The sequence below is a fragment of the Symphalangus syndactylus genome, chromosome 1 (genome assembly GCF_028878055.3).
Source record: "Symphalangus syndactylus isolate Jambi chromosome 1, NHGRI_mSymSyn1-v2.1_pri, whole genome shotgun sequence".
Lineage (NCBI taxonomy): Eukaryota > Metazoa > Chordata > Mammalia > Primates > Hylobatidae > Symphalangus > Symphalangus syndactylus.
Window position 1 is genome coordinate 60951467 of NC_072423.2, and position 72089 is coordinate 61023555.

Sequence of the window (72089 nt, forward strand, 5' to 3'; positions counted from 1 at the left end):
CAGTAATTTGTTTCCCTGAAATATCAGTGCATTGTGTTGATATTAGGTCAACTGGAGTCATTCAAATATCTGAAAGATGCTTTCATGTTGCAAGTTCACAGAACTATTTATCCCCTCACCAAATTGGAGCCTCTTCTCTGAATGGCCACCTGTTTTCCAAACCCATCTTAGAATGTCCTTCCTGGAATGGGACATAATTTCCCAAGTGTGGTCTGACCAGAAGACAGTATGGTTAAGGCCATTATCCCTCTTGTTCAGGGCATTTTTCTTCTTTTAATGGACTTTGAGATTCCGCAGGAATGCCTGGGATTTGTTCAGCTGGGCTGTGGTAGGTTTTCTGGGCTGGGGGCGGTGAATACCACAAGATGAGATAGAAATGAATGAAGTGAGAGATGAGGGCGATTAGATACAAGGGATGGGTGGAATTTAAAGCTCACGATGAGAAATTTAAATGTGATTGGAAAGCAACTGGGGCCCACCAAACTGTTCTGAGAAAGGGAGGGACACAATCAAAGTAAGCCTGGGGTTCCTGGGCAGGTGGTGCTCCCTTCCTTCACCTCAGCAGCGTTTTGACACTGGTTAAGATGGGGAAGGCTTGTGAGCATTTGTGGGACTGTAAAAGGTTTTTGGCTGATAGATTTGTTGGATCCCATCTGCAAGAGGATGTTAAATAAATGATAACGAGACTGGTCCGGAAAGGTGTGTTGGTATTTGAGTTCAGGTATTGGGTTGGAAGTCAGGCATTGCATAATCTGTTCCTGGATTTGCTGTGTGGTTTGGGGTAGGTCAATTTACCCTCTCCATCTCCCACATCCACTCACTTGTTTGTACAGTACTTTGTACTTTTTAAATGAAAGATGTTATAAATCATTTAAAGATTTATTTGCTGAATATTTTTAAACTAAAAGGAGGAGAAGGTAGAACTCAGAATTCATGAACTGAAGGTAAACTAAGCCACCATTTTCAAACATAATTACACCAAAAACGTTTTAAGCAGGTGATCATATGAGTGATAATATTAAGTGATGAAGAAGAGAAGAAAATAATAATGGTGATGTTGATGATAAAACCCTATCCTGATACCATGTATGACACTTTTGATGAAGCATTTTCTCATTTAATCCTCCCAACAGCTCTATGAAGAAGATATATTTGTTTTCCCTATTTTATAATAAGAAAATGGAATCTCACAGAGGTTAAGTACCTTGCCCAAAGTAACAGAATTAGAAATGGTGGAGCTGAGATGTAAATCCAAAGCTGTAAGATTCTAAGGATTAAGCATTTAAAAACTCTGTCAGGGTTTCCCAGACTTGATCCTAAGGATCACCTGTAGTGCCTTCAAATTCTTAGATCTGAGCTGGGGGTTAGAAATGCATTCTCTTAATAAACACTCCAGGTCATATTGAAGATAAGGCAAGTTGGGGTTGCCATACAGTACAGCAGGGGCTGGCAAAGATTTTCTTAAAGGGCCAGAGAGTAAATATTTGAGAGTTTGTGAGCCATGTGGCATCAGTCATAACTCTGCTCCTATAGTCCAAAAGCAGCCATAGGCAAGATGTAAATGGATGAGTGTGGCTATGTTCCAATAAGATTTATTTACAAAAACATTCAGCAGGTTGGGCTTGGCCTATGGGCTATAGTATAGTTTGCTACCCCCTGCTGTATATCTCAGTTTTCTTTTGAGGACGCATTTCATATGTGCCTTCAGACCATCTGAGTACCTTCCAGGGTTGTATCCAGAACTAATTTAGAGCTAATCCAAATTTAGGGGCACAATTTTCGCCCATTTTCTTTTATTCATACTTTAGAGCTTGCCCTTTCAAGGCTCGAACAGTGAACTCTGGTCTATGGGACTTCACTCTCTGGTTAACCAGGATCTCACACAATCATTCCCTCTGCAGCTCACAAAGATTTATCTTTTCAAATTTGTATCTGCCATGGGGCCTTTTACATAATTAATGCTTAGTAATTATAAGCTCTACTTATGTACAAGGCACCATGGCTATTCAGGTGGAGGTTCACCAACAAAGAGTTGAAAATGCATATTTGGTATTAAGAAAGGAGTTGAGAAATGCAGATTTGAGATCACCATGGGATAGCACAGGAGTTCGAAGAGAAGAGGGCAGTGGAGAGAACTTAGTGGGGAAGCAGGCCAAGAGCAAACAGGGCAAAGGTCTGAGCTGGAGAAGCCAGGAGGGAAACGGACTCACTGGATGATGGAAACTACGTGAGGAGAGAGTTTTAAGAACAGGTTGTTCCACAATGTCAGCTATAAAGAAATCTTGGAGGATGAGCACTGGCCATTAGGAAGAAGGACCTTAATTCATCTGTGAGAGGTTACTCTAGAAAAATATGAACATAAGCCAGGTTGCTATGAAGAGAGTCACTAAAGGGAGGAAAGAAGTGAAAGAATTGAAAGAAAGTTAGAGCTGCAGATCTTGAAGGTGATAGAATTCTTGGTCATGATGAAGTTCAGGGTATGGCAATATGTGTGGTGACTGAGTAGAGAGGAGATATGCTTGGTTGGAATTAAGGAGGGATGGACAAAGGAAGTGATAAGGAGAAAAATTGTGATCCAATGCCCACGGCCCTTTTAGAAAATAAAAAAGTATCCTGGTGACCGGAAGGAGAGAATGGGAAAAATATAATACCAGAAGACATTTTAGACTTTGGAAGAGAAGATTCTGTTAAATATTATGTTAGACAAGGGCCAAAAATGATAGGCTCATATAAAATTTTATTACTTGGACCCAGGCTCCCACTAAAAGTTTCTGGATTTGGAAAGCTCATGGTCCATTTCTTTTATTTGCCTTATTTTCTACTACCTGAGTATCTAACTAGATCACCTCTCCCCCTCCAATGCCTTTTTTTTGAAAGCTAAAACCAAACAAAAGAAGTTACTTCATCAGGAAGTTGTTTTCTCCAAAGACCTCTTTTTCCTGGGGATATATTATCTATTCTTTTAATAAATATCTTATGGCTGGAAAGTGAACTCAGGAAACTGGGAAGATGCTGACATGAGCAGCCTTGTGTAGCTGAATGTTGGGTCAAGTGCCTTGCTCAGGAAGGTCAAGGGTGGGAGTCATCTGTAGATGAACAAAAATACCTTGAAAGAACCCATGGGAGCTAATGGAATGCCAAATTGTAACAGCTGCTAGGGACAAGAGGTCTTCAGAGAAACTTTATACTGATGAGGAACTCAACTGTGTGTGTTCTGTTTATTCGTCTGTCTACCTACCTGCCTGCCTGCCTGCCTGCCTGCCTGCCTGCCTACCTACCTATCTATGTATCTATTATCTACCTATCTATGTGACCTATGTATGTATGTATCTACCTACCTACCTGTCTACCTATTTACCTATGATCAACCTATGTGTATCTATCTATCTATCTATCTATCTATCTATCTATCTATCTATCTATCTGACCTACCTATGTATGTATCTATCTACCTATGTATGTATGTATCTCTACGTATGTATGTATGTATGTGTCTATTTGTCTGCCTGCCTACATATGTATGTATCTCTCTGCCTGCCTGCCCGTCCGTCCATCCATCCATTCATCCATCCGTCCATCCATCTGTCCATCCGTCATTCTATCTACTGCTTCTGTGTTTGGAGGGGACTGTATCCAACAATCAGCCTGAGAAGGCATCCAGAGTGGTAGATGAAAAAGGATGATCAACCAGGAACAGGCGATCAGATAGGGAGAATGAGATTCGAAGAGGAAGACTCAGGCATGACAGTGGCTTCCATACCAGCTTGCAGGTGCACATATCAGTGCTACATGTATTCATTTCTGGCTAGAGGTCTGGATATACTGCTTCCATTTTAAGTAGTCATCATGGTGGGGGCTAAAATGGCCTGGTATGTATAAGCAACCTGCCAGAGGTGTTAAGGCTCTTTAGGGCCTGGATACCAGCAACCGCAGCCTAGCAAAGGATACCTTTACAACTCTAACACTTAGTTTTTGGAGATTACTATTTAAAATTTTAGCTCTTTGAGCAATAATTTTTGCTGAAATCAGAGTAGTAGAGGCTTAATTCTAAGGGTGCTGTTTTTGTTGTTGTTGTTGTTGTTTGTTTGTTTTCAGCCTGAGATCCTCATCTCCTTTCCTTCACTCCCAGTGTAGGTTAATAAAAAAATATGTTGTTTCCATTTATTTGCACATAATCAGGTTTCACATGCTGAAGTACAGTTACTCGTCCCCACCTCTATAATTAATTCTCTTAGTAGGCTTATTTTCTAGACTTAAATTAGTCTCTCCTTTAGCCAACTAATAACATTTAGTACTGTGGGAAAGATGTAAAAAAAAGTAGGGAACATGTTTCTACTCTTGAAGATCTAACAACCCAGTGCTTGATGTACAGGTACTTGATACACATAAAAAAGACATAAGCATACAAAAAGAAAATTAAACAAGTGAAAAATCAATGCAGCTGCATGAAAGTAACTAACTCAATCGATACGTGTTTATTTGCTTGTTTTCAGAGGGAATGAAGGAATGCAAGACATTGGGCCTGCATGAGCCTGTAGGTGGGAGTGCCTGTAAACAGAGGAGTCTGGTAGAGGATTGCGGGTCAGGCAGAGACATGAGCTCTGAGGCCAGGTGACTGGGCTGGCAGAGTCAGGGGTGGCTGACCAGGGCAGATTTAAAGATACATATCAGAGGTATTAGGTGTAATAGCTCTTACGGTTTTTCTAACAAAGGGTTGTAATTTATTTGAGTACACCACAATCAAATAAATACGTGCAGGTAACTCTTGATTAAACAACCTAATTTGCTCTCATGAGCTTTAAAACTCTGTCATTTTATTCCTTACAAATTGCAGTCGTTTTTTCCATCCCCTTTGTGTACTTGCCTTATACTTTTAGGTGGACATTCCATGTTTCTCCTTCCTACACAGTTGAGAAGAGTTTTTTGAGAAAGTTATTATGTAGTGTCCATGTTGCAGCTCTGGATTTTCTGCCCTGGTGAACTGGACCCATTATCTTCTCTCCTGAGCTCTCACAGGGTGTATGAAAGGAGTGCCTTTTCTCTAGAGGGTTACTTGAGGGTGAGAGTCTTGCCTTATCAGATCTATGTCCAGCATAACGCCTTGCATGTAGCAGGCACTCCCGGCGCACAGATGGCCAATTCTACTTGCCTTTTCTGATGTTACAGGGCAGGAAAAATGAGGACTGTATGCTTTTATCTTGCACAGACCTTAGATTCATCCTATTTATGGAAACAGAAGGGGATGGGTCTTCATTGAGAGTTTGAAGATGAATATGTACAGTGTACATGGAAGTCCAAAGTTTGACCGACTCTATCTCAACACTGGCAGCCTCATAAGTTGTTATTATCAGTCCTGCAATTTTTAAAGCATTGCATAGAGCTCTAGCTGTTTGATTCCCATTGACTTCCAGCCATTGTACATTCACATAATGGAAGCAGTTTGTCCACATGAATAAAACATCAATAAGGTGTATGTATAAGTACCATTTAAGAAAAAAATAGAGGAAGTAAAGCATACTTACATATATATAAAAAAACAGGGAGGCAAAGGGACCAATTTTCTGGTTAACAAAAGGTTCTCACCTAAGTGAAATGTCTCAAATCATTCCCCTGTATCAGATTCAGGTGGGGGCATTGTCTCCCACACGCCCAGCAAAAAGCAAAGCTGCCCATGCAAAAAGTGAGATCTAGATGGTATTTTTCCTACAATAAGGTTTTTACATTTTTGCTCTTTTTCATTGATTTTAAAGAAGGACATGGCTACAGGAACCTTGGACTACCTCTTTAAGCTCCCTGAGCAGGAGTTAAAAGCTGGCAGCCCCAGCTGGCTTGCCTCCGTCCCTAACAACTCTTGCTGAAATTAATGTGGCTCAAGCAGGGGTCAGGGCTGCCAGTTGTCCAAAGACAAATCATTGGTTTTAAGAAAAATCCCCCTTTTAATGATTCACAGTTGAATTTGGATTTAAACTCAGCTCAACAAGCAAACGAAACAAAGAGCAGTTGGAGAGGTTGAGTTTCAAGCTGCCAGTGTGCTGCAAGTTGTGGGAGGTTCTGATGTCCACAGGTCTGAGGGTTTTCAGCACCATAGCTCTGGGATGCAAAGAACTGAAGAGGAGACGGTGACCACAGGTGACATTGTGAATAGCATGCAAGTGTAGTAATGCTCAATTTCTTCTGCTTCTGCCCTGGAATATCCAGGTTCCATGCAAGGTACTTTTGTGGCATCTGTGCTAAACACATTGCATGCTGCCAGGTGCTGAGTGGGTTACAAACCATGTGAAAGACAAGTTCTGCCCCTAGCAGCTTAAGATCTACTTAAGAAAATAAGGCATATACATATAAGAAGAAACAGAATTGAAATCCAAGATTCTCAATCCTGGCTGTGTCAGCTCACTTGGTAAAGCTTAATCACACACATCCACACATGCATGCATGCACACACAGATGATGCACACACACACACACACACACACACACACCAGCAAATGCAAAAGAAATGACAAAACAATTCCCTGGCTCTACTTCTGACCTCTTATTGAATCAAAATCCCTGAAGATAAGATCTGAAAATTGTTTAAAAAGTTCTTCTGATTGATTCCTATTCGCAGCCTAATATGTATGAAAACCACTAACCCAGTTGGCAAATTGTTTCAGGTAAGAGATATGGGTAACTCATGCCCAGGGAGAAGTCACTGGGCTTTCACTGATGAGGGGATGCTTTTCAGAGGAGACAGGAGAAGACTCATGTGTGCACCTGCTCAGCCTGGTCAGTGTGAGAGTGTACTGATGAGCCATGGAACCAGACAAGGTGGGGCTCCTGGAGCCAGGTAGAATGCATACCCTCACATCCTCACATCTTACGGTATGCCTGAGCCTGAACCTACCTCAGTATATCAGACTTCAGTGAGACATGGGCCAGGAAATCGTGCAGTTAAGGCTGTAATGAAAAAACAGAGCTCTAAACCTCGCACAGAGTTGCATGTTGGGAATGCTGAAGTTTACCATGGGATGAAATGGTGTAGGCATAAGCTGCCATCCCCTCATCACTGCCGTCCTCAACCTGTCATCAGTAACCCATGGCTTGGCGGTAGACATCTTACCTTTTTGCATGGAAGAGCACAACAGCTTTCCCCAAAGGTAGGCACACACATGCGTGCACACGCATACACCAATATTTGTGCCCCTAATATTTGTGAAGCCTGGGCAAGAGAACAAATGGAGGCCCACAGGCCTTATATCCAAATATTAAACATACCGTTAAATAAAATATGCTCTATCCACTTACTCTGACAAGTATTCCTTCCTAATGACTCTGTAGACAAGTTTCAAGTTTAGGATTCTTGAACTTCAGGAAGTTCTTTGCTGGAAGGCAGTGGAGCAGGGAGAGTCACCCCAAGCCTGCTGCACACCCCTTCTTTCCAATCTCCTAGTCTGGTCCTGCACCAGGAGGGACTATAAACAAACACCTCAGATCATACATCCAGGCTCCATTTACAAGTCTGGCAAACAATGGCTCCTTGGCTATCCCATAGCCTTGGGGTGCCTATACTGGAAGCGCAGGGCTACTATCATTCAGGACTTTGAGAAGGACAAAGTTTCATATGAATTCATTGCATCATTATTATTGGAATGTGCCTTCTTAGAGCCTCTTATCTACCAAATGCAATAAGAATGTCTGCCTCCATTCTTTGTTACTCATCACCATCTTTACCCTCAGAGTTAGCAGCTTCTACTGAATTATCCTGTATGTCAGGTTCTTTGTCACTAATCTTCAATCTTCCTCACTCTGATAGGCATATCCTGTAATTTTCATTTGCAGAAGTGGAGAAACTGAGGCCCAGATTAAGGTACTTGCGTAAAGCATGCAGCTACTGAGTGATAATATTGAAATGGGTGTTTAGGACTATATAACTTCAAAGCCTATTTTGAAACTATTTCCACAGCACCGTGCTGGCTCCTATAGTTAAAAAATGTTCCATATAGTCTAAATATGATGTGACATGTTTTTCCCTCATAATGCCTTCTGTTCAAATCTTTACAAAATGTTTTCTGATGTCCTCCCTCAATTGTTTTATCTTGAAAAGAAATGCTACTTAAGGAAGCCATATAAACCTAAAATAAATTCTGTCAATACCAATTTGGGTTTCTCATAGAGGTCCCCTAATCTAATTTTGGCAGTATGGTGGACTGGGTACTCTGAGGGTTCTTTGCAGAACAATTCAATCCCAATGGGACACAGCTTTTGGCAAATGGTTGGGCTGATAAAAGATTGCAGAGATGCCTGAGGAAACCCCCATCTTCTCCAAATGACTTAACATGAGCTAAGGTGGGAGCTTGGAGTAAGGAGCAGTGGTGGGCTCGTTCTGGGTCCGTGTCCATAAGGTCAATGAGCCTGGGGCTTTGAGCCAATATTCCTAGGGATGGCAGCAGTGGTCCTTTGTCACTGGTGCCCTGTAGATGACAGAGAAGCAGAGCTAAATCCTTTTTGGAGGAAACCATCTCCAATTTAGGCTCATAGAATTCTCACACATTGAAATTGAGCACTGAGTTCACAAGAAAAAAAATCACTAAACACACCAGGGGACAACTATCATGAGTGACTGTCATCAGACACACATATAAGAGATTCAGACCCACAAGCACAGTAAATATTGAAGTTGTTAAAGACCATAGAAAAGCTATGATGGAATGTTTAATGAAAGGAAATAATAGGTAGGTTAAATAGCAGAGTAGACCAACTAAAAAGAGAACTGAAAGACGTATCTGGGCCAATGTTGTCCAATAGAACTTCCTAAATGATAAAGAAATTTCTGGAGCTGTGCTGTGCGATACATGTGGCTAATAAGCACTTCAAGTGTGCCTAGTAAGGTCAAAGAACTTAATTTCTAATTTTATTTAACTTATTTAAATGTAAATAATCACATGTTCATGGGTATAGTATTAGGCAGTGCAGATCCAGGCCATAAAGCAGCTATCAATAAGTTTCAAAGAATCAGTATCACGTAGAACATATTTTTTGATTAAAGTGCCACTTCAGCTTGACCGCAAATGGATATGAGGGATATCTTCTGGGGTGATGGAAATGTTCTAAAAGTGAATTGTAGTGCTGGTTGACAATTCTATACATTTACTAAAAATCATTGAATTCTACATTTATCTTGGGTAAATTTAATAGTATTGTAAATTACATTCCAATAAAGTTAAAAATGCAATTAGAAGTCAACACCATTAATAAAAATTCTCATATCTTAAAAATTAAAAATCACTCTACTAAATAATCTGTGGGTCCGAGAATAAATCATCATGGAAATAAAAGAAACACTTAGATTTGGAAAATAATGGAAACATAGTGTATCACAATTTGCAGGGTAAAATGAAAGTGATACTTTAAGGGAAACTTATAATCTTAAAAGCTTGTATTAGAAAGAAGGAAGACTGATAAAGAGCAACATTCTGCTTAAAAAATCAGAGATGAAAGAGAACAAACATAATGAAAGTAGAAGACAAAGATGAGAGCAAAAATCAATAAATGGAAAACAGAAATACAACATATAGGATTAACATGACAGTTCTTGAAAGAATTGGAAAATTTAAAAATCAAAGATTAAGAAAAATGACAGAGGGTACTGATAAAAATAATAGAGATAATAAAAATAGTTCTATAACTTTAGATAAAGCATAGATTACAAGGTATACTAAGAGTATGCCAGTAAAAATGGAAAATTTAGACAAAATGGACACATTCTGGGAAAATAGTTAAGAATAAACAGAAAACCAGAATACTTGTACAACTGGTAAATAAATGAATCTTTAGTTAAAATATTCACAAAAGATAAGTGCCAGTTCCAGATGGTTTTACAGGTAAAATTCTACCATATAGTAAATGGAAAGATTATTTAAGTTTTATATGAAGTCTTGTAGACCACAGAAAAAGAGTGAATATTCTCCAACCCAATCTATGAGATGAATACAACCTTGACAACAAAACGTATCAAGGATGATCCTAGAATGGAAAATTATAGGCCATTCTCACGCATGAGCATTAATAGGAAGATTCTAATAGCAGATTAAATCTAATAGCAAACTAAATGAAGTAAGGGACAGAAACATAATGAACCATGACTAAATTGCATTTATTCTTGGACTGAAAGGTGGTTAAGTATAAGAACACTTATAAATATAGTTTATTACCTGATTAAAAGGAAATCATATCATCTTAAAAGATGACAAAAGTTCAACAGACACTTAGGATTGAAACAAAGTGAAAAGATACTTAAAAAATTTAGGACAGTAAGGGAACTTCTTAACCTGATAAATGGTTTCTACCAAAACATCATTCTCAATAGAAGGAATGTTGGAGATATTTCCTTAAAATTGGGAATAAGCCAAGGAAATCAACTATCATTACTTCTCCTCAACTTTGAGGGTCCTAGCCAGTGCAGTAAAATAAGTAGATGCATAAGTATTAGACAAACTACCACCACAATAAAACAACAACAACAACAACAACTTAGGAATAATGTGAAACTTTAAGCAAATGAAAATTTAACAAGAAGGCAAGAATATTAAACGTGGCCGGGCACGGTGGCTCACGCCTGTAATCAGCACTTCGGGAGGCTGAGGCGAGTGGATCACGAGGTCAAGAATTCGAGACCAGCCTGGCCAAGATGGTGAAACCCCATTTCTACTAAAAATACAAAAATTAGCCTGGTGTGGTGGCGGGCACCTGTAATCCCAGCTACTTGGGAGGCTGAGGCAGAGAATTGCTTGAAGCCAGGAGGCGGAGGTTGCAGTGAGCTGAGATTGTGCCACTGCACTCCAGCCTGGGTGACAGAGTGACACTCCTGTCTCAAAAAAAAAAAAAAATACTTAATGTATTAGTTCTCTATTGCTGCTGTAACAAAGTGACATGAACTTGATAGCTTAAGACAAAAAACATTTAAATTATTACAGTACTGTAGGTTAGAAGTTCAACACAGGCCTCTCTGGGCTAACATCAAGGTGTTGCCAGAGTCATGTTGCTTTCCAGGGGCTCCAGTGGAGGATCTGTTGTCCAGCTTCTAGAGGTCCCTCACATTCCTTGACTGGTGCCCTGCTTCGTCCACCTTCCAAACCTTCTTCAAAGTGACACATCCCTCTGACGACAGTTGGAAATGCTCTTTGCTTTTAAGGAAGCATGTATTGAATTGGGCTCTTGCATCTAATCCAGAATAACCTCCCCATCTCAAGGACTTTAACCTTAATACCATATGCAAAGTCCCTTTTGCCATGCATGTAAGAAAACATATTCACAGGTCCTGGAGATTCCACCTGGATATTCACAGGTGGATATCTTTGGGTGGGCCATTATTTGCCTACCACACTGTTAAAAAAAAGAAAAATAATTATATTTCTACATAAAAGTCACAATTGAAAGACAAAATTTTAAAAATGTACAATAGCAAAAGTAGTTAAAAGGTACCTTTCCATTACTTGATAGAATAAATCTACCAAAAAATGTGCAGGACTCATATGGAGAAAACTCACAATGATGTCAGTTTTTTCCAAACTGAAAATACCAACATGTATTCTAATATTTATATGAATGCATACAAAAGGACCAAATAGGCAAGACACTTCTGGAAAACAGTAAGTTAGATGGATTTATCCTGCTAGATGCTGATTGTCTCTTATTACAAGCTATATTAAGATAGTATGGAAATGGTGTAGAGGTAAATGAATTGACCAATGAAACAAAAGAAAGAGCCCAGGGACAATTTTGTCCAATGGAATAAAATAGGGAGTCCAGAAACAGGCTCATGGAAACTTGATATAGGATAGAAGTGGCATTGCAGATTGTTGGTACTTGAGGCTTAGGATAAAATTCTATCCACACATTTAAAACAGTATTATATTTCTCAATTTATACCCGAAGGCAACATTGAAAGGTAGAAAATACAACAAATATGGGGAGATGGGACTCTTTGGCACTGCTCGTGGTCATGTAAACTAGTGCAACCATCTGGAAAGTAAACTGGTTATATTTCAGCTTCCTAAGAAACCTGTATGGGGATGTTTATTGCAGCATTGTTTGCTAGAGTCAGGAGACAGGGGCAGGCTGTGGTTCCATCACTGAGAGAATAAATAAGCAATGTGGAATAGGGCTGAGGGTTGCCAAATGTACCAGATACCATACAGGAGACCCAGTTAAGTTTCAATTTTAGAAAGATAATGTTTTAATGCAAGTGTGTCCCAAGTATTTACATTTTTTTTTAAATTTCACTTTTAGATTCAGAGGGTACATGTGCAGATTTGTTGCATGGGTATATTGCATTATACTGAGGTTTGGGGTACGAATGATCCCATCACCCAGGTAGTGAGTACAGTGCACAACAGGTAGTGATATGGTTTGGCTGTGTCCCCGCCCAAATCTCATCTTGAATTATAGTTCCCATAATCCCTACGTGTCCTGGGAGGGACTAGGTGGAGATAATTGAATCATGGGGGAAGTTTCCCCCATACTGTTCTAGTGATAATGAGTAAGTTTTCATGAGATCTGATGGTTTTATAAGGGGCTTCCCTCTTCACTTGGCTCTTAATTCTTCTCCTTGCTGCCACCATGTGAAGAAGGACGTGTTCGCTTCCCCTTCTGCCATGATTGTAAGTTTCCTGAGGCCTTCTCAGCCATGCCAAACTGAGTCACTTAAACCTTTTTCGTTTATAAATTACCCAGTCTTGACTATGTCTTCATTAGCAGTGAGAATGGACTAATACAGGTAGTTTTTCAGCTTTTCCTTGCTTTCCTCTCTTCCCCCTTCAGTAGTGTCTATTGTTCCTATCTTTATGTCTATGTGCACTCAATGTTTATCTCCCACTAATAAGTGAGAACATTTGGTATTTGGTTTTCTGTTCCTGTGTTAATTCACTTGTGTCCCAAATATTGTACATCTAAATCATTTGTTGTTTATCTGAAATTCAAATTCAATTAGGCATCCTATATTTTATCTGACAACCTTAGTAAGGGCATATTGAGGAATCTGAACAACTACATGTTTGAAGAGTTAGGAGGAAACCCTAGATGTTTTATAGTAACATAAATGGATCTGGAAGACCAAATATTGAGTGACAAAATGTCAGCCACAAAGAGAAATTTTGTAGCGTTAACACTATCTGATTGAAAACACAAACCCACAACAATACTACTTTCCCAAGAATAAATAAATATTGAAGGACACGTATTAAACACACTAGTGTGGATGCCAGTGGGAAGGAGAAGAATGTGCTGGGATTAAGAGTAAAGGGGTAAAATAAAGCCAAGAGAAGGGCCTTGTGCAGACTGATGATGATATGGTAAGAAACAAAGAAAATGATTAACCTATCTTTTTTAACCTGAGTTCAAAGAAAATAATTTAAAAGGACCACAGCACATGCAACTTAGATGGACATAAACATGATGTGCTCTAAAGAACTGTCAGTAACCTCAAAAAGTGGCTTCAATTACGATGCTGGCACTGACGTCAAAAATGCACATGAAAGGCTTGAACACGATGTGATATGTCAATGTGGGAAAAAACCAATATTTCTAAGCTAACAACTTTATATTCTATTGTAGACAACTGTAAATATGTATGGATAAGTTAATAAATACTAAGAGCAGACATTTGAATATTTTATATACCTTTCTAAAATAATATATATTCAAATTGGCCCAACAATTTTTTTTTTTTTTTTTTTGAGACAGAGTCTGGCTCTGTCCCCCAGGCTGGAGTGCAGTGGCACCATCTCGACTCACTGCAAGCTCCGCCTCCCGGGTTCACTCCATTCTCCTGGCTCAGCCTCCTGAGTAGCTGGGACTACAGGTGCCTGCCACCACGCCCGACTAATTTTTTTGTATTTTTAGTAGAGACAGGGTTTCACTATTTTGGCCAGGATGGTCTCAAATTCCTGACCTCGTGATCCGCCCACCTTGGCCTCCCAAAGTGCTAGGATTACAGGCTTGAGCCACCGTGCCCGGCCTGGCCCAACTATTTTTAAGAGAAAATTCTCATTGGGAAAATGGAAAATGGGAGACTACTCTTTATTCAATGTCATCTAGTGTTTGGACACAGAGAATATTTACAAGGGTGGCTAAATAGCAGACAAATAGTAGGCACCCAGTCCATTGTTGCCTATTCAGTACAATCAGGACGTGTTTATGTCTTAGCTGATGCCTTAACCAACATTGCTTTCATGACGTGAATGTGGCATTAATTTGAATGAGAAATCCTAAATAGCAAATTCATCACTATCAATTCAAAGAAGATAATATTCTGTGTTTATATAGATAACCATGTTTTAAAGCCTACGCAATGTTAACCATTTATAACAAATTTGACATGGTTTTCAAAATGTGCTGAGAATGATAAGTCCTGGTATTGGAGGATGGGAAGTTGGTGGTTATAAATAGTTTTCTTTTGAGTGAAGAGTGCCTAATTTTTGTCTGTTCTGCTTGAAAACCTGTTGAATTCTTTTGCAAGGGAGACAAAAGTCATGGTGGAGAGTATGACGGATTTGAAGCACTAGAATCAGGAGGACACACATGATATGGCTGGAAATGGTCTCATTTCTGATGACATCAAAGGAAAGTCTTGAGTGCTCCATTGGAAACTGCCCTGGAGCCTGGGGGTCTCTCCAAGCTCTATCACCCAGAGCATGGGTTCCCATGTAAGCAACTATGTAGTAACTTAAGGCATGTTCACTCTCAAAACAGCTTTGAATGTTTTATGATTTGCCAACAGCTAAGACATAGAGAGGAAGTGCTCTCTCTCTTTTTTGAGACAAGGTCTCACTCTATTGCTCAGACTGGAGTGCAGTGCAGTGGCACCATCATGGCTCACTACAACCTCAAACTCCTGGGCTCAAGCAATCCTCTTGCCTCAGCCTCTCAAATAGCTGGAACTATAGGTACATGCCACCACACCTGGCTAATTTTTTAAAATTTTTATAGAGGCAGAGTTATGCTATGTTTCCCAGGCTGGTCTTGAACTTCTGGCCTCAAGGGATCCTTCTGCCTTGGCCTCCCAAAGAGTTGGGTTTTATAGTCATGAGCCATCATGCCTGGCCCCCTTTTTCTAATGTAAACTAGTATGTTTGTTTATCCGGTCATTTGATTAAATCAGGAACTTGATTTTTTTTGTCCAAGGAAGATAGAGAAGAAAAAACGCAACCATAACATTGTTTATCTTCTGACACGACATTGCTTTGGAATTTGTGAAAACATCCCTTTTGTGTTATTCTTTCCTCCTTTTATTTTCAAAAATAGCGTACCTTGTATGAATTTTATTTGATAACATCAAAATTAATCAGCCTACTATTCTCTTCCATGGTGTAATTTGATATTACCAGTGTAACTTGAGCAGCTGTCTCAAAGATCTTTTCAGTAAATCTGCCAAAATAGGTTCTTCTCAGCGTTGTTATCACAGTGAAAAACTGTAAGCAATCTAATTGCCCGACCATTGAGGAATGGCACATCTGTACAATACAATATTATGAAGTATACCCCATAGAATAAAAATTGCTCCTTAAACACAATTTTTTAATGGCACAACAAATATTTATGACATACATTTCTGTGAAAAATATAGAATAAAAACCTGTACATAAAATACTATCTCAACTAGCAAGTATCTCTGGATGGTGGGATTAGAGGTCACTTTTACTTAACAGGTAGTTTTGTTTATTTTCTAAGTTTTCTGCAATGAGTTTGTATTACTCAAATTATTATTATTATTATCATTTGAGACAGAATCTCACTCACTCTGTTGCCCAGGCTAGAGTACAGTGGCATAATCTTGGCTCACTGCAAACTCTGCCTCCTGGATTCAAGAGATTCTCTTGCCTCAGCCTCCCAAGTAGCTGGGATTACAGGCGTTCGCCACCACACTCAGCTAATTTTTAAATTTTTAATAGAGATGGGATTTCGCCATGTTGGCAGGGCTGGTCTCGAACTCCTGACCTCAGGTGATCCACCTGCGTCGGCCTCCCAAATGCTGGGATTACAGGTGTGAACCACCATGCCTGGCCAAATTATTTTTTTAACATTAAAAAAAATACCCACTCAAACCCAGAACAATGAAGCAGTTTTGACAGGTCCCCTTTACCATACACATTCAAACTTGTTAAAGTGGGTTAATGTGTTCATTGAGATTAAGCATACAACTAACTATGACACTGTCAACACAGCAGTTAAATCTTGTAAAAGTGTAGATAATTGGCTTACATATACCAAATTACTCCAGAACTATTTCAGAAATGCTAGAAAATTTTGACTATATTTATTTTTGAGACAGAGTCTTACTCTATCGCCCAGGCTGGAGTGCAGTGGTGCGATCTTGGCTCACTGCAGCCTACGCCTTCCAGGTTCAAGCAATTCTCCTGCCTCGGCCTCCCAAGTAGCTGGGACTACAGGCACTCACTGCCACAGCCGGCTAATTTTTGTATTTTTAGTAGAGACAGGGTTTCACCATGTTGGCCAGGATGGTCTTAATCTCCTGACCTCGTGATCCGCCCACCTTGGCCTCCTGAGATTACAGGCATGAGCCACCGTGCCCGGCCCAATTTTGACTATATTTTACATGGAATGCATGTGCAAGGCTGTGTGAAGTCATTAAGAAAACGAAAACTTAAGTGTTCCTACTATAAATGTGCCCGTAGTTCAGTATCTCAACCATCATTTAAATATAGGCCCTTACCTTGCTCCTAGTTATTAAAAATTTTAGCATTGTGAATTCTAATATGCTTAATTGACTTTTGAGAGACCTTTATGATTTAATAAACTAAAGAGGGCTGATAAAAGCCAATATAAATTCAAGCTTTCAGAAATGAGCTATTTATTCAGAAATGGTATGTATTGAAATAAACTGTGTTAGAGAGACAGAAGGCAATGTTTGTTTTGCTCCTGCAAAGGGGAAGGTCATTATATATTGTTAAGTCACACATCATACAACCTAGGAGCTATAAAACACCTTGTAGATCCTCTAATCCTGTGGTTGCAACCTCGCTACCTGCAGGTTTGAAGACTATATGTATTTTGTTTACTCAGTTTGTTTTTGTTTTAAATTCAGGCAACATTTAAAAATCCAGAGATTTAACATACAAATCCAGGCCTCACTGCCCTGGACCCAGCCTTCTTGGTCCCTAAAGCAGAGTGGGCAGCCCCTGAGTTTGCAGCAGAGCTCACGTGCACTTACCCTGCACTCCTTACTCATAGCCTAAGACAGAGAGTATGGGACTCCTGCCTGCATCCAGCTCTTTGCCTCCTTAGGTGCCTCCAACTCACTCACCTTATCCTGCTGTGAAAGACACTCACAACCCGTGCTCCTTCCTGCCTCCCCACCTTCGCTCAGTAGTTTCCACTGTCTGTTGGTGGTGCACCTTGTTTCCACCCCACCTAGTTAATTCTTACTCGTGCTTTTGAGTTCAATTCACCAAAAACACCTTTCCTCAGCCCTTTGCTTGGGTCCAGTTACCTAGTTACTCTCATAGCATGGCCCTCTCTTTTCTTATAATGAAAAGTAAATAATAAATGGTTTTATATATATCTTTCCTGCTAGAATGGAAGTTCGAAAAAGGCAGGGACCGAATCTTGTGTGTTACCTGTACATAGTAAGTGATCAGTACATATTCACTGAATGAATGTATTCTTGCATTGAACTGGTGAGGAGCAGAAGGCAGAAGGGTAAAGGGCTGGGGGAGAGGCCCAGGAAGCCTGGGACAGAACCCACAGGCAGGCTCAAGGCAGGCAAAGGGACGTCTCCAGCTCTCAGGACCCTTCACAAACCATGTGCTCTTTCTCAAATTCCCCTCCGTCTGGATTTGGTATCTCTTCCTTACAATCCCACCCCACCTGCTTTGGTTTTTCCCTGACATCCAGCCATCTTTGGTTTCCATTTTTTGCTTTTCTCCTTGAGTGATAACAGCTGGGACTGCAAGCTCACCATGTCCTCCAAATGGGACCAGAGTCTGGACTTTCAGAATTTCAGTTCCCTTTCCTGAACCTCACTGCCTTTTGGCCACCTTTGGTGACTTTAAGAATCAATTAGCAAAGCAAGAAATTGTATAACAAAGCAAGTTCTGAATCCTAAACAGTAGCTTTGTCATTTCAAGTCTTACTTAATTCAGGGAAACCCAAAATATCCAGAATGCCTTGGAAAGGGTAGCAATGATTTGTATCAATTTCTGCAGTTAATATTAACCATGCTTATTGTATTGCTTATACAAAAGTACTTGCAACTCCACAAGTATTCTTTATGAAAAATTCATTTTAACATTGTCTTCATAATGACATGAGAGAAGGAAACGGGCATCATGCGTGTCCATGTTTGAGAAGAAATATGTTTTTTAAACATTTAGGGTGCAGTTATTTAAAAAGCATAAAAAGTTGGATTTCTAACTCATAGCTCAAAACAAATTCAAGATGGAATAAACATTTAAATAAAACAACAAGAACAATAAACAACTATTAACCCAGAAGTTGGAAAGACAAATCTGATTAAATAAAAAACTGAATAATGTCTATATAGAAACAAAATACCATAAGCAAGAATAAAAGTAAAACCTGAGGAAAATTTTTGTAAAACACATGATAGGGGGTGAATTTTCTTAATTCACAGTGTACTCTTAAAAATCAACCAGCATGTGGTGATAGAAAGGAAAGTAACAGATAATTCACAGAAAAGGAAACACAGATAGCAATACATATATAAAATATGCTTAAATAAATATAGAGACATTTCTTTGGAAAAATATGAAAAACAATGCCTGGTATTCAAGAGGGTGTGGAGAAACAAGCACATTCACGTTTTTGGTAGGTATGTAAATTAGCACATGTTTTGGGAGAACAATTTGCCTTAGATACATATATATAAAAGCTTAAAATTCACATGTGTCTTTATCAGTAAATTCTACTTTTAGGTATTTCTTTGACTGGTATAATCAGAACCAGGCAGAGAAGTCTTATAAAAATGTTCATTGCAGAATAATTTATAATAGCAAAAAATTGAAAAAAGCCAAATGTTCACCTTTGGAGGATTAGTTAAATAAATTAGGCAGCCTATAACCGTAAGCTAGTAAACAAATACTATCTAGCCATTAAAAATAATAAAATATGTATTGACTTGAAAAGCTATCCATAATATGTTGTTAAATGAAAAAACTAGATTTGTATTTTTATAGTGTGATTTAACCTACCTAAAGAAAAAAAGTAGACATGAATGTTTGAATATGCAAAGAAAATATCTGAAGGCCATAAACCAAACCAAAAGCTACCTCTGAAGTATGGTACTGATGGAAGAAACAGGGACTTTTGCTTTCAATGTATATAACTTTGTATTAAAAAAACAAATTATGATTTATCCCTTCTGCCAAAAAATCACCGTATTTAAACAAAAAATTAACAACAAAACACATTTAGGTTATAAGCTATTACAGTGCATGAATACTGTACAGTCCATTCAACAATTTAATGTATTTTTTGAATGATCACTAATTCTCAAGAACCATCCTGGGAAGTTTGCATAACAACAACAAAAAGTGAACTATTGCCCCACTGTCATTGAGCTAACAGCTCAGTAGCTGCATGTTAATCTCATCAATACTAATATTATTTAGTGTAATAATTGGAGAGCCCACCAAGCATTGTGCTGGCACAAAGGATGAAATGATGAACTCCACTTGAACAATTGGGGTTTCACATAGAAAGTGTTTGCCTTGCATCATAAGAGTATTCGTTCTAGGACTTGATTTTACCCTACTTACACTTTAACAAATTGGCCTAAAACTTTTTCATGGATGCTGGCAGAAGACATAAGACTCCTGGGTCAGAAACAAAGGACTTCATTACCCACTGCAGAGCAAGCAACATGAGTATCAGCATGTACATCAGTTTCCCTGCCTCCTAAGTTCAGTGGGGTAAAATCATGGGCCCGGATGGGTTTCCATTACAGCTGAGGAATGTTGAACTTGGGGAACCTATTGTTTTATTACAAGAAATAAGCAAGCTTGCTTGTTGCCCCTGAGGGAGACATTACCTTATCTCTCTGAAGGTTACTCACTGCAAACTCAACCCTGAGAAATGGACCAAGTAAAGGGTAGTTAGGACCTTGCATTCTGGGAATACTCAGCAAAAGGTGTAGGAGGATGAGAAATTGATCAGCAAGTATCTCCCAAGAAAGGGTGAGCAGGAGAAAGCCCTCTTGAAGGGGTAGGCACATGAGACTGGCCCTACAGGAGGAAGAGCAAAAATGAGAAGGCAGGCAACATAGCAAGAAACGGACACTAACAGGGAAGCAAGGACCACATTCTGGCATTCTCAGAAGACTCAGCTTTGCCCTGTATAGGTTGGGAAGCCACCAAAGGTTTTTTGTTTGTTTTATTTCATTTGATTGAACTATACAAGATTGCTGGGTTTGTAGGTCAGGAACAATTGAATAATGATAATTTCATATCTCTCAACCTAATTTCACTAATGCAGGTTGGAAGATGAATGAGGAAGCAGGGACAGGGAAAGACGATTCATTTCTTTATCTCTATTTTTAGCATAGTGATGCCTGATGAATATTATAGTGACTCAATGATGTCTACTGAATGAATGAATGAATGAATATGGAGGATTGTTTTCTAGAAAAACATGAATGTTGTGGTTAGTTTTCAATTCTCTTGAGGATCATTGAAACCATGAAGATGAAAACCTGGACATAACAGTTTATATTGTTTCAAATTCGTTGAATCAACCCATGAAATGTGTGCCACGCTTTTGGAAACTGAAACTCTGGAGAGTTTGTTAAATATAGTAGCTAATCCTGTGAACTCTGGCACCAAACGGTCTCAAATTTACATTTCAGCTATTTCTAGTAATATAATCTTTCAGTGCCACAGTTTCTTCATCTGTAAAATGAGGCTGATGATTTACCCTTCTCTTGGGGTTATGAGGATTACATGAAACATCCTATATAATGCAGTTAGAACAGTCTTTGGGATTATTAATGTACTGTTATTATCAATGAAGATTGGTTGAGACTGGTGAGAAATAAAAGTTGCCCGAAATACCCAGTGGAAGTCCTATGGAAATGAGGTCACAATGTTGAATCACTAGAGTGTGAGAGTAGGACAATTAAGGGTTAGATTTTGTGTACTTGTGTGTGGGTATTGAAGTAGCTTGCCTCTCTGAGAGGGGCCAGTGTGTCTCAGTCAGCTGAAATGGATGAGACCAGAAGGATTAACAAATAGGGAGAAAAGAAAAGGTTAGAGTTTCAGCAGGATTGCCAAACTCTGTGTGTACAGTTGACTCTGGAACCATGCTGGGGTTCGGAATGCTGCTCCCCCAGCACCCACACTTTCAAAAATCCACACATAACATTTGACTCCCCAGAAACTTAACTACTAATAGCCTATCATTGACTGGAAGACTTATAATATCATAAAGAGTAAATTAACACATATTTTGTATGTTATATGTATTATATACTGTATTCGTACAGTAAAGTAAGCTTGAGAGGAGAAAATGTTATATAGAAAATCATACGGAAAAGAAAATATATTTACTGTTTATTAAGTGGAAGTGGATCATCACAAAGGTCTTCATCCTCATGGTCTTCCTGTAGAGGAGGAAGAGGGAAAAGAGGAGGGATTGGTCTTGTTGTCTTAGGGGTGGCAGAGCTAGAAGAAAATCCACCTGTAAGTGGACCTTTGCAGTTCAACCTCTGATTAATCGTGCAGATTTCATCTGTTCCTGAGCTTTCTTTTGGATTTTTCCATCTCAAAGGGGCTGGGTAACCGCAGTTTAGCTCAGCTTCCGCTAGGCCTTCAGGGGTGAGTACTCCAAACTGAAGAGCACACAGTTTTCACATTTCAGAGTTATGATCTAATTATGTTATTTTTCATGTTCAGAGCAAAATGACATTGATCTTTGAAAGTCAACTCTACTCAGTCAAACCAAAGTGGAAGTTTAGGTGTGTGCTGGGCCAACAATTTAGATAATTCAGGCTGCAGCATTTTCTATGGCCTGAATTATGTAGCAGAGCTGTTTACATAGCATTAAATTCATCAGATGCCACCTAATCCTTCACTTGGCTTTGTCCGTGGGGTATTTATTCTTTGCTGACTGACTATATTCTCTTATTTTGTGGTTTATTTTATAAGATTATTGCTTAATATTTGCATTTGCCAGTCAGCTTCAGCACTTCAGACCATCCCTTGTCAACCCAACATATTTATTCAATTTGCCCCTTTCTGGGATGAATATTTGGTTATGCTTTCCTGCCCACACAGCTCACCCTTTTACTTATTCCTTGATCCTCCCTGGTGATGGTTATTGTGCTTCCCACTTCACTTCACATACTTCCTAGGGTTTGTATGAAGGTTCAGTTTACAAATATTTCTATGTGCACCACAGTTTGTAAATACTTACATTCTTAACTTGAGTTGGTATGAAGGGGGCTAAGGGATAAAGCCCAGCCCCGCCAAAGTAAATGCACCAACAAATTTGATGGCCACAGTATGCTTTTTGTGCACACTGCATTTTGGTGCATCCATAGGAAGTCAGCAAATTGTTGCCCCTTTACTGTAGAATCCTTTGCAACCAGATGAAAATGGAGGTCTTTGGGCTGAGTAAAAACAAAGAACATAACCTAAGGCAAGTCACAAAGAAGCAATTTCAGAGCCATAGAAATTCTAGCTGAGGCCAAAAGGGATGATTTCTAAGGCTTAGCATGGTTATTGGCTTCTTGCAATGTTAATAGCATGCTTAAAAGCCAGTAGCAAAAAAAGAGGGTAATGTCACTTTAACCGAAGGAGTAAGGCTGACAGGCTTAGCGCTGGCCAAGTGTAAAGTAGAAAGCCTAGCAAAAAATAATTGAAGCCCCTGCGAAATATTTCAATTTTTTTATTGATTGAAGGCAATTATCCCTTAATTGCATATTTAAATGAGGTATTAGGAGGTTTAACTAAGCAATGCCTCTTAATTGCTGCTGCACACTAGGTGTCACAGATTGTGTTTATTTCATATGTTAATTAAAGAGAAAGGGGTATTTTATTTTATTGACTACAAGGTTCTCTAAGGCTGTGTTGTTTAGGACAAAGTACATCTCAGGTGTTTATCACACGCTGGGTATTAATATCATCATTAGTGAGAGGTTAAAGTTTTTTAATGAAGAGGTGCATCTCCATTTTATGTGTTTTCAGCCACACAGGCATCTCTAAAATGGGGGAGGTGGAAAAGCCCCCAAATCCCACAGAAACAATTATCTTTATGAAAGAAATATTGAGCCCCTTCCTCAACAATAATAAAGCAGAGTGCAAGTTCTGGTATAAACAGGAAAAACAACTCCAAATTATTAAAGAATTAGGATTGTTACATGAAGCCCTGATGGCCTGTGGGTGCTATGTTTGTATTATGAGCAGCAGTGGTTCATGTATTAATTTGCAAGTTGCTGCATGATTCTGTGATAGCAAAGGGCATTACTGCATGTTAACAGAGTAGGTAGAGATCCTTTATAAAAACCCACATTTCCCCTTGAAACAATATAAGATTCTTAATGAGAAAGCTGTTTGTAGGCCCCTGTATTTGGAGGAGGTTTAATAGCCTATGATACTGAATGGGGCAGTAAGAAAGGATTAAGCATCACTTTCTAGACTGCTTTATTTTTACATGGTATAATGCAATGATCATAATTTTAAAAAATAAAGTTAGTATTCACAGCTGCCTCAGACTGACCCATCTGGCTCCTCAGACAGGAAGGAGACTGCAGAGCACATCAAATAGAAGTGGGCACATAGAAGGGTTGTTAGGAACCTCTTTAAACTCTACAATCTATTATGGTAAGAGTAAAAATGTATAGCAAATAATAGCAAAAATATCATTCAATTGATTTTCTTTCCCAGTCTCAGAAAAACAGATCCAAGAAAGGAATATTTAATATTTCTATGGCCTATTCATCTATTCATTCACCTAACAAATATTGACTTTCTTCCTAGACAGCAGTCAGAAGTGGGAGTATAGTGATGGGTAAAATACACAAGGCTCCTTCTTTTGTGGTAGTTATGGTTTATCAGACACAGGAATGTGAAACAACCACACAGATCACTCGATTGTTCCCAACAGTGAAGGGTCAGTGCAGGGAGCTAAAAAGCTTCTAATGGGAAGGTTGACCTCATCTGGAGTGGTGGGCGGGTAAGAAGAAGTGATACTCCTATGTTTAGACTGAGGTTTAAAGAACTTGGGGTTGTGGGTGACTTATTAAGATGTTCTAATGCCATTTTGAAACCAAGTTATTTCCTTCAAAAACCCTCAGTGACAATTATATTATTTATTAGGTTTTATATAGATTTTAATGATTTTCCTCAATCAGCAGGAATAACATTGTGTACTTTATTGAAATGCTTTCATAGCTATCTGAATCTGGAACTGATAAAAAAATTAACCAAAGTTATTTTCTACATTTTCTATAGACTATAGATGTTGTTTGTATCTGTCTCTCATAAATAGCCTGTGAACAAATAAAATTCAAGCAGTTGAAAATGTTCAAGCAGTTGGAGAAGGAAAATTCTGTAGGAGAAAACTCCTGTCTTGCCTTTAAGAAAAATTTTTGGACTGGTAAAGAGCTTTGTGTTATGAAGGATAGTTCCAATTTACAGGCTCATGAGCTTATGAGTGGTATTTGCTTCAGTCCTTATCTTTATGTTACAGCTATGGCACCCACATATGATAAGTCTTCACTGGCAGAATTTTGAAAAAGTAATTCCAATGCAGTGAATATAAAAAGTGCTATCAAGGAAAAATATTTTTTCTTCCCTGGAATAGAAACCATTATTTAAGCTGTTAGATGCCTCAGGGTTCTATTCATACAAAATCCATCCCTGCAGTCAAAACATATTCTTTTCTAAAGATTTCATACATATGTGTATGTTTGTGGATATGTACTTTATGCATGTGTGTGTGTGTGCGCGTGTGTGTGTATGTGTGTGTGTAGGTACATATATTTCTGTGATCAAGACCATGGCTTTCCCAAATATTCATAAAGAAGAGATAATTATTTTACTACGTACAGGTTTGGTAGGGTTGTATATGCTCAAATGAAAATAAATATAATTTTTCAGTTATTTTGAAGTAGACCGATTTGCACGCAAAGACTAATTTGGGGTTAGGCAGCGGGAAGAGACTCTGTGCAGATTTTTACCCCCAATAGAATGCTACACATTCACAAAGACTAAACTGAAGCTCAGAAGAAAACCATAGAGCATAATTGGTGATCTCTCTTTTTTCATAAAGAACAGGCTAGGATGGTTTATTTTTAAAAAGACAAAAAAAAAGGTCAAAGTGGCAAGAAAAATAATTCAGGCAGGTCTTCCCAACTGAAAGGAATCTCTATTAGGAGGTGAGAAACAGATCAATATCAGTTTTCTAACTTCAGCTTTGGTGGTAGATATAGGTTTTGTTATGCTTATTCAATTTGGGGGCCTTTTTATAAAAATAATACATAAGCATTTTACTTCTGCAAAATTTATAAAAATATATGTGATTTCATGAGCACACCGCTGGGGTCCCTGTCAGGGCCTTGGAGGAACCACTGAGGGCCTTGAGGCTGAGCCTCACTGCTTTCATGCAGAGTCACCTTCGTTCTGCTTATCTCTGTACACAAAAGAATGCTCAAGTGTTTAGTATAGGCTTAAATTTAGATTTACATTTTTAGCATCTGAATTTTAGGAAAAGTTCCTTAGGGGAATAAAATGAAGGTGCCGAAGTGCATGCTATAGGAGATTAAAATGATACAATATCAAGCAAGACCCAAGTCTTGGAGAATGACATTTTAGTGTTTACTAAAGAATTTACATTACAACTCAGAATGTCCATAACATTAATGATGTAACAGTTACTGATTCAAATCCAAATGATGAACAAATCTGACACCTTAAGGATGTTCTTTAATAATAAGTTGAAGGAAAAGTCATATTTTGAATATGTGGCACTTCATACACTCCATTCTAAAAGGATCTTGGATATTGCCAACTGTCTTTCTTGGCAATTTTGGAAACTGAATAAACCCAAACTGAGCTTAGGTATAATTGGCTGCACAAAATACAATCTCAAGGATCTTCTTTTAGAGAGAGCTGGAACCTGACTCCTGGCTTGGCGGGGCAATCAAAAGCCGGCAGCATATTCAGGGGACAGAGCGGATTACTAACCCACACATAGGCAACTTGGAAAGGAGATTCTATTGTGTGTGGTCCCTGAAGTGGGTAAGCCTACAAGAATCCCCAGTTGTCAGCTAATAGCCATGAAGTAATGGATAGGTAATCAACTTGTTTTATGATACCAGGACTTCCATTCTTAAGGGCAAGGACATGCCATAAACTAAAAGAGGTCAGTTTTCCATGTTAAGACTTGCATGGCCCAATGAATGAATGAAAGCATGCATTCATTCATCCCCTGGGAATACAGGGGTGAGCAAAACAGGTAAGGTTCCTTTCTTTATGAATCAAATATAAATACTAACAAGTATTGAATAATAAGCTGTGACAAATGCCACAAAAAAAAGTGCCAGGTGCTATGAGAGTATTTAACAGGGAGACCTAGTTGAATCTGTTGTTGTTGCTGTTTTTGTTTTTAAAATTTTTGTGTTTGTGGTGGGCCCTTTAAGTTCAATTTTTTAGTATCTTCCTCCCCTGGGCCATCAGAAAAGGCATCAGATGAGAGATCCTCAGGGTCTTGCTCAATTTATGCCCTGAGAGCACAGGTACACTTAGAGACTTGAGCTAGAAATGTCCTGGGAATTGAGGCTTTTATAGAGATTCTGAGCAGTTTGAGGTTTAGCTACATCAGAGCTACTGTAGGCTAGCTGTCTGGGAGCTTTGCAAGAGAAAGGAGATCAGCAGTTAGAGGAATTGACCCCAAGGGGACAAGGCCTTGTTCTGGAAGTCCGGTATTTCCAGTCTGAAAACAGGTGTATGTGGAAAACGCCAGTTAGAGAAATACATTCTCTAGATGTTTTCACTCCTCAGAAGAGTTTCAACTAGCAATTGGGGCCATGATCTGGACAGTCCGAATGAGGTTTTTGTTTGTTTGTTTTTTGTTTTGCTTTTTTCCTCTGTGGACATTAGCTCCCTGAAAGTAAGCTCTGAGAATTAAAAGTAGAAAACCCTGACCACTGAAAGTGAATTGCTTTGGGGCCTTGAGCCATTCGCGCTCATTTAAAGGAGTTTCTTTCTGTTTTGAAGCGTTGTCATCCACAGTGTGTTGGCTTTTGTCCCCAGAGAAGCAAAATGGCTGCTGCAGAGGCAGGCACCGCTCCTTACACAAGAGCAGCAGGAGGCTGGTGAAAGGCATTTCATTAGAATGTGTGCTGTTTGAGGGCAGGGCTTTGAGGGTCTGGTTCATTGCTGTGTGTCCAGTGCACAGTTCCTGGCATGTGGTAGGCCCTTATTATTTATCTGTGAAATGAATGACCGAATAGGTTGCTTTCTTTTGGTACTATTTCCTCTTGAAACAAAACTTTTAGAACCCAGAGGTTGGCAGCCCTTCCTGCCAAGAGCAGTGTAATGATTCTAATTATGTCCTCAATGTCCAGCTCTGGAATCGATGCTTCCATCAGCCATATTACTCACTAAGCCCTCCACTTCCTGATACTTTTTAAGAATGGTTGTTTATTTAAGAAACTTGCTATGTAAGCAAAGGAAGGATTGATATTTATCAATAACAGTAATATGCTGAATTTCAATTAAAGGTGAATGGCAGAAACGGAAAAAATACAGTGCTCTAAAATATAGTCCAATGTAGGAGAAGTTTTGGTGAATGAGATGGAAATGTTAATCAAATGTCTGGCTTAATTAAATTAGCATTGTGGTTAAGAACACAGACTCAGTTTTAAGAGATCAATTGATCCATAGCATCTTTAAAATGTTACAGAGACCATGGTCCAGGGGTGGGGGTTATATTGCATATCCAATTATATGCAATATTATACATAACATCTAGTTGCACTGTATTTTAAATATGCAGTTTCTAAATTTAAAATTACATTTTTAAATGGAATGGTTACTTAGCTTTCACATTGTGATTTTTAAACATTTTATCAGAGCGCTGGAATGCTCTTCTGTGTGCAGATGAAATTGGCCATCTTTCATGTTTCATTCACTGAAAATAAATATTAATATTTAATTTATATTAATAATTACTTTATTAGTGTTAATTAAATAACTAGTTTTTAAAAACATGTCAAATAATTAGGGAAATGCAAATCAAAATCGCAATGAGATCCCACTTTACACCCCCTAAAATGGATAAAATAAAAAAGAACAAGCATTGGCAAGAATGTGAAGAAACTGGAGCCCTCAGACATTCCTGCTAGTGGGAATGTAAAATAGTGCAGCCACTTTGGAAAGTAGTTTGGCACTTCATTAAAATGTTAAAGGTACATTTACCATGTGACCCAGCAATTCTGCTCCTAGCCATATACACAAGAGAAATGTAAACATAAAAGCTTGTAAATAAAAGTTCATAGCAGCACTATTCACAATAGCCAAAAAGTGAAAGCAACTCGAATATCCATCAGCTGATGAATAGATACATTAAATGTGGTATATCCATACAATGTAATATTATTTGACCATAGCAAGGAATGAAGTTTCAATGCATGTTACGCCATGGATGAACCTTGAAAACATTATGCTGAGTGAAAAAAGCAATCACAAAAGGCCACATATGGTATGATTTCGTTTATATGAAATGATCAGAATAGTCAAATCCATAGAGACAGAAAGTAGATTAGTGGTCGCCAGAGGCTGGGGGTGATCGGGGAGTGACAAATAATGGATTTGGGCTTTTCAGAGGGTGAAAATGTTCTATCATTAGTTAGTGGTGATGGTTGCATAACTCTGTGAATATACTGAAAAACATTAAATTATGCACTTTCAAGAAATGAATTTTATGTTATGTGAATTATATCTCAGTGAAACTATTATTAAAAAGATGCTTACAATTCTTGACTGTTTCTAGAGTGTGAGCTGGTCTTAAATTGTGAATAAAAAAGATTTGGGAGACTTTTCACTCCACTTTTCCCTCATTCCTTATCTCTGCTGCTCACCCTATAGTTGAAGGAAGGAGAGAGAGAAAATGAGAAAACTAAAGAAGAAGAAAATATGGCATGATTCTGGAGAATGTCTCACTGTTTTAGAAGAAAGTGACTGAAATTATGTAACAGCAATAAAGAATTCAAGGTATATTTCAACTATACCCAAAATCTCAGTATGATGGCTTCCTTTGGCATGGAGAAAAATATCATAATTCTTTTTTAAAACACAAAATGAAAACAAGCTTTACTAGTATTTAGAATATCTGCTTACATGAAATTTATAAATAAATATACATGTGTCAAGGGTCCATGCTTAAACTTCTTCTTCATAAACGTGCACAATAAGAAAATTAATGAAAAGTTTGGAGACCATTATCTTAGTCCGTGACATTGTCGGAAACAGTAGCCTTTCAAGATTAAGGGCAGAGACTGGGCAGAGACTTGGCAATCCGACAGCCCGAATTCAAACTCAGCCCATGCTCTGTAACTTTAAGTTATGTGCTTCCTGAAGCCTATAATCAGTCAGTTTCCAATCAGGAAAATACCAAGTAGTTCAACAGAGGGAATGCAACGTGGGGAACTACGTACAAGGGTGTTAGAGGGGCTAAAAGTTCAGTAGGAAATAGTGAGGCAGCACCAAGATGTGTGCTGCTAGTACTAGAGGGAGAAAAGGATGAGAGATAGTGATAACAGGGACCAGGATGGAATGGGAGAGTGAGGACCCTGGAAGGGAGGGGCTGTCCAGCAAACTGAGAAACAGCCACTTTGAGAGACAGTGCGCCACCCAGGGGAGGGAGGTGAAATACCCTGACTCCTCCCTTGCTGCTGTCCGCCCCTGCCAGTGCCTATCATTGGCTGACCCCACCCAGAAGCCCCTGACAGAGGAGGCAGGGAAGTTAAGTTTATTGGGCTCAGTCTGCCTGCAAAATGAAGCAAGCAGTGTGCATAAATGAGCACATGAAGTTTCCTCCTCTTTGAGAGAATAATAATAAAGTGTGAACGTCATAGGATTATTGACCAGACTAAATGAGATCATGAGAAACCTTTAGGACAGTCAGGCACACTGTAAAGTGCTCAAGAAGTATTAGCTAATATTTCACAGCGTAACTTTAAATAGGGACACTTAGCATACTGGAAATCAACATTTTTGCTATTCTAAAATACCATTGCTTCATTAAAGAAATATTAGTCACATAATTAGATGAGTTTAGTAAAATTATTTTACAATATTGATGTTGAAAGGCAATTTAACACTGATATTTTAGGTTAATTGTGTAATATGGCAAAACAGGATGACCAATAATTAAGTAAGTGGAGTAGTGCAGAGTGTGGACTGGGGAGCCAGGAGACCAGAGGTTTGTCCTAGCTCATTGGTAACAAGCTGTTTGACCTTGGACTCCAGCCCTCAGAGGCTTTATCAGTGAAATCAGCAGCCTAGACTAGATGATTGCTGATTTTCTCCTGACATTGCTATTCTCTGACTGATATTCACCTTAAAGGCATATGGTGCATAGAGAGTGTTTTCAATGCGCTTTCTCCTTTAAGGCCTCATGTTATCCTTACAGAAATCCAAGAGGTAGGAAGGGCAGGGGAGCACCACTCTTCATATTTCACAGGTGTGAGATAGGATGTAATTTGTCCAAACTACACAACAACTCAATGGCTGAAGTAGAGCTGGACTCCAAGCCTCTTCCTATTCTAGCACCCAAAGTATTTGAATAGTTGTCAGGGACTGAAGAAGAATGAATGGTGCACCCATGGAGTCAGACCATTTTTTGCCCATGTGACTAAACAAATCATCCATTTACATATTATATGATGATTCAGAATGTGGCACTCTTGGAATGTGACATTCATGTGAACATTGATGATGACACTAGATATTTAGCCCATATATAGGTGATACCTGTTGTTGCTGTTGTTAAATGTGCTTTCCAGAAGGAATTGCATAGAGCGCAGAAGGCCATTATCAATTTCTTTAATGATAAGGACACTGACTACTCGCCTGTTTTTTCCTCTATTACTGTTTATCATTCACATAAGGGCAGATGTCACTGTGAAATTGTTTAAGATGGCTTTCTTTTTCATGAAACAAGATCAGAAAGCTGACTTCTTTATACCCACATACAAGTCAAATACAGCATATGCAAGCAACCTAACATTAAAAGGCAATACAATAGCATGTCAATTGTATCAAACTTAAAGTAGTTAGAATTAATTTAATTCATGTTCAATCCAGTAAAAACAAATTGCTTATCCAATAGCAAATAATGTAGATTCTAAAGTAAAAAGGTCACCCCATCTGTCTATTAACTGCCTCCAGAATTGATGTTAATTATTATGATCATCAGTGAGGCATGATCAATGCACAGTGTTTAATCCTGTGCTGGGCCCAGAACAAAGCTTAGCCTCTGCTCCATTAAATGAGGCTTTTTTTTTTTCTTTCTCTCAACAGGAACTTATTGAAGTCAGAACAGTTGAGCTATAACTTATACCCTTGGATTTTCCTTCTTTTTAGGATAGTTCTTGTTCAAAGATAAAGTAAGGCACATTAAAATTTTAAATGCTTTATTTGCGCAGACAGCAATTCATGAATCTGGCAACTTCAGACTGCAAGCATTTGGGCGTTCTACTGAAGGGGCACAGGGAAAGGATTTTATAGGGTGAATGTGGAAGCAATGTAAATAATCCCTGAGTTAGGGGCTAGTTGATGGTTTCTGATTGGCCTAGAGGATGGCTGTTTCACTGAGGTGGTTTCCAGTTTGCTTGTGTAGGAACTCAGGGCTCTGAAGCTACCCCAGTCTAATGGCCTCCCAAATAATTACTTAATGATTTTTCCTTAAGAGAGATAGGCTATGTTTGTTTTGCAGCAGTAGATTCAAGAAAAATATTCTTTCATATTTATTGCTACTGAATGCAATTGATATTATATATTATGCATCCCATACAATAAGATAAAAATTACTTGATTTGGGTACTCGAACCAAATTCAAGTTCTAATTACATATGGATTATCATTAACATTCTTTTTATGCAAATATAAAAGTAACACCATCTTGGTATTTTTTTTTCTTGGTATTCTTTATTCTTTGGAAAGCCTCGATGTGTCATTTTCTCCTTGTTCCCCTTTTCTTCCTTTCCTTACCTTTTTGTTTTCTTCCCTTTCCCTCTTCTTTAGGCCAATTATTTCAATTTCCCTTTTCTTCTGTCTCTTGCCTTTTATCCTTTCCCTGCTAACCCTGGAATTATCTGCACTATGTACCACCTGTTTCTTTTTAGGGTCTAGTTTTCTTATTTTCTTCTTCTGATTTCTTATTGTTCTCACTGTTGAACTGCAAGTTGGGAATGTAGTTGCTCAGGAAGTCTCCATCCAGTTGGAGCTGTTTTGGAGAACTAGAGCTTCTCAGTCTGTGACAGAGCCAACAGCAGGTCTCTGCTTATTAAATCCTGGTTGAACAGGAGATGCTGGGCATAAGATGGGAGGAGAGTAGGTAAAACAGTGGAAAAACAGACAGGAGGTGCTGTGAGGCAGGCAAAGTAGCATAATAAATTGACATCGCCTTCTAGAAACTTATCTCTGGGAAAATGCCCCAAGAATAGCAACCTGATATCACACAAAAATGGAAAAGGGACACGTTTCTTAAAACAAGAGGGAAAACTGGCCTATTAAGTCCAACCCAGCCAGCTTCTATTCTTTTCACTGTCCATCTCTCCAACTTGGCTGAAGCTTTTTTTTTTTTTTTTTCTTGCTTTGTAGGTGTTCCCTGGAGTAGAAAATATTATCTGACCCAAGATTACAGAAGCCTTTACTTGTGCTTTGGAAAATAAATGAAGCCCTTCTAAATTCAAGAATTATGTTAAAAAAGTAGAGAAATATTTAAAAGAAACCATATGGGTAGAAACTATCCTGAGGGTGAGATGCTCTCATGATGACTGAGGCTTTCAGGTCTATGAAATCATGACTGATGGGAGTCAATATGGTCACTAGGGACTCCCCACCTGGGCTTGGGGATTCCTACTCACTCCCAATACCACTCAGAAAGATGTGTTGAGGGGGAGATGTGGCTTGGGAGCAGAGAAGACACTGAATCTCAGAATGAGGTCTCTGACCTGCTCCGGGATCTACATTTTTAAGACAGTTCTCTAGTCGTTATTTTTAGAGACCACCTTTAGAATAAAGTCTTACATATTTGTGCACTATTAGCAGCACAATCTAGGCAGTCGTTCCTTGAGGCCATTTTTTTTTTGTGATGGTGGTAGATGAGTAGCTATGGGGACCGCAGCAATGTGGAGAGAGCTGGGAGCAGCATTTGCTATGCACCGCTCTTCCATCCATTTGTTTGTATTTGAATGGACCCTGTCCTCTCCTCTCTTAGCTATGCAGAGCCTGGAGCCTGTACTTCTGCAATACAGTTGAATCATCCTTCCCTGTTACTCCTCCAAGGAACCCTGCCCTTCTCTCACTAACTGGTCATACTTGTAACCTTGTTTTTCCCTTTGTTCATTTTAAACTTTATGTTATTGTTTGTTAATTTATTAATTGCTTCCCCCACTTTGGCTTCATTGTTATTAGCTATTGTGCATTTTAATGGTATTTACTTCCCTCATTGCTGGTATTTATCGCTTCGCTATCAAGCTATCAATTCCCTATTCCCAGCTGTTGTTTCGAAATAGCATTATATATTATTATGTTTCTTCATTGCCTCTTCTCTCTGTCACAGCTGACTGCTTGTTTACCTCTCCCTCTGTGGACTTCCCTATCATTCTCTCTCTTCCCCCAATTGCTTCTAATACTTTGTTGAACCTCCCTCTATTCGCTGCCCTTCCAATAAAATGTGCCCTATTCTTCGATTCCCCTTTCCTTTTTCTCTCATAGCTTTCTCTGCTGCCTTGGGGGCATTTTACAGTGCATTTATTCCCTAAACCACAGCCGGGGTCCCACTCTCCCTAGCTCTCCAACCTTTCTGGTTCAATTTCAGCTTTCCTCCTCAACCTGCTGATCCGCGTCTCCCAACACTCTCAATCCCAAGGCTGCCATTCTTGCACTCTTCTTTCTGCTCTGGACTCAGATTTCTGCTCTGGTTTTCACCTTGCTGATTTCTGTCACTTCCACGTTTTCTGAATTTATTGATCTTTTACAAGTTGAATCATCTAGCCTAGGCTTTCATTCTAAATACATGATATTCCCTCTCCCCCGCCAAAAGTCTACTCTACATGTATCTCTTCCTCTGGAACTGATGCATATTACTATTTATTGAACATTTCCTGTGTATCAGGCCTATGCTTAAGGAACAATTATAAGAGACTTTACATATTGTATCTCTTTGAATCCCAGCAAGAAAAGTAGCTGGGAGGACAGAGTGCTATTACTCCTACTTTACAGATGGGGACCTGAACCTAGTGGGTGATGTGTTTGTCCTCTCTTAGCTGTTAGTGAGTGGTGGGCTGGGCTGTAAGTCAGGTCTCACCCCAGGACGCAAGCCCTCAATGGCTGTGTTCTGCAATCCCACTGACAGCAACCATCAGGATGGAAGGAGGGCAGCTTCCCCCTTTCCATGGCCTCCATTTTTAGCAACTCCCTTTCCTCATAAAGGAGTTTAACTCTCATTTTCTATTGCAGTGTAGCTGGCATTTTCTCTCTTTACACCACTTTGTCAAGACTATTCCATCTGTTCTTCCCATTCTGTGGGAAGGAGAGCTGTCTGGCAGTTGACCTTAGGTGCAGATGCAGGCAGGCAGGCAGGTGAGTGGGCAGGTAGCACATGGCCCACGGAGGCTGTCATTGGGCAGCAGGAAGCCACAGGACTGGTGAGTGGGCAAATCTCCAAATGGACTCAGGGGTACAAGGACCTATTCCTAAGGGACCCGGGGCATCTGAGTGGGAACTAAAGCAGGAAATCAGGCATGGGAGAAAGTATTGGTCTCATTACCGGAACTGGGGTAGATGATGTCCTGTACACAAAAAACAAGACAAAGCCCAGGACCAGTGTCCAAGCTCAGGCTGACTTGAGATGGAGCTAGTCCTTGGGATTTGTCTCAGAGTTAGTGGCAGGTGAAACTGTACTGATCTAGGTATGAAGACATAAGGCCTTGGAAAGGGGTCCTGGGAAGGGAGAATTCAGTTTAGATCTAAGAGGTGTTATATAAAGGAAGTTGGACAGTAGGCAGTGATTAAGATTGCCTTGAATCATTCCCCCAAATCCTTCTCAGATTGGTTTGAAAATATGTTAAAGGTGGTGATTTGAATCAACCCATATTCTTGTTTGGGGTCCATGTAATGTATTAATTACCTAGGTTGCTTCTGAAGAGTGGTACTGCATTAACGGGTTAAATAATAACAAGTAGCTTGGATGCCTATTTGCAGAAAACATTTTTTCTTGTTGTGGTAGGAATCACTTTTTCAGTAGTAGTGAAAATTTGCATGTTTCTTATGATGCCCCTGTGGCCAAGTGATGGCTGGAGTGAGAAGTTTGGTCTGTGGCAGTGAGACAAAAAACTTTGCTGATCCAATCATCTAGATAAGAACTTTTTTTCTACTCTGATTTGGCCCAGTATTTTGTTTCTCTAACATGGTGAAAGTAAGCAGCAAATATCCACAGAAAATGGTTGCTGATGGGCACGGCCCACATCCCCTTTAACAGGCTGTTGCAGTCATCTCCTAAGTTGCTACAAAGTTGGCTGTTAGGGACATTGAGCTCACTGCCCATGAAGCCTGTGGCCTGCAGCCATAAGCTGCCTGGAACCGGAGTACAAAGGGGACTGATTTTGTAGTACAAGTCCTGCTCCTGCTCCTGTTCCAGAGTTCCCTGTGGGATCAGACTACCTCACACCCTTTCACCAAAGACCTCTCCCACCATTGATGAACCACAAGCACTCCAAGCCCTGTATCAAATGCTGCTGTGACAGAAGACATATAAGTGTGGAAGATAAATGTGGTATATATGGGAGAGCTGTTTGTTAACCTCTCTGGTGACCAAGCCATTTCCAAGTTGGTGCCAAAGTCACACAAACCTGACTTTAAGCCACTATGATTTGATCTGAGGCATCAGTGGGTCCCTTCAAAAGGGCGGGGTGAAATGTGTTCACTTTCTGAACTCTCTTCCCTTGTGGACATTACAATGTTAGAACATCGATAGGGATAATCATAATTGTTACATTTGATTTGATTTGCTAAAACTGCTCAAAGCTGAATATAGCATTTAGCTACAATTCAGGAATGTTACAAATTCAGAATTGTTGCTGTTCACGAGACATTTTTAAACCAAATTTTCAGTGCAATGTGGTTCAATAAATAAAGTTCAATATCAAAAAAAAAGAAATTTGTTCACTTTCCATTCCATGAGTGAAGTTTTGAACAGACTTGATAAATAGCAAGAGGAGGAATTACCAGGAGGGCCAATAATAAGATGATAAGAATAATAGTTACCATTATTGAATACCTAATGAGATGGGTGCCAGGCAGTGTGCTACACAATATCTTCATAATTCTGTTCGCCTGTAAAATCACCCTGCTAGGGGAGTGGAGAAGGGACTGCAGCTGCCCACTCAGATGCCCACCTGTTTCCACAGTCATGAACCTGGAGCGGGGCACCACCTCCCAGCTGAGTGGGACCCCACTGCGAAGTCCCTTTCCTCTTTCTGCCTGCTGCAACAAGGCGTGAACCAGGCAGACAAAGATAATGCTCTAGTGAATCATGAAGAAATGTGCTGGGGAAAGCCTCACTGTCCGAAAGAGTGGGGTAGCCAAGCTGACTTCCAATGTGGGTTACCCAGGAAATGAGGACATTTCTATCTGGTTTGGACCATTGTGTTTTGGGGATGTCTTCATGACAGCAGTTTGTTGTTACTCTCTAACTAATATAGTAAATATCATTATCGTCACGAGATTGCACAGAGCAAGATTGACAGAGCTAAGATTTGGATGAAGATGTGTCTGCTTGAAAGGCCATTTTGAGGAGTAGTCAAAAGGTTTTAGTCCCCGAGAAAGTGTAACCCAGAGGCCGGGCATGGTGGCTTACGCCTGTAATCCCAGAACTTTGGGAGGCCAAGGTGGGCGGATCACGAGGTCAAGAGATGGAGACTATCCTGGCCAACATGGTGAAACCCCATCTCTACTAAAAATATGAAAATTAGCTGGGCATGGTGGTGCACGCCTGTAGTCCCAGCTACTCGGGAGACTGAGGGAGGAGAATTGCTTGAACCCAGGAGGCAGAGGTTGCAGTGAGCCAAGATCGCGCCACTGCACTCCAGGCTGGCAACAGAGCAAGACTCTGTCTCAAAAAAGAAAAAAGTGTATCCAAGAAAGGCTGGTAATGATAAGCAAAGGGCCAGGAAAGGTAAGGTGAGGACGACATCACAGGGAGAGTCTGGGAAGATTCTGGGAAGCCAGGAGAGGGGGCTCTGGGATCCCAGGGCCCAGCCCTTGACAAGGCACCCAAAGTAAGTGTTGGGGGTCACTCAGGAAGAGGGGAGCTGCTTTTGAATTTCTGTATGAGGTGTAGTCTGTAAGAAACTCTAAGGCATGTCTTCCCAAACTCTGTAGCTGTAGACCAGACACCTGGAGCTCTTGTCAAAATGCAGATTCTAATTCAGGAGGTTTGGGCTGGCCGAGGCCTGAGATTTTGCACTTTTCCCATATCGCCAGGTGGTGCTGATGCTATTGGTCAGAGGACCACACTTGGAATAACAAGAACCTGTGAGGCTTTCCTTTTGGAGGGTGAGCATCTCAGAGTTCAAAGTCCAGTTTTCCAGGAAGTCCTGATATTTAAGTGAACAAACTCTGTACACTTGTGCTTTAAATTACAAAACTACTATTCCCAGAGTGCCTTCCAGAGAAGTACCTGCCCATAAAGACACCTGGATTGTGCCTTCTGTCCAATTTGACTCAGAGGTTCCATGCGTTTTGCAGGTACTGGTCTTCAGGTGACAGGATTTTATAGTCATGAGATGCAGTGGTATGCTATAGATCAAAATATTTTTTACTTGTGTGACTGTAATCTATGGGGAAGGGGTGAAATGGCCAATTGATTATAATGCAGAATATAAAAAGATCAAAGTCCTATAGCACGCAGCCACGATGCTGTCCGCAGAAAAGGAGCAGGAGCTCACGGGAAAATGTTCATGTAATATATGAGGCATTAAAAATTCTGTTACATTATTCTTGCCACCAAGATTGTAATGAAAATGGGAAAAGGCACCAACTTAACCCATTCTCATTACAATAGTTAGATTGTAATCTCATGTGCTCCCCTCAAGAGAATGCTAAATGAGATTTTAAACAAAAGAGAGGACAGAGAAGTATGGAGAGTAAAGGAGCAAATAGAAATTGGAAAGTTGAAAAAGTGATGCATGATAGACTTCTCAGTGCTCGTTTGAAGCTTTCTCTTTACTTTAGCAACCAGAACAGAGCACAGGGCATTACGAAGACCAATTGATGCCACGTAGAAAATCCATAGCATAACCCAAACATGGTAAGTATGTAACACAGAAAGGAAATTGTCGAGCACAAATTTGGTCTTGCACTTTGATAGCTTAGTCCACTTTAGATTAGAAGAAAAAATATGAAATTACAAAAATGAAAAAGAAAACCAAAACCCAAACCATGCAAAAACAAACAATACAACACAACTCTGTGGGAAGTATCTTGTGGTAAAGGTTATTGTCTGCACGTAGTTTCTAGTTTGTTATTGAAGTATGTATTTGTTTTGGTACTGGATATTCTAAACTGTCTGTGTATTTTATGTTTCCAGCACATCTCAGCTTCTGGTGTGAGCTGGCTGTCAAGTGGGGGCACTTTGGTTTTCCTCCCTATGGTATTTCCTCCTCCAGCAGACTAAAGTGGGCTAGTTCACAAAAAGAGGGTAGGGTTCTGAAATAAAAAGCAGAAAAGCATTCAGACCTTTTGAGCCTAAGTCCCAAACTGGCACACTGTCATATTCACAACTTTCTTTTGGCCTGAGCAAATAAGGCCAGCCAGATCCAAGATGTTTCTTGCACAGAACTTTGTTTTATTTTTTGTGAAGATGGGGTTTTGCTATGTTGCCCAGGCTGGTGTTGAACTCCTGGCCTCAAGTGATCCTCCTGTCTTGGCCTCCCAAAGTGCTGGGATTGCAGGCCTGAGCCAGTGTGAGGAATTAGAAAATCAAGATGCTTGAAGCGAGGGAGGGAGCCAAGCTTCTGTCTGGGGGAAAGTTTTCCAGGAAGAGAAAAGCAAATTCAGTGACTCTGAGGCAGAGCCTGCTCCGATGTTTGAGGAACTGCAGGACTGAAGAATGGCTAGAGCAGAGCAGCCATGGGGAAAGAGGACTAGATCAGAAAAATATGGAGAGTGGGACTCGGCAGATGGCTTGGGGACTTTTTAGCCAGAGTAAGAATTTTGGCTTTTGCCGAAGTGAGATGGGAAGCAACTAGAAGCGACTGAGCAGAGAAATAGCTCGAGCTGATTCAAATATTTAGAGCATCAGTTTGGTGGCTATGTGGGAGCTAAAGGGAAAGCGGGAAGAACAATTAGGAGCAGTGATGTGGTGTGCTGGCAAATGTTTAACAACCGGCTCTCCAAAGAAAAAAAAACAAGTACATAAATGTATAATTACAAGTCATTATAAGAGGTGGGAAGGAAAATAACAGGGTAATAAGAGAAAGTTAAAGGGGGCAATATAATTAGAATAGGTAGGATGGGAAGGATTCTGTAGAGAAGTGACATTTAAAGAGAGCTCTGAGCATTCCAAGTGTACATCAAAGGTCATCAAGTCTGTTTCCCTGGGTTCGAGCAGAACCATCTGTCAGCAAGTCCAGACACTGGTGAAAACGGACTTAAGAAAGATAAACAAACACCCACTAAGGAAAATATATTCTTCTGCCTCCTTTGGTAACACGTTCCAGTGTTTACCAACCCATGTTCTCAGGGGACTTATCTTTGACTCTAACTTGAATCCATCCTACTACACTTGAAGGCTTTTCTTTTATTCTGAGTGGGGAATGGAGAGTCGTTTACCGAGCCCCAAATTTGGTCTCATTAAGATATCCACACCTGGCGCTGGGGACTGAACTCTGGTGTTGCTGAACTCTCTACGTGCTGTGTTAGTTCTTGATGACTGACACCTGATTCTAGCAAAGTTAGGGAGAATATCGACAAATGTGAATGATGTTGCGAGTCACCTGAGCCAGCTGTGACATGGGCCTGTTCGGAATTATTTATAGCCTCTGGACACCAGCACTAAATAAGATGCAGAATGAGCCACAAAGGGACTTGCCCTGAGGGTTTTGCAATTCCCACTGTCAAAGCCCAAGGATTCCTGAAACGAGTGGAAGGAAATGAGAAGAAAAAGCAGCTGAAACAGTTCGTTGAACCTGTTCTGAGTTTATATGTTGTGTTGTTTTGACAGCTTTTATAAGCACATTGCATAGATATGGTAATAGAGAAACAAGATGGAAATTGAGCAGGCATATAAACAGAAAAATTACAAGCACAATATAGATACAATTATATAATTATATTAAAGTAATACTGCATTTTAGGAACACCTCTATTTACTGTTTTTCAGGTAAGGAATTTGATTTTCAATGAAAGAGGTCTAATGAATAAATGTAGGAGGGAAATGTTAATGCTAAGAGCATGTGGTGGTAATTCATAAGAGAGAAAAGAGATTACCAAAAGGTTTAGGCTAGAAATATAAATGTGTAACCCTGGTAATGCAAGTGTGGCACCAGGCCAGAAGGGAAAAAAAAAGGAATATGAAAAGAGAGAACAGGCTTAGGAAATGATCAAGAAGCAATAATACTTTATTTTATTTATTAAAACACATTTTTTTTTTTTTTGAGATGGAGTCTCGCTCTGTTGCCCAGGCTGGAGTGCAGTGGCACAATCTTGGCTCACCGCAACCTCCGTTTCCTGGTTCAAGTGATTCCCCTGCCTCAGTTTATCAAGTAGCTGGGATTACAGGCAACTGCCACAGCACCAGGCTAATTTTTTTGTGGAGACGGGATTTTCCCACATAGGCCAGGGTGGTCTCAAACTCCTGACCTCAGGTCATCTGCCCATCTTGGCCTCCCAAAGTGCTGGGATTACAGGTGTGAGCCACCGCGGCTGGCCAGCAATAATGCTTTATACTGCTAGATGGCATTGCTGTAGGGATATTTTGTAGATGACAGTTTTTGTCCATTTCACAGGTTAAACTGTGAGCTCATTATTAACAATCTCACTATCTTTATTTTTAGGTCCAGCAGTATTTATGTGTGTGAGTGAATGTGTATATATATATAATATATATATGTATATGTGTATATATTTTTAATGCCAATTTCCTAGTAATAAAGACTGGAACAGAGCGTAGAATAACATTCTAAACTGATAATGAACTATATGTTCTCGAGAAGATAGAAAAAAATTTTGCTGATAGTCTTCAGCATTATAAATAGACTTTTATGCGGACACATGATGATTACATATTCTTATGTATATATTTGTATACACACCCACAGATAGTCTTATTGAAGATGCACAAAACAACTTATGCTACGAAAAACATCACAGGCCGGGCACGGTGGCTCATGCCTGTAATCCCAACACTTTGGGAGGCCAAGGCAGGTGGATCACTTGAGGTCAGGAGTTCAAAACCAGCCTGGCCAACATGGTGAAACCCTGTCTCTGCTAAAAATACAAAAATTAGCTGGGCATGACGGCATGCGCCTGTAATCCCAGCTACTTGGGAGGCTGAGGCAGCAGAATTGCTTGAACCTGGGAGGCAGAGATTGCAGTGAGCTGAGACTGTGCCACTGCACTCCAGCCTGGGCGACAGAGTGAGACTCCGTCTCAAAAAAAAAAAAAAAATCATTGGCACTGAGGGTAGTTCAGTATTAGAGTTGACTACTAAAGAAAGCTATAGAAAGAGTCTTTGGAGGCCAGGTAGAGTGGTTCATGCCTGTAATCCTAGTACTTTGGAAGGCCAAGGTGGGTGGATCATTTGAGGTCAGGAGTTTGAGACTAGCCTGGCCAACATGGTGAAACCCCATGTCTACTAAAAATACAAAAAGTAGCTGAGCATGGTGGCACACGCCTAAATCCCAGCTACTCGAGGAGGCTGAGACAGGGGAATCACTTGAGCCTGGGAGATGGAGGTTGCAGTGAGCTGAGATCCTGTCACTGCACTCCAGCCTGGGCGACAGAGTGAGACTCCGTCTCAAAAAAAAAAAAAAAAAAAAAAAAAAAAAAAAAAAAAAAATAGGGCTTCACTCATACCAGGTGTTCAATAAATATTTGTTGAATAGTTGAATAGAATCATTTTTAATATTGTCAATATTTTGTTAATACTAATGAGACTATTTCGTGTTACAAGAAAGACCCAAGATTGAAGTATTGACTCAGGCCCTAAGTTCCTTTTTACTTAAGAGCATTGAGTCTTGCACAATTTTCCAGCAAAAGAAAAAAAACTATAAAATAGCTTATTAATATGAAATTATTTATCTAAAGGTTGCGCTCGGGAGCAGTGTGAAGGTTGGACACATATTCTTAAGACAGTAAATTTTTCTCAGACCAGTTTTTCCTCTATTTCTTTTAGTTTGATTGGCTAAGGCTGTGATATAACAAACTGTAGAACTCAATCCAGTAATTTACAAGGTCTATCTCCTATTCTGTGTTTACCATTCATTTTACTGCCCAAGTTGAATTGTTACTTGTTCTTTTATTTGGACAGCTCACAATGGCCACTCTTACTGGCTCCTGAAGATTTCTTAATGTAGCCATTTAATGCCATCTGATTGCCCTATGGGGTCTTTGGTTCACTTTTCATTCCTCAAGGTTGGTGAGCGGCATGTGGGTGTTGAATGCCCCTAGCCTGAGTCAGTGGTTTCATTCCCCTTCTAGTTGTTGAGTGACAGGAGCCCCTCTGCTCTCCGATGCTCTTTGTTTAGCTGAGTGAATACAGAAAGTTGCCTTTGGGTCTGGTGCTAGATGAGAAACCCAGGGGGATTTTGTGACTCTGAGGGCCAAGACAAATAAGGCTTCCTATGAGGACTGAGGAAAAAGGGAGGAGCATAACAGAACTACCATATGTGACCCAGAAATTTCACTTTTGGGTATATATCCAAAGCAAGTGAAATTAGGATCTCAAAGACATGTCTGTACTCCCACGTTCATATAGCATTAGTCACAACAGTCAAGATATGGAAACAACCTAAATATCTGTCGATGGATGAATGGATAAAATGTGGTATATATATAAAAAATACTATTCATCCTTTAAAAAGAAGGAAATCTTTCCATTTGTGATAACGTGGATATAATCTGAAGGACATTATGCTATGAGACATAAGCCAGACACAGAAAGACAAATGCCACATGATCTCACATATAGGTAGAATTTTTAAAAGTCCAACACATATAAGCAGAGAGTTGAATAGTGGTTGCCAGGGGCTGGAGGTAGGGAGGAGTGGTGGTCAAAGAGCACAAAGTTTCATTTATGCAAGATGAATGAGTTCTGGAGATCTAATATATAGCATAGTGACTATTATACTTGAGATAGATCTTAAGCATTCTTATTACAAAAAAAGAAAAAATGCTAACTAAGTGAGGGGACAGATATGTTAATTAGCTTGCTGGTGGTGATCATTTTATAATGTATATATATACCTCCAAACATGAAGTTGTGTGCCTTAAATACATACAATTTGTATTTGTCAATTATACCTCAATAAAGCTGAAAAAAAGGAGGAGCATACTTTACACCTTATGCTTCAAGTCTCTGTGGGCCTGAAAACAATCTATAAATCCCTTCATATTTTTTCTGTGATCCTGATTAAAACAAATGACAAACAAAACCAAATGAAACAAGGTGGCTGTGTCTGATTGTATGCATGGCGGAAGGGTGGAAGATTGGAGGTGAAGCAGGGCTTTGTGGGGAACACTTAATATTGTCTTTAGACAACTTTATGGATGCACTTTTCCTTGGTCCTTATTATATGGTAGGTAGGGCTCGATAAATTATTATTGAAAGAATAAGTGATAATAAATCTAGGACCGTGAATTTCATAGAACCAAAAACGCCAGGGCTGGGAAACATGTTGCAGATATTCTAAGCTGGATCTCATTTTGCTGAACGAAAAGAGATTTGTTCTCAGAGAGATTAAATTACTTGGCCTTAGTCAAAAGAAAGTTACATACAGAACTGGAATTAAATAGTAAAGCTGGAATATTTAAGGAGTGATATGATAAATCATTCAGCAAATTTGACCAATATAGGCTGGAGGATTCTAACCAAATGAACTGTCTTCTTCCCAGCCTCTCTCTGCCCACACTTGTAAGCTATTTGTTCTGAATTATTTAGAAATTGTCTCAACATCCATCTCACATATTTGTGTAGACATATCCATAAAGAGTTATGTAAGCAGTATTATTATTGTAATTATTATTATCATTAGCAGATTCATTTCTTGTTATTTTCCTTGTGGTTCATCTTAGGGTCTTCGGAGGGCTGTTAAAGAGCTTGAAAAAAATAAGAATTGTACTTGTAGATATTTATTTTCATTGTATTATTCAGAACTCTATGCTAGGGAATCCTGCTAATTCCTAGTTGACTAATCCACAAAAACCTTAAATTCTCACCCTGCTTCTCTGTAAGATTTAACAGCAGCAAGATGGAGTGAAGTCTCTTATTACTAAAACTTCATCACTCATACAAAATATTTGTGAGTGCTCCTATGCTGTGGTATATGAGCATAAATAATTAAAGCAGAACTACACTTGTCAGAAGAACTGAAGCAAAGACATACTCCTCTGTTTGCAGGCACCATATAGGCAATGACTTCCTCATTAATGCAGCAATTCACTAAGGATTGCTGTAGTTAATGGGAATTAACAAAGTGCTAGCATGCCCATATTCGTCTTTTGAGGGGCTATCCAACATGCAAAGTGATAGGCCTGTTGAATGATTCTCATTGATAATATACCATTCTTAAGGTCTTTTTTCAAAGTAGAACCCCAGGAATCACATTTTCAAAGGTGTCACTGTAAGACTTTCTACAGAGACTAAACAATTTTAGACTTTATTAGAGTTTTTGAATTCAATTTTCCCTGGATTCTTTGCCTTCTTTCATGCTCATAAAGCGTGGTGACTTTTATCAAATTACTCCAGGTTTGTACTCTGTAGGTCAAGATATTGCTTATTGGTTCACATAAGTGTACTCTGCTAAAATCTCAGTATATATATTTGTGAGTATTTAATCAAACTGAATAGACTAGGCAAGTACTGGTACAACAAAAACAATATATCAGCATTAAAGAGAAAATTATTTTAGCTTTAATTAGGTCATTTAAAATAATGACATTTCAAGAAAATGTAGTTCATTATTTGTTCATTCATTCATTTATTCAACACATATTCATTGACTATTTACCATGTGCCAGGAACTGTGTAAGGCAGTGTACAAGATAGGCCAGGTTCCTACCCTTAGGGAATTTATAGTCTAGCAGATTCAAGTATTGGCTTGAACTATATAAATTTCCTTTTGTTTGACTGTTACTGATTTACAACAAGGCAATTTCATGTGTTTCAACCTAATTCAAAGAGTGTTATAGGAGCACATAGGACGGAACCTAATGTAGTTTTGGGACCAGACAGTGGCTCCCTGAGGAAATGGTATTTGAGCTAGTAGGAGTAGATTGAGTAGGAGTAAGCCAGATGAAGCAGAAAATGTGCCAAGAGTGACAATAGGAGGTGTTAAGTCTCAGAAGCAAGTAAGTGCCTGGTTGGGCTGGGGAGCTCCAGTAAGAAGTGCAAAAGGAAGAGGTATGAAAGGGTTCTGGAGAGGTAGGCAGGGCCAGATAGTAGAGGGGCATGTAAGTCATGTTGTTTGAAATGTATCTAAGAGCCAGGGAATAGTTTTAAGCAGAAAAGCAAACTGATTTTATTTGTGTGGCTGGAAATCAGTCTTGCCACAATATAAAAATGAACTAGAGAGAGGCAAGTTTGGAGGTGGAATGATTGGTTGAGAGACTGGGAGATGGTGTTAGCTTAGTCAAAACTGGTGATGGTAGGTATTATGGTCTGGCTCTATGTCTCCACCCAATTCTCACCTTGAATTATAATCCAAATTGTAATCCTCACATGTTGTTGGGAGGAACCTCATGGGTGATGATTAGATCATGGGGGTAGTTCCCCCATGCTGTTCTCCTGATAGTGAGTTCTCACAAGATCTGATGGTTTTATAAAAGGCTTTTCCCCCATTCACTTGGCACTTCTCCTTGCTGCTGCCATGTGAAGAAGGACGTGTTTGCTTCTCCTTCCGCTATGATTGTAAGTTTCCTGAGGCCTCCCCAGCTGTGCTGAACTGTGAGTCAATTAAACCTCTTTCCTTTATAAATTATCCATTCTCGGGTATGTCCTTATTAGCAGAGTGAGAATGGACTAATACAGTGGAGATGGAGAGAAGAGAACATTCAGGAGGTAGAATCAATAGGACTTGGTGACCCAACGGATGTAGAATAAGAATAGGGAGTCGGGAAAAATATGGGTTTCTGGTTTAATGGGAACGTATCTGACCAAATCAACCATCTTCTTCCAAGCCCCCCTCTGCCCACACTTGCAAGCTATTTGTTCTGAATTATTTAGAAATTGTCTCAATATCCATCTCACATGTTTGTGTAGACATATCCCTTAAGAGTTATATAAGCAGTTGGCCGGGCGCGGTGACTCACGCCTGTAATCCCAGCACTTTGGGAGGCCGAGGTGGGCGGATCACGAGGTCGGGAGATCAAGACCATCTTGGCTAACATGGTGAAACCCCATTTCTACTAAAAATACAAAAAATTAGCTGGGCGCGGTGGCGGGCGCCTGTAGTCCTAGCTACTCCGGAGGGTGAGGCAGGAGAATGGCGTGAACCCGGGAGGCGGAGCTTGCAGTGAGTCAAGATCGCGCCACTGCACTCCAGCCACCTGGGCGACCAAGCGAGACTCCGTCTCAAAAAAAAAAAAAAAAAGAGTTATATAAGCAGTATTATTATTGTAATTATTGTTATCATTAGCTGCTTCATTTCTTATTTTCATTGTGGAAATGAGAGAGGGGACACTGAGGGAGGAGAAGTTGGGTGCATTGTTGAGATGATGAATGCGAATTTGAACACATTAAATTTTATTGAATTCTTGGAGGTTCTTGGGAAACATTTAAATGGAGAAGTCCAATAGCAGTCAGTTATATAGGTTTGGAGCTCAGAAAAAAAAAATGAGATCTGGACAGGAGTGAAGATGTCAGAGTCAGCAATAAGTAGATGGCAACTGAAGCTAGGGGAGTGGAGGAGACTTCCCAGGGGGTGTATAAAATGTGAGAAAAGAAGAAACAGATGAAGAAAGAATAGGCTATAGTAGGGTCCAGAGAGAAAGCAGAGAAACTGGGGCAGAGCAGGGGCAGGAATTCTTTACTGGAAAACAGGGTAAATACAGTGTTTTGAAAAGTAATGGTCATTAATTTCTAAAGTTGCTGAGAAGTTAAGAAAATAAGGACTGATAAGCAATTGTAAAATTTGGTAGTAAATCAGGTAATGAAATGCATGAGTCACTCAGAGAAAAATAAATTTGTTAGAATTCAATTCTGATTGCAGGTTAACAAAAACATTGTGGTAGATTTAAGTAATTTATTCAAATTAAAAATTTTCTTTTCTATTTGCTGTTGACTAACATTTATCTACTGGGTCTACAACTGGCTGACTGACAATGAATCACATAATGAGAAACCTATAACTGCATGTTTGGGTCTGAATCACTTGTCATCAGTTTGGCAAGTCATGGATAGGATGGCTATATGATGTTTGGTTTGCCTAGGGTGATCCCATCATGCCTGTTATTCCATTGTATTTATTAACACTAACTCCTTTTACTCTCAAACGTGTCTCCATTTGAACAAAAAGTAAAATGGGTTTCCATGCTATATAAAAGTACTGCCTCAATATCTTTTCAAAATTCTGCTCTCACTGCTTAGGTAGGAAGGTGTTCAGTTTATACAAATCTGGTTTGGTTATGTTCTCCATGGCTAATTACAAGAAAATTACAAATTGTTTTTAATGATTCTCTAAAAATCATTTTTCATGATGTTTTAAAATGAAAACACAGAAGCAATGTATAAAGGAAAAGATTATTTTTCTGCTTTGAATGAATAATGTTCAATCAGGAATAATCAATATATATTGAACACCTATTATGGGTAAGGCACCAGGTTCAGATTCTCAAGCTTCTTGTTGATGCTAGCATTTATTTTCAGCACTTTGATTCAGTCTACAATACTTTGTCCTGTTTTTTATTGATCTTTATCTTATTTTGATTTTTCCCTTCTCTCCCTTATTAGAAATAAAATCTTTCTTATATGTGCATCAGTATTCTACTTAGATTCTATTTATGCTACCAAGCTGAAGACAAATCGGCATCAGATCTATGATACATCATAATATAGATGTTAGCATCTATAAAATCTGGAAAAGAGAGAGCCTCTAGACTAGTGGAAGGGACATTTCCCTCAAGAAATGATGGTAGAGTTTTTCCTTGCAGCATTTTGAGAGCAATGAATGGACCAATAAAATGTGTGGAGAAGCTAGGAGGAAGCACAATGAAAAGAGGGCTGATATGAGATCCTCTGCATTTGTCCACTACCCATCCACATAGCCACAGATGGTGATCATAAGCCAAGCCCTACCCAGAGAAGGCAGGGCAGATCCATTGTAAATTCAAAAAGAACACTGACAGCCAAAAGCTTTCCAGTCTGGGGAAGAGACAAGAGGTTGAATACAGTAATAGAGGGAAATAACCATGCACCAGACAGAGGACTTTACAAGCAAAGACAAACCATAAAATGGTTGTAAAAACAGAGTTGTCAGGAGCATGTCAGAACATCCCTGATCATTGGATTGAGGAAACAGGACAAGGCTCTGTCCAAACCTGGGAGGCCAAGGGCAGAAGTTTCAGTCCTTTTGAATCTTATCAGTAAAATTATTTGACCATGCTTTGTTATACAAACACCCTTAAAAATATAGTCTTGCCAGGTGTGGCTCACGCCTGTAATTCCAGCACTTTGGGAGAGATGTGGGTGGATCACTTGAGGTCAGGAATTCGAGGCTAACATGGAGAAACACCATCTTTACTAAAAATACAAAAAGTTAGCTGTGTGTGGTGGTGCATGCCTGTAATCCCAGCTACTTGGGAGGCTGAGGCACAAGAATTACTGGAACCCAAGAGGCGGAGGTTGCAGTGAGTCAAGATCGCGCCACTGCACTCCAGCCTGGGTGACAGAGACCCTGACTCAAAAAACAAACAAACAAAAAAGATAGTGTGGAACAAAGGCAGTCAGTGCCTCTGCTTACAAGAGGTGCAGAAACTTGAAAGACCAATAGAAAATTGTCACCCTAAAGTGGCTTTCTTTTCTAATCTATGGTTGGCAGTAAGAGGTATCATTTGTGATTAAAATTGGCCTCAAATTACTATTTCGCTAATTAAGAGGTAGAGTCTCATTCTCCTTCGTGTCTTGACTGACTTAAGTGACCTGTTTGATCATTAGAATATAGAAGAAATAAAGTTCTGGAACTTCTAAAGCTAGGTCCTGGAAAACCTTGCAGATTTTTTCTGGGCCTCTTGGAACATTTGCTCTTAGATACTTGAGCCAACGTGTAAGAAGTCTGACTATCTTGTGAGAGAGAAAACCCCCCTGAGACAATATAAAGAAGGAAAGGGCCTGTTTATCCTTGTTGTCATGAGAGGCCTGTGCCATCTAAGACCCCCTAGACTTCTATAGCAGCCAGTTGAGTGACACAGAGTGACCCCAGTTGATGCCAATTGGAACAGAAGAATTGTCCAGATGAGCTCTGCCCAAATTCTTAAACCACAATATCATGAGACGTAATAAAATGATTGTTGTTTTACGACACTATGCACAGACAGACAACCGGAGCAAGACTATAGAACTGGACTTACTACTACTAACCAAGATGTTAGGATCTCAAGATAATAAAGACATGAGATGCCTGAGTCAGAGACACTGAGGTGGTTGCATTTAACCATCAGAAGCAAGTCAGATATGATTATTGCAGTGAGTGGCAGATCTGAGTGGCAGCCAGAGAACCATGTTCTATAGAGAACCATGGAAATGATTAATAAACTCACCATCCTTAAGAACAAGCTAGATGAAAAGCCAACAAGGGTGCTGCTCAATTGATGCAGGCTAAAGAAACTAAGGATGGTTGATTAGGAGACTGAACACAGTTGCCTCCCTCCACCAAAAAAAAACAACAGAAATCTTTTTGTCCAGTTTGTGAACCTAGGCCAGTTTCCTAACCTGAAATCCACTGAACTGGAGAAGGGGCTAGTTTTCCCGAAGGCAGAAACCTGCAGCACTGTCATAGCATATATGGTACTGATTGCCCCAGTGCTTCCTTAAAGGGATCTGAAGAGTCGTCATAGCCCCATTGTTGTGTGGGTATATGGGAGCTAAGTAATACATGAAGTTCTGGCCCAGGTTGGGCTCATAGAAGGTCCAATGGGTCCACAAACCCACTCTGTGGTCACTTCCTTGTAATGGACATCACTGGGAGCTTGCAGAATCCCATATTAATTTCTTTTTCTGTGAGGTAGGAGCTGTCATAGTCAAATAAGCCAAGCTCTGAAACTGTGTCCACCCCACAAACATAGCAATTACAGAAAAATTTTGACCCTGGGAGGTACAGGAGAAGAAGATAGTGTCTCCCTCAAGGACATAAATAATTCAGAGGTGGTCTCTGGCATAATAATCTCCATTTAGTTCACAAGTCTGGCACCTATAAAAGCCGGATGAAATCTGAAGGATGACATGAGACTACTTCAAATGCAACAAAGTATAGCCCAATTGCCTCTGCAGTGCCATATGTGGTATCTGTTCTAGAGCACAGTAATACGACCTCAGGAATGCAGGATGTGGCCTTTGATCTGGTGGTGCATTCTTTCCACTTCATTCAAAAAAGAGGATCAGAAACAGTTTGCATTCACTTGGAACAGAAAATAGTACTCATTTACAGTCTATAAATGACAAATATGAATAGTTCAGCTCTGTCATAATATAGTCTGAAGAGACTCGGAATGTCTAGACATCCTGAAGAACAGCACACTTTTCCACTACATCAATGATATTTTGCTAACTTGATTAAATGTAGCAAGAAGTAGTAAGGGTGTTGGAAGCCATGGTGAGACATATGTGCTTAACAGAGTATGAGAGGAGCACTTAAAGATTTAGGGACTAACCATATTAGTAATATTTTAGGAATTCAGTGGCTTGGAGCATACCAAAACCTTCTATCACAAAGTAGCTGGAACAATGACAAAGTATTGCATCTCATACTTCCCACCACAAAGAAAGAAGTAGTATAGTGATCTCTCTTTGTTTTGTTTTTTGAGATCTCACTCAGTCGCCCAGGCTGGAGTGCAGTGGTGTGATCCCGGCTCACTGCAACCTCCTCGTCCAGGGTTGAAGTGATTCTCCTGCCTCAGCCTCCCAAGTAGCCGGGATTACAGCACCCGGCTAATTTTTGTATTTTTAGTAGAGACGGGGCTTCGCTATGTTGGTCAGGCTGGTCTTGAACTCCTGACCTCAGGTGATCTGCTCACCTCGGCCTCCCAAAGTTCTGAGATTACAGGCATGAGCCACTGCGTCCAGCCTCTCTTTGGGTTTTGATGGTAGTATATTTATATGAAGAACTGTCAGCTTTGCATGGGTCCCAGAACAGGAAGAAGCTCTGTAGCATATCCAGAATACTAGACTAGGATTCCTGCCAACAGGAATGTATGACTCAGCAGATCCTGTAACATTAGAGGTATCTGAGGTGGGAAAAGATGCTGTGTAGATTTTATAATGAGTCCTGAAGTTTTGGAGCAAGGGCATACCATCTGTAGTGAACAATAGTATGCCCTTCAAAAATTGCCTCCTGGCCAGCTACTGGACCCTGGTAGAAATGCAGTGTCTGACCATGGTTAATTGAATGACCATCTGGTTAGAACTTCCCATGATAAGATAGATTCTGTCAGCCCTTCTAAGGCATAAAGTTGGACAAGCCTAGCAGCTATCTATTGTAAGATGGAAATGGTACATCTGGGATCCAGCCCAATTAGGACCAGAGGACAAAAATCAATGGCACAAGCAGGTGACTCAGACTGCCATGTCACCAATACTCTTACCCTAGTGCCTCATGTCACCAATACTCTTACCCTAGTGCATCTCCCTTAGCTCACATTCATGGTCAAATGGGAGGACCCCCATGACCAGCTGACAAAGGAAGAAAAAAGCCCAGCTTGGTTCACAGATAGGTTGACTTGGTTATGTTAAGCTAGTGTGGTTTTAAAACATGCCTGAAAATTTTTTGATATTTTCTGACATTCTTTTGACCCTATCAAAAGATAGAGCCTAATTCTTCTCTCCTTGAATATAGGCTGGCCTTAGTCTCTCACTTCTAACTAATACAATGAAACAGAGGTGACACTGAGCAATTTCCAAGGCTAGGTCATAAAAGGTGCTATGTTTTCCTCTTGGCCCTTTCTTTTTTGTGAGATGTTTGCTCTTGGAACCAAGCCGTCATTCTTTGTGAATGCTAAATAGCCATATTAAAAGGCTGTGTGTAGGTCTTTCAGCCACAGCAGCCACTGAGATCCCAGTGAAGAGCCAGCATCAGCCGCAGACATGTGGGTAAGCAAGCCTTCTCATGAGTCCAGACTCAGCTGTCAGCTGCCCCACCTGTTACATGGAGCAAGGCAAGCTGTTCCCACAAAGTCCTGTCCAAATTTGAGATATGTGAGAAAAATAAATGTTGTGTTTAAAGCCACTGAATTTTGGGTTATGTATGCATAGATAACAAGAACAGAAGCTGCAACACAGCCCAATCACAAGTGGCCTTCAAATGTAGTTGTGAGGGGAAATACTACAAATAGGCTACATTTTGGGTGGTACACCTCATCATATTCTTTATGTAGGAAAATAAGTGGACCAAGGTTCAAGTATATATGGACTTATGGCAATAGAAAATGACTTGGCCAGTTCACTGGAGACCTGAAAGAGAATGATTGGAAGGTCTGTAAAAATATGGTGTGGGTTAGATGCATATGCATTGATGTATGGGAATAAGCATGAAATGTGAAAATCTTGCAATATGGTAATGTCTACCAGAGAGCATCTATCATGAAAGAAGCACTGCACAGCCAAGTTGACACAATAACTTGGTCAGGTGATGTAAACCAGCATGCGCCATCGGCTACTAAAGTGTCTGGCACAATGGACACAGGAATAAAATCACCATGGTGACAGGGATGGAAGCTATGCATGGGTTCATACTCACTATGGCCTATCTAGCTACTGTCTACTATCTAGCTACTATCACTGCCAAAAGTTTGAGCTGCCACCAACAGAAAGCAACCCTGAACCCACCCCCCAATTTGACACTATCTCTTGAAGAACCATTTGATGGCAGGTTGAGTATCTTGAAACCATTCACCTTGAGAGGGACATCAATTATTTTTCACTAGAATAGACACATATTCTTTTCTTCTCTCATAGCCTTTGCCAGCACCACTATCTGAGGATTTACAGAATGTTCTATTCACCAACATGGCATCCCACATAAAATCACGTTAGACCAACTGACTGTGATTCAGGAGGAGTTAGGGCTTCTAGTACAGAATACAGTGAGGAAAAATGTATTTATCACCCAGAAGTTCCACTTTGGTATCTTAGTATTCCCTTGCCCAACTTTGATTTAAATGGATAATTATAGCTGCTACAGAAAACCTTGGTGACCAAGAGTTGGACTCTTCAGTCATGAGGATGTGGGTCACCCCATCAGATAAGTCACTTAGACCAGGAGATGTGCTAACTGAAGGTGTGGGGAGTCTAGAATAAGTGATAAAGAAGGAGAGGGATGAAAATCAGCTGGGGCCTTAAGACAAGCTGCAGCAGCAGAGGCTGTGGGTCATGCCACTTACCTTCCTCATCTAAGTTTCTCACAGGAAAGAGGCCCACTAGCATCTTGAAGTGCTCGCAGAACTTGTAAAAAGAAATGATCTAAGTGGTACAAGTGGTGGACTATGATGGAGGCTGCGATATGCCATCCAGATCCTGCCTCAACACTGAAACACCCTAAGTTTCTGGGAATTTTGCTGATTGACAGTCCTCAGATATCAATACTTTTTGAGAATTGCCCTAGGTTGAAGAAAGCCACCTTGCCCAACGTTACTCCTGAATTTCAGACCAGTCCTTATTCAATGATGGGTAGATGTAGGCACATAGAATAGAGAACTTTTGCCCAAATTCTGAAGAGCCATGTGTTCCAGTGATCTATTGCTGCATATCAAATCACCCTGAAACTTAGTGACTTGAAAGAATAAGAATCATTTTATTATTTTGCAAGGTTTATGTGAGTCAGTAATTTGGAAAGGAATCAGCTAAGAAGTTGTGGCTTAGGGTTTCTCATGTGGTTTCTGCCAAATAATGGTTAGAGCTAAAGTAACAGAGAGCCAAATCAGCTGAAGGTTGGCTAGGCATCTCTCTCTTTATGTAATCTCAGGGCCTTGCCATGTGCTAGTCTGGTCTTTCCATATGAGCTAGTTTGGTCTTTCTCATAGCGTAGTGGTCTCAGGCCATTCAGATTGCTTCTATGGCAGCAGAATACTTCAAGAATAAGCAAACAACTCAGAAGCTCTATGGCCTTTAAAGCCACAAAGCATTGCTTTTTTTTATTCTCTGTTGGTTGAAATAATCAAGAAAACTTACCCTGTTCTAAGGAAAGTAGATATAGACCTTCCTTTTTTATAGGAGGAGTGTCACAGTCACATTGTAAGAACAGCATGTAGTATAGAAGATGTTACGGCAGGTGTTTTTGGAAAATACAATCTGCCACACTATTCCAACTTGGAGCTCCCCTTAGGTCCTTTTTTGAGACTGCATTACAGGCCAACTTCTCCCTTGGCCCATACCTTCTTCCTTTTCTTCTTCCAAAGGTGTCTTAGTCTATTTTGTGTTGCTATAAAGGAATATCTGAGGCTGGATCATTTACAAAGAAAAGAGGTTTATTTAGCTCATGGTTCTGGAGGCTTTACAAGAAGCACGATGCTGGCATCTGCTCAACTTCTGGCACAAAAGCTGAGGCAAAACATGTTGAAGGTCAAAGGAGAAGTAGTCCTATCCAAACAGGAGGAAACCTGAGGGGCGTCCTGGCTTTATAACAAACCACTCTAACAGAAATGCATCTATTCCCCTGAATCAATCCAATCTCATGAGAGCAAAAATTCACTCACAACTGCAAGAATGGCACTGAGACATTCATAAGAGATGCAGCCTCATGACCCAAACACCTCTCGCTAGGCCCCACCTCCCAACACCACCACACTGCAGGTTAAATTTCAACATGACATTTGGTGAGAACAAACAAACCACATCCAAACCATAGCAATAGGTGTTGATCCTGAAAGCACTTCTTAATAAACTTCCTTCATTATAATCTTCATTGCCCAGTCTCCCTTCCAGGAAACCTGACCTGCAACAACTCAGTAGCCATTTAGGTTTTCCCTGCTGTGAACTGCATAATAATTGTCCTCCACTTCATTTTCTACTGTGTTTTCTACCTTTTCTCATTAATTTCCGGGAGTTTGTAGGTAGTCTATTAATAAATATCAATCCTGGTTCCATTTTAGAAGTTGCAAATATCTTTCCCAAAACCACGATCTGTCCATTAACTTTGCCTATAATGCCCTTTATTTTATAGACAGCTAGACAAGTGTTTTATTTAGGTATGTATTTTAGAAAGTTTCAAGCATGCCCTGAACATTTTATTCTATTGGCTTTATTTATTTTTAATTCTAGAGGATTTAAAAATTGTAAATTGATAACTTATAATTACATAAATTTATGGAGTAATAAATGATGTCATAATTTAGGAATATAATGTGGAATAATTAAATCAAGCTAGTTAATATATCCATCACCTCAAATATTCACCACAGTGTGTGATAAAACTCAAAAAAGAAAAAAAAATTCCTTCTGTTTGAGATTTTTTACCTTTTGACCATCCTCTCCCCATCCCTCCACTCCCTTGACTATCACTACCATTCTGCTCTTCGCTTCTATGAATTCAATTGTTTTAGATCCCACATGTAAATGTGAACATGCAATATTTGTCATTCTGAGCCTGACATTTCACTTAGCATAATGTTCTCCAATTCCATTCGTGTTGTCACAGATGACAGAACTTCTTTCCTTTTGTAAGGCTGAATGATATTCCATTGTGTATAAATACCACATTTTAAAAATTCATTCATCCGTTGATGGAAACTTAGGTTGATTCCATATCTTGGCTACTGTATGAATAGTGCTGCAATAAACATGGGAGTTCAGACATCTCTTCAACAAACTTATTTCAAATCTTTTGGGTAAATATTCAAGAGTGGGATTGCTGGATCATATGGTAATTCTATTTTTGTTTTTTTTGAAATATCTCTATGCTGTTTTCCACAGCGGCTATACTAATTTACTGATTTTACTGTACTAATTTATAATCTCAACAGCAGTGTGAAAGTATTTCCATTTTAATTTTACGTTATTTAAGTCTTTATTCCATCTGGCATCCACTTTTAATATGGTGTATATAGAAATTCAATACTGTTTTTCTCTATAGAGTTTCCCCTATATCATTTTCTAAGCAGTATGCCACTTTCCTATTTTTCTGAGATCTTTTATGTTGTCTTGAAGGTTTTTTAATTGCCATATTGTTTTTCTTACTAAAGCTTTTTGGATATATTGCTCTATGGTAGAACATGATTCTTTTTCTTTGCTCCTCTTTTTCAAAATTGACTTGGCTATTTGTACGCTTGTATTCTTCCACAACATTGCAGGATGAATTCATAGAGTTCCTTTAAAAGTAATTCTGCTTAGAATTTTTATTGGAATTGCATTGCATGTGGAGATTAGGGAGGACTGTTAAGTCGTCTCATCAACGAATATGTGTCTCTCTCCATTTACTCAGATGATTAGGATTTTTTCAATAGTAGTAGTATGGAGACTCCTTATCTAGTGGTGGATCCATATTCCCTGCTATTTATTTATCAAGGCAGACTTAGGAGACCTAAGCAGACCTGGAAACCTACATTATTCATCTGACACTTGTTCTAGAAATAATAAATATGACCCTACATTTGTTTAAAACCTGTTTTTTATTAAGAAAATAATGACAATTAATAAATGGACAAAGATTATGAGCAAATAGCTTTTCAAAAAAGAAATACCAATTTTGGGGTTTTTCTGTTTGTTTTTTGAGATGGGGTCTCACTCTGTCACCCAGGTTGGAGTGTAGTAGCATGATCTTGGCTCACTGCAACCTCTGCCTCTCAGGCTCAAATGATCCTCTCACCTCAGCCTCCTGAGTAGTTGGGACCACAGGTGTATGCCACCATGTGCAGCTAATTTGTTTGTATTTTTGGTAGAGACAGGATTTCACCATGTTGCCGCAGGCTAGTCTCATCTGAGTTCAGGAGATTCACCCGCCTCAGCTTCCCCAAGTGCTGGAATTACAGGCATGAGCCACTGCACCTTGCCTCAGTGTTTTCAAGTGTAGGAAAAGATGCTCAACTTCACCTATAATTAGGGAAATGCAAATTAGAAACATAATGATATGCCACTTTTTGCTCATGAAACTGACAAATTTCCAAAAGTTTGTACTAACAGAGTGTTGGAAGCAAGTACTCACATACATAGTTGGTAGGATTCCAAATAAATGCGAACTCTTTGAAGGGAAATTTCTCAACATATTTCAAAATTAAGAATACAGGTAACATTTGAACTTGCAGTTTCACTGGTGGAAATTTATCCTTCAAGTGTACTTACACATTTGTGCAAAGTTGTATAAAGAAGGCTATTTTACAGCATTATTTATGCTAGCAAAAGGCTGGAATAATCTAAATGTGCATCAGAAGGGTATGGCTAAAAATTATTTGTATATCCATACAGCAGAATAACATGCAGCCTTTGAAAATAATTAGGTATAGCTTCTTTCTGTGATATGGAGTAATCTTGAGGATTGTAAAGTGGAAAAGGCACAATGCCAAATGTGTGTAAAGTATACTCCAACTGTATAAAGCAAAAAGGATGCATTAATATATTTGTTTGCAGTTCCATACAATATCTCTGGAGTGGTAATTAAGAAACAGATAATAGTGGTTGCCTCTGGGAAGGACAGCTGGGAACTGAGGGTTGAGGTGGGAGAAGACATTCTTTACTCTCTCTATCCCTTTGAACTCTTCAATTAATTTTTTTAACAAGATGTATATATTATTTTAAAAAATAAATTTAAAACTATTTTAAAACTTAGTTTCATCCTCTCACATAAGTTGTAGAATATTATCCCATATTAGGGGTGCTTTGGTGTATTTAGATTCGACCAAAATCTTTATCTTTTTAGTTTATTATATGTTCCTGTGTTCCTTCCTGCACACTCCAAGGAATTATTAGGAGACATGTTTTTCTAGCAAAAGTGGAAGAAAATAATACCATAGTTTAAAAGTCTTTGGCAATGGTACATAAGTCCTTCTATTGGAAGTGAAATGGGGATTGGAATAATGTTTCATTGCATTTGAACAATGTTGAAGTAAAATCTGGAGAATTCTTAATAGGTTTGTGTTATGGGCTGAATTTTGTCCTCCTAAAATTCATATATTGAAATCCTAACCCCCAAAACCGCAGAATGAGATTGGATTTGGAGATAGTCTTTAAAGGGGCAATTAAGTTAAAAATGAGGTCATTATGGTGGGCCCTAACTCAGCAGCACTGGAGTCCTTCTAAGAAGAGGAGATTTGGACACAGATGAGTCCAGGGAGAAGATCATATGAGGACACAGGGAGAAGACAGCCATCTATGAGCCAAGGAGAGAGGCCTCAGAAGAAATCAACTCTGTGAATACATTGCCATGGACTTCTAGCCTCCAAACAGTGACAAAGTAAACGGCTGTGTTTAAGCCACTCAGTCTGTGGTACCTTGTTATGGCAGCCTTAGCAAACAAATATAACATAATAATGCAAAGCAATCTCATGTAGTGAAAAAACAGCACTGGTGTCAAACATTTAATAGATAAAGTATTTTAGGATTTGGGGTTTGGAATGTTTTAAATGGACTAACTTGAGCTGTCCTTGTGAGACTTTTTCAGAGGACCAGTGGATCATCTCTATTAATTAACATTTTGAACTCAAGTGAGATGATAGCAGAGAGGAAGTCAATGTTTGTGAAACCAGGTAGAGATGAATGTTGCAAATGTAGGGTGTTCTTGAAATCCAAGTTTGCTGGAAAATAAGACAATCTCTTTGATCTCGGACATGATGTTTAAAGATATAATAGAAGAGATCAATTTACACATTAGGCAGACAGCTGAGCATAGGTGAAAATCTTTCTCATCTGCAAGATATCATAGACAGCATTAAAAATATTCAGTTATTCCTAAAAACAAGAATGAGAATTCTCTATGGACTGGAATAAAAGAGGCACTCCAAAAAGACGGCTTTAGATGGGCAGCCCTCACTGCCAGGCCAAATTGGATGCTTCTGCTAAAAGACTGGGGCTGATGTCATTGCCCAAAGCCCACTCTTGCAGAAAGGTCACTGTATCAGGTACTATCACAACGTAGAACACATGATAGAGAAATCTTCCACATATAAACAACCAGAAGATTCTTTTGGCCACCTCTAATTTCAGCTGCACAGCCTTGTACAGTTTCCATGCATGTCTGGATAGACACCGACCAGGTCCTACCTGAAATGCAGGTCTTTTCTATTTTATGCCTCAGGGCTGTCTCCAAAGCAGAGGGACCCCTTTGGCCAATAGGCAATCACAGTTAAAAGTGTGAGGGAGTCAGCATTCCCAGGGGCAACCCTCAATTCTTGGGGGGATTGGAACTCTTTAGCAAACAGTTCTGGAAGGCATTCTACACGCTTCTCAGGTTCTAGGGGGAACTGAGAAACCTCCAAATGCTGCCTTAAATGGGCTTTCCCTGATTCTATATCTTACTCTCATTGCTGTTTTGCTTGTGTTTCTTAGAATTCCTTTCAAATAAACTACTTACGACCAGTCTCGCAGGCTCTATCTTGAAGGAACCTAAACTAAAACAGTGAACAACCAAGAATTAACTAATATATGAGGATGGCTAATGCAATGAAAGAGAGACCACCGATACAACAAATAGAAAAAAATTTATACCCCAGGAATGACAACTAATAGAAGCAATCCAAAAATGATTTTAAGAATATGTAATATCACCACAGAGATAAAAGAGGTTTTTGTAAACATGATTATTAAACTACAAGCGGTACACAAGAAACAAGATCTGGCAGTCTACAACTTCTTAGAAATGAAAAACGAAATTGTTGAAATAAAAAATTCATGGTGGGTTGAGTAGCATACTGGATATACCTGATGAATGAAACAGTGAGTTTAAGTAAGGGGAGGTGTTTCAGAGATTCGAAGGGGAGATCTGGGGGTTTCACCATTCATCAAGTAGGACTTACAGGAAAAATGAAATTGGGGGGAGTAGAGGGAAATTAATATAGAAGGAAATAATTAGAGCATTTCTGTAACTGAAGAAAGACTTCAAGTGGAGAATCCACTAAGTGCCATGCAGAGTGAAAAATAAATAAGAAAATGCATGCATGTATGAATGCGTATTGCAGGGACATAATTTTGAGCAGCTTGGTTTGACTCACTTGAGTATTATTTATGTTCTTATGGTTGGGTAGTTTTACATGATATGGGTTTTGTTTTTATTTTTGAGAAAAGACTGTAGATTCAATAGAAGCAAATTGAAGTGAACATTTAAGTAATGACCAGGTAAATTCAAGTTCTAAGGACAATCTGATTAATTCTGGCTAGGAAAAGTCATTTGTATATACCCTTTATTAAAAACTTAGACAATAGGCCGGGCGCGGTGGCTCACGCTTGTAATCCCAGCTCTTTGGGAGGCCGAGGCGGGCGGATCACGAGGTCAGGAGATCGAGACCACGGTGAAACCCCGTCTCTACTAAAACTACAAAAAATTAGCCGGGCGTGGTGGCGGGCGCCTGTAGTCCCAGCTACTCGGAGAGGCTGAGACGGGAGAATGGCGTGAACCCGGGAGGCGGAGCTTGCAGTGAGCCGAGACTGCGCCACTGCACTCCAGCCTGGGCGACAGAGCGAGACTCCGTCTCAAAAAAAAAAAAAAAAAAAAAAAAAAAAAACTTAGACAATAAAAATATCTGTATGAATGGATCTGATCCTCTAAATGGGAGAAAACACCTTTCAGAAAGATCATTGCTGGTCATCTTACTGATTGATTGAATCATCGCAAGATTAATGAAGCCACCTCAGTGGAGCAGATTGGCCATTGCGATCTACACTGCTGGTAATACGATTTGCTTCCCCCATCAATCTCATTTGCTCCACTCAATCTGTGAAATGGAGAGCAATAGTCTACACCACTGGCATTTAACAGCTCATCTTCAGATGCCAATTTTTTACACGGTGGCTGTGTCTACATACTATAAAAAAAAATTGTTCACTCCAGTCATAAGAAGAAAGCAAACAAGCTAGGTTATGTAGACAAAACATCAGTTTGTGTTAATTTTTCTCACCCTTTGATTGGTTTATTTGATATTGTGCAGACACAACCTGCACTTGGCATCGAGGTGCTGTTGTTTCCATTGTGCCTGCTTTGTAGGCTGCCTTCCCTTTATGTAGAGGGATCTGTTTACGTTAGTGGTCTTTTGACACCCTGGCAGCATTATCTCTTTCTCATAGCTAAGTACTGAGGAAGGGCAAATCCATATGCTCCCCACAGTCTAAATCTCTTTTGCCATGTTAAGCAGCTCCTGCCTGAATCTGGAGGGAGGCAGTCCATGAGCACTGGAGAGTGGGACGACCAGAGGCAGAGCACCACACTCTACCATATCTTAAGGGAAGCAGCAGTTTGTCGGTGATGTTTGATGGCTTTATCTCAACACAACAATCTCTGGGGCACACTATGGCTTCTCAACATGTCCCTATTTAACTACGCTCCTTACTTTTAGCTGCTTGGGCTCAGCTAACCAAGTGGTGGCAGAGATGTGTATAGGCGATCTTAAATCATTCTGATTTTCCCAAGTCCCGCCGCAGTTCTCAGATTGAACATATGGCAATGTTATGTCTATTTGAAAAAGCCTTTGCATCATATGTTTATACAACTGCTCACTATCCCAAGACAAAAATTCTTTTCCTGTTATTGCCCATTTGCTGACTAAAGAAATTATCCTCTTTATGTATTCTGGTACTTTACCTTGATATCTTACACGTTTAATTATGTAGCCCTCAGTCCATAATCTATATCTTCATCATCTAAGGCCATTTTGCTTCTGTGAATCCAAAGCTTAATGATATGTTGGGAGATAAAGAAGAGATATTTAAAAAATGTCTTACTATTACTCTTTCTAAGATTTTTTAAAATTGTAGAATCACAAGTAACAGAATCAATAGGAAAAGATCAGTAAATTCTCAGATGTTTCTTATCCATTCCTCAATTATGTTGTGCTGCTAAAATGATAATACCCAAAACCTTTCCTACCAACTAATCCAACTTATATTTCAGACTACATATACAATGATGGGAATAGTTTTACTTACCCTACAAATGCTGTGACCCCAAATGCTGCAGGGTGGAGTGTTACCATCATCTGACGCATGTCAGCATCAATCTCCATGGAAAAGATGGCAAGAAAAGCCCTAGTAAATCCAATGAAACCCAATTTTTAGACAGCAAAACTGAGCGTAGCAGAACAATAGTGAGGCTCAATACTCACAGAGGTTGCAGAATCTAATATGGGTCATAGAATAGCCTGTGAGGCCTGTTGCAGATTTCTTACAAATGAGATTTACAACTTGTCCTGTGGACCCCAATTTAAAGCCCTTCAACTACTTCTAACTGTAAGATTTCTTCTTGGACTCCATCTATATTGTATTTCTTTAATTCATGTCATATTTGAGTGAATGATTCCAACCTGCATCATTTCCTGTTTCTCTGATATGAACTTGCCTCTACTGCAGTAATGGAATCAACTGTCAGGTCAAGCCCATGATTTTCATGAGAGCTTATCAGAAGTGTTGGAATGGGGACGATGGTTCATTTAAATATTTTAAGGTTGAAATTCAACAATTACTTCGCCATTCAGCACTTTGTGAATGTATTGGTGAGGTCTCAAATCAAAGTGTATTTGAAATGTGGAGGTTAAGCTGATTGACCTGGGTACGTCTTAGAAGTTCTATTACATTAGCTAATGCAGTACAAAACCTAAGCTGAGTTGGGCATCATGTTTTGCACGTAAACCAAAGGTATCGAATTTGTGGCTTTTGCTAGCTTTGCAGAAAAGATTTTTTTAAAATACATTTCTTGATAGTGCAAAACTAGCAAAAGCCACAAATGGAATGGGTTTGCTTCTCATGGAAAACCTTTTGTATGCTGAAGCTCTGGTCAGCCTCTGCAGTACTTTGTGGTTTGTAGCTCAAATCTTAGAACAAGTCTGTTATTGTCTTAGCTCCTCAAGAAGCAGAACGAGTTCCACACAGACCACTGGAGTGGTCTATGGAATACTGCCCATCTCCTTGGCAGGCTAATGTTTCTCATCAGCTTCCAACGTCAAAACAGTAGGACCAAGGATCACACTCAGGAAAGCAATTTGTTGGCCTCACGTGAATAGACGATGGGAATGTCAATCATAGATGCGTCTCAAGGTGAATTCTATGGTAAAATGAAATGGATAAGTGAAGCTAAAAGAGAAAAAGTGGGAGCTACAAGAGGTCATGTCCATAATATTTGAAAGTTCACATAGTATCAGTTATACTCTTGGACAAAATTGCATAAAGTATATAACAACGTAGGACAACCTATCTTTCAATCTATTTTCTGCCTTCTTGGCTATCTATTATCTACCTATCTGTTAAAAAATAAACAAAGGGACTCTAGATTATCCATGCACTTATCCAAAAAGTGGAGGTAGACATAGAAAAAAGTGTTGTTTCCTTCTATTCCATGCTATCAAAAGCCATTGTCTAAAATCTTAGGAGTTATCTTGGATTACACTGCACTGTTGGCTTTTGATCTAACTGTTGGTATTCACTTTCTATTTCCCAGTCTGAGGATCCTGTCTTTCTACTTGGTGTTGCTGGTAACAATTTCAGTGTTCACGAGGAGAACTGACACAATGAATCAGAAGCAAAGAGAGGAAACACAGGTGAGTTAATTTGGTTCTTTCTTTAACTTCTACCCCGATGAGAGATGACAGCAGGAAGGGACCAAAAATCTTGGTTAAAAAGTGGTCTTTAAATTATCTGTGGATTTATTAAGTTATGTGCCTCTAGACAATTGATCAATTTAATTGTGAAACTCTACACAATTGATTGAAAATTAGCCATGTCTGTAGCACACAGGCATTTATCACATTCTAGCCTCTGTGTATTATTGAAGACAGTAATCAAAGGATTACTTAAATACTGAAAAATTACACCTGTGATAAGGGCTAGCAAGGGGAAGCGCGTGCTCCTAGTCACATATAATACAGGACCGCCAGGGAAGGCTTCCTTGAAGAAGTGATTACTGGGCTGGGATCTACTGGAAGTGTAGAAGTTAACTGGACACAGCTGAGGGTAGATGTTCTGAGCAGCAGCAATAGCATGTACAATCACCTTGTGGTATATGGAAGGTTGGTGCACTTGAGAAACACAAAGATATAGCCAACACTTCTAAGTAATATTTCTGCTTCTGGAAAACCATTGCATTGATGCAGAGTGCAAAACTCTCCTTTCCAGAAATGTTAATTTAATATTGATGTAAAAAATAGAAATAGAGGCTCAAAAAGGCTGCTTGGTTCACATGGCTAATAATGTCACAGGGAGCTAACTGAGAAAATTTAGTATGCTTTCTTTCCGTTCTCTCTCATTACAAATGGCTGCAAACAACAGAGAAACAACAACGAAACCTCAGTATACTATTGTTTAGTTCACTATCACTTCAAAAACCCAAAATCTTTGTGTCAGTTGCAAGCACTGGAATGAGAAATCATAGGGTTGCTTTCTAAGGGATTAGAGCCAAATCCGACTTTCACTCTAGGCCCCAGGTATACAAATCAAGAAAAGCAGGAGTGGACGGGGGATGCAAACCCCGCAAATACGCTCATGCTCCATCCTTAGAAATACGCAAGGTTGGGAAAGCAGAATTGCCACCACTTAACAGCAGTGTCAAAGCATGCTCAAGAAAAAAGTGGTGCTGTGGATACTGTCTTGATTAGAGTGTCAGCAGTCTCTTTCTGGGTGGCACTTCCTGGAGAATCCCATCTGGGTGTCTGAAAGTTTTCCAGATTGGGGCCACCCTTTTGTCATTATCAGCCAAAGTGCTTCTGCTAAGAATGTTTCCATACCAGGTTACTGCATTGTGTCTGTCACAGCCGAAGCACAGAATCTCTGAAAACTACTGATCATTCGTATCAAACTAATGAGGTTGTCCTTTATCTGAACATGAGGCCTGGATTGTATGCTGACAGTGGATATTAAGCTTTGCTTTCCACCCCCCTCTCCCAAAGCTTGTATAATTGATGATTCTTCCTGCCAGGATAAGTTTTTGAGCACGAAATTCATTTTAATAGCAGTTTTTGCTTATTAAACAAACCACTGTGGGTTTTTTTTCCTGTTTACTTCTACAGCCAGAATCACAGAAACACAAAACAAATCAGCCTAATTTTGCCGTGAACTTTGCTTCTGACATCTTTCTATTTTTCAAAGAGAATAAATGTGCTGTAACTTGACTGCTCTCTTTCAGACTGAAGAAGCAGAGAGCTATTTTTGAAGCTCCTTAAATCAGAAGCTATGGCTTTTTACAAAAGCAGCCCCACAGGATATCAAGACTGTGTTTGGAAACATATGTGATAAAAAAAAAAAAAAAAAAGAAACAAACCGTAAAAATGAACTGGGATCACCTTGTAATTGGGCAGAGAGGGCTTCCTGCTGCTCTGTGTTTTTATAAAAGCCATTGCTTCTGCATTTCTCACCTTTTGCTGCAAGAGATTGTACACAAAATCTCCAACTGCCAAGCAAATCACAGCCGAGAGTCAGACCCCCTGTTTGGAAGAGACCTTTCTCCCCTCAATATTCTCTTTTATTGATGTTATGGAAAGAAATTAGAGATACACAAAGAATCAACAGTGGTTATAGTGAAAACGCAAGTCTTATACAAAGAACCCTGAGCAAGGTCTTACAATATGCCAACATCCACATGGGGATGGCATTAGACAGCTCAATGAAGTTTAATTGTTTTACTGCTGTGCTTCCAGGCAGACACCTTGCATGCCAATGGAGGATAAGTGCCTTGTAAATAAAGTGCATTATTATTATTTTATTTAATATTGCTAAATAGCTGTTACCTCCCCAGCCAGTATAGGAGCAGGAAAGACTAGAGTTTGGTGTGTTTTGAAAATGACATCTCATCTCAGAATCTACCTGTGACTCTTACGGTGATAACTTCAAGAAGTGTTCTTCCTCCTCTTTAATTTCTCCTCTAATGAAGGGTGGGGCCAAAATTAATTGCTACATTTACCTTTCAGAGCATAGAGCAGCACAATTCATTGGCTATGTATACAGTTATTTACCACAAATAATATTGACTGGCGGCCCACTATTTCAATGGTTCTGAGTTAGGAGCAATATAAATTGTTTTTAAAATATAAAGAAAGCATGATTAATTTTTCAGGTGTTTGCCAATCTTTGAGTTATGTTTTTAAGAACAATTTTAGGTCCATTTTTGCAGGTGTGCAGACACAGAAAATTATTAGCATGAAAATCTGCGAGGGTCTTAGAACCAGAATTTTTAGGAGTGAATATCATGTGAGATGGTTCAATCAGAAAAGCTAATATCTCATGTGCTAGGATGGTCTGTCCGGTAATAATTTTTCATCACACACGTATACTAGCTAAGAGGCAGAAAGTTAGGTGGAAACGCTCTTCTTAAAAAAATTCTTTTTGAAAAATTTATTGTACAAAAGCATGTACATTGACAAACACTAAGAGAAAATGAAACAGGTACAAGAATATGAATAAATACTGAAATTTATACATATGTAACATGTTCTTTCTACTAAAGTCAATACATTGAGAAGTTTTACTTTCTTCTTTTGAGACTAACAGTTTTGGCCTGAATATGAGCTTAAAGAAGGTACGTTTTACATTGTGTGTTCCAGGCATATTTCACATGAGCAAGGAATAAGTTGCAAAATTATGGGGCAGGGAGATTATACCCTACTTTTTTTTAGCAGGTTTTAAAATTTACTGTGTCTTTCTCACACTTAAAAAAAATACCTTCTTGTGATACTGGTGAATTACTGTTTTCATCCATATGTTTATGGCATGTAAACTTCCTTGTATGGATGGATAGACAGGAACGTTATTCTTGGAATTTGTTGACAACATGGGTACGATTTTTCACTTCACCTGTTCTCAGGGAATTCTGCAAAGCCATAAATTCTATGTTAGCTGGCTAGATTGTTCCTAGAAGAAAAAAAAAGGTTTAACACAGTGAAATGCTTGATTCCAAAGAAATCTTAGTGGTAGGTTGGAAAATGAGCACATTTTGGCTGCCCTATTGAAGTCAGATCTGTTGTTGATGGCGGAAACAAAATCAGTGCCATTGACAATGCCATATCTATTACTTTACAGTTTCATGAGCATGAATGTGTAGTGGACTGGACAAGACTATAGAATATAATGCGAAAAAACATCCTGAACACAAAGGAATATAGGTGGTAGAGAAAAAGAGGCTTGCTAAAAAATAGGGCCAAAGGCCCTCCTCTGCATGCTCACTGAAGGACTTTCTAGGCAAAAACGCTGGTGTTTAGTGGTCCCATTCAACTCCCTCTGGCTCCCTCTGAAAAGTAAGAGAAACTTTTCTCCTACTTCATGTCTGGTTAATGTTGAATTCTGCTCTTTTAGCACATACCCACCATCTTGAATACCTTTAGGAGTTATTTTCGTCATCCTTCTTACATATTAAAAATGTATCTGAGATAATTTTACAGCAAATGATTCTCAGCTCCAGGACTCTTCATAATGCCCTGTACTTGCTCTTCTAATCACTAGATGGATCTCTTTCTAGGTAACCCTATGCCACACTGTCTTTCAGTTACTGTAATTACAAAGATGAAAGAAACCTGGAGATTCTGCCCTTGAGTTCATAGTTCAGTGGAAGCCACAGTCACAGAGCACGTTGTTGTTATACTGTGTGCTATAACCCGAGTATTCTGAGGATATACAGGGCAGGTGACTGACTGCCTGGGAGAAGCTGGGGAGGCTTCATGGAGGAGGAGTCTTTTAGGTTGAGTCTCTGCTATAGATTCAAGGCCTGTCTCAAGGACCAAATGCCAGCACCTGCACATCTCTTACTGAGATTCTGAGCCAAATGGAGCAAAAGTTCCTCTTAATAACAAAACGTGTGAAAATGGGCTTGGTGTAGTGGTTCATGCCTGTGATCCTAGCACTTTGCGAGGCTGAGATGGGAGGATTGCTTGAGGCCAGGGGATTGAGACCAGATTGACCAACATAGCAAAACCCCATATCTAAAAAAAAAAAAAAAAAAAAAAAAAAAAAAAAAAAAAAAAAAAAAGAAAAGAAAAATTAGCCAGATATGGTGGCACATGCCTGTAGCCCCAGCTACTCAGGAGACTGAGCCAGGAGCATCACTTGAGCTTGGGAAGTTCAAGATCGTGCCAATGCCTTCCAGCCTGGGTGAGTGATATCCTGTGTTTTGTTTGTTTTTTAATGTGTGAAAAGGGAAGGGAGGGGAAAAAAAGAAGAGATGTCTCATTTCGCACACAAAAATCCCACCCACTAACAAAAGAGATCCTGTGGACATTTGGCTCCTCCCATTCAGACCACCTGCTGCTGCCTTCTCTGTCTTTGAGAGGGCATAGGTCAGGAGTGAAGAGAAGGTGCAGGGTCATTTGAAAAGTGTCTGCAGGAGTGTGCTGGGTATTTTCCCTTTGTATCAGCAAAGGCAGGAAAGTGACTAGACGAGGAGGAGGAGGAGGACTCTTCCCTATACAGGTGAAGGATAGACAAGGTTTGTCATAAAAAGTAGAAGGAAAGGAATAATCTGTGTAAAGACATGGCTGAGTGAAAAACAGGGTATCTGGGAAACAGCAGCATTCGATATGCAGGGGAGTGGAAGGGAAATTGAAGAGGGTGGGTCAGGGAATGTAGGTTTGGAAAACACTTCAGAGTTTGAATATCATGCTAAGTAATGTGGACTACATTCTATTGGCAAAGTGGAGTACATTACAACAAGAAAGGGACACCATCATATTTGTGTGACTGTGAGTGTATAGATGTAATAATCTTTTTTTGAAGGAGTATAAGATCCACAAGAAGTTACAAAAATAATATAGGAACTTCCTGTATGCACTTTACCCGGATTCCCCCAATGATAATATCTTACATAACCGTAGTACACTGTTGAAACCAGGAAACTATCATTGGTCCAATATTATTAACCCAGGTCTACACCAGGGGATCCTGCCCTTGAGTTTGTAATTCAGTAGAAGCCACAGTCACATAGCACATAATATACTCCACATCTAGGTTCGGACATCTACACCTGAGTTATTCAGATTTCACAAGTTTTTACATAGCTTTTTTTGATATATACTTCTGTGAAATTTTATCATGTGTGTAGATTCAAGTAACCATCACCTCCATCAGGATATAGAATTGTTCCACCAACACAAAGAAACTCCTTTATGTTGCCTCTTAATAATCATATTCTTCTTCCAAATCCAACCTTGGCAACCACCAGTCTCTTCTCCATCACTATAACTTTGTCTCTTTGAGGTTGTTATATAAATGGTATTATACGAGTATATAACCCTTTGAGATTGGCTTTTTTAAGATAAACTGCCTTGAGGTTCATCTATGTTGCTGCATATATTAATAGTCAGTTCCTTTTTATTGTGGAGTAGTGCTGCATTGTGTGGGTGCACCATGCTTTGCTCATTCATTTACCTATTAAAGGACAATTGCCTCATTTCTGTGTTTTGTCTATTACAGATAAAGCTGCTGTGAACATTTGTGTACAGGTTTCTGTGTGAACACAAGTTTTAATTTTTCTGGGCCATATAGTCAATGCACATAACCTGATAAGGAAGTGCCAAACTGTCTCCAGAGTGGCCATACCATTTTACATTCTCATCAACAACATATGAGGGATACAGTTTCTCTACATCATGGCCAGCATTTAGTACTGACAGTATTTTTTATTTTAGCTGTTCTGACAAGTATATGGTGATATCTCATTGTGGTTTTAATTTGAAATTTCTTAATGGCTAATGATGTTGAAATCTTTTCATGTGTTTATTTATCATCTGTAGATCTTCTTTGGCAAAGTGTCCATTTAAGTACTTTGCCCATTTTATCATTGAACTATTTGTTTTCTTTTTAGAATTTTCTCATTTTTGATTTTTGTGGGTACATAGTAGGTATATATATTTATAGGATACATGAGATGTTTTGATGCAAGCATGCGAAGCACAATAACCACATCATGGAGAATGGGGTATCCATCCCCTCAGCATTTATCCTTTGTGTTACAAGAGCTGTTTGTTTTCTTGCAGGTGAGTTTATAGCATTCTTTGTATATTCTGGATATGAGTCTTTTTGTCAGATATATGATTTGCAAATATTTTTTCCTATTTTTTGGCTTGTTTTTCTGTTCTCTTTGGGTATTTCACAAAGCAAATTATTAATTTTGATGAAATCCAGTTTATTAATTTTGCTGTTATAAATCCTGTCTTTGGTGTCATATCTAAGAACTATTTAACTAATCATAGGTCATGAATGTTTTTTGTTTTCTTCTAAAAGTTTTACAGTTATTTGCTTTACATTTAGATATATAAAACACTTTGAATAAATTTTTATATGAGGTATGAGGCTTGCGTTGAGGGTTTTTTTTTCCTTTTCTGCCTATGATTACCCAAATATTCCAAAACTAATTGTTGAAAAGACTACACTTCCTCCATTAAGTTGCTTTTGCATCTTTGCCAAAAATCAGTTGGCTATACTTGTTTGGATCTACATCTGGATTCTTTATTCTGTTCGATAGATCTGTGTTTCTGCCCCTTTGCCAATACCATATTGTTTTGATTATTGTAGCTATGCAGTACAACTTAAATCAGGTAATATGATTCCTCCAACTTTATGCTACTTTTTCAAAATTATTTTTGCTATTCTAGTCTCTGGCTTTTCACATAAATTTTGAACCAGCTTGTTTATGTCTAAAAATGTCTTAGAATTTTGATGGGAATTGCATCATATTATAGGTCAATTCATTGAGTCTATCAACCCTGAACACACCATATCTATCCATTTATTTAAGTCTTCGATTTTTTTCATTAGTGTTTTGTAGATTTCTACAAACAGATCCTGTGCATGCTTTGTTAGTTTTATACCTGAGAGTTTGATTTTCTTAGAGTGATTGTAAACAGCACTGGGTTTTAAATGTCAGTTTCCAATTGTTCATTGTTAACATATATTCATAGAAGTGTGATTGGCTTCTTGTGTGTTAGCCTTGTTTTCTGCAACCTTGCTAAACCTATGACTTACTTATTCATTTCATGAGGTTTTTTTTTGGGTAAATTCCTTGAGATTTTCTATGTTGTCTGCAAATAACAACAGTTTTTTTTTTTTTTTTTTTTTTGAGACGGAGTCTTGCTCTGTCGCCCAGGCTGGAGTGCAGTGGTGCAATCTCGGCTCACTGCAAGCTCCGCCTCCTGGGTTCACGCCATTCTCCTGCCTCAGCCTCTCCGAGTAGCTGGGACTACAGGCGCCCGCCACCACGCCCGGCTAATTTTTTAAAATAACAACAGTTTTAATTCTTTCTTTCTTATCTATATGACTTTTATTTCCTTTACATGCTTTATTACATTGGCTAAGACTTCTTTTCTTTGCTCTTAATCTAA